We start from the raw sequence: 72,089 nt of genomic DNA, 5'->3' as shown, positions 1-72,089 counted from the left end.
TTTTCAAAGGTCTCTGTATATTTTGGATACCAGTCCTTCATCAGATAAATGTTTTGCAAACACTCTTTCTAGTTTGTAGTTTATCTTTTCTTAACAATTTTTTTTTTTGCAGATAGATGTTCTTAATTAATATAACTTCTTAAGGAAATTCTTGAAGTTTTATTATTGAAATAACCCAGGTTTCATGATCATTATTAATCATCATTTCACTTTACTCTTGCACTAATAAGTTCACCTGTATTCTTCAAATGTTAAGTTGAACATTAAAATTATGTTTTAATTTTAAAATTCAATATTTTCCAGATATTTTAACTTCAATTTTAAATTCAAAATTTAAATAATTTTAAAATTCAATATTTTCCAGATATTTTAATTTCAAATTGCATATTTAAATATTCAAATATTAAGAAAAATCTGAATGGAACCTTTGTTTTTTAGTACAGACATTACTTCACTTTAAATATCATGATAACTTCTGTTGTCAACTTGTTGATCAAACACAAGTTTCAGGATATTAAGGAGACATTTTGTTCTTCTGTTTTCTAAAATCTTAAGACAAATCCAAAACCAGCGATGAGGTCTTGTTGCTTCTTTTTTTTTTTTTTTTCCACACTCCTGATTTTCTATTGGGAAAAGGAACAAGGTGCTACCAAACACGCACCCTGATGGCACGTCTTTAGGCCTGAGCGTGCTCCATTCTCTCATTACTACTGGTCTCTCCAACTGCTGTGAACAGAAACAGTCACAGGAAATGGGAGTACAAATTTTAAAGAGTCTATTTTAAGGCATGAAGCATTTCCATACCGAGCATTAAATATTATTGAAATAATTATCCAAAACAAATTTGTGAACCTGGGATAATTCTCTAGATATCACTATCTGCAATGAGAATGGTTTAATAAAATGCCATGCCCAGGTAGCTTATTAAAGGCACAAACCAGACTGACAATCAGGGATACCTAAATGCAGAGCCGTGCCCCTTACCATGTAACACAGTAAGTGATGCTGTGATGCGTCAGTCACTTGTAGTATTTCTAATATGATGGTTTAGAAGGCAGCAGAGTATGCGAAGTCAGAAAACATGGCAGACAAGTACTGTTATTAGTACAATAAACTATCAAGCAGTGGGGTGTTCGCAAATGTTAACAATTGACTCTTTAAAAATAAAAACAAGCACCAAAGCACTACTTGGTAATGTTTGAAGATTTTTGTAGTGTGAATATTCTCACCCGGGACTATTTCAAGTTACTAAATTTCAAAGACTGTGGAGGGTATGTGTTTTTACCCTACTTGCAAGCAAATAGGTTAGCTTGCCACAGTTTCATGGACACTGGGAGAAGATCGGAGACTCCTGAGTCAGAGGCAAAGGACAGTTAATTTAACCTCATAGCAATGGCAGTTCTCAGAATACCAGAATTTGTGCCACCCCACAACACCTCAAATACAACAAGGTGAGACAAAATGGTCTAAATAACACATGCATGTGTGTGACAGAAGAAAAACCCTGAGTGTAGGGTATCTGCATCTTTCATAACGGGCAATAGGGAAAAGAAACTTTTCCAAACAGAGAGGATATCTGTATTATACTGGGTGATCAATAAATCTGTCTTTTGCACAGAGGGAATATACCATCTTTCAAATCTGCTTACTATATAAACTTCCTTGATAAGATAGATCATAACACGTAATCAATGTCTCTCTTCACAACATGTGCAGAAACACAGAAACCAATGAAGAATTACTGCTAATACGAAGGTGTTATCATTGAACATGGAGTTAGGAAGACATGTGTACAATTAGCTGTGGTGAGTCAGGACAAGCCTCTCCAGGAAAAAAAAAAAAAAGGTTATCTTTACCCTGTCAGGAAAACACAAATAATAATTTCCTAAATCAGTATAATATCAATTTCTCAACCCCACCTGATATCAGCACTGAGTAGAACAAGTGTTTACATTTATTGCAAATTGTGTTATGTATAAATTATTAAGGGATACTATATGATTTTAATGTTATGCTTTCATTAAAATAAAATATTTTGGCATTATCCAAATTCTAACGTAAATGAGTTGAAGGCAGAAGAGTTAAACACATACAGTTGATTTGCTACTATTTGTTTTCATAACGGTTGCTTATGACTTTCAAGATAAATGTACTTTTGGAAAGTTGTTTACAGCTAAATAATTGGAAAAATCATTCAGTAAATTGTGATTTATTCAATTAGTTTATTTGTTTGAGTTTCCTTAGTTCTGTGCATCCTTATGTCATCACATTTGTCACACTGTACCGTAATTATCCACTTAACTGCATGTCTTTCTAAGTATTCTGGCGCTTTTAACTGGAGCTGCACATCAGAATTAGCTACACACACACACACACACACACACACACACACACACACACGAGATACTCCCAGGCCTATCCACAGAAACTCAGTCATTGTATCTCAGAAGTGGCCAATTGTCTACATTTTTAAAATTACCACAGGATACTGTGATACACATCTTGGTTTAAAACAACTGTCCCACAACATGTTACATTGTATGGCGGTGAAACTATTTATGCATCTTTGTTTTCCTAATATCCATCATAGTTTTTAAAGCACAGCAAGTGCTTGGTACATATTAACCACATTTGTTTCCACCTCACAGTTACACAGTAGACCATTGTTTTTCATAAACAATGACTACTACAACAGCTTTTTTCCCCCCATTTATTTCTATCTCTGTCTAATAACATTTCTGCCCAATATAAGAATCAACTTAAAATTTATAACTTTACTGTACTTAGAATTCACAGATTCTTTTCTTTCAATAATAACTTGAACCATATAAATTTACTGTTTTTGTAGTAAAAATGGTCAAATATTAGCAATTTTATATGGTTCAACCTAAATGAATACAATCCAAAATTCTTAACATGAACTATAAGCGATAACATAATTTTATACCTATATATTCAAAATCATCTCATGCAATATCCTTCTATTCTCCCTATAACCAGGCAATATCTGTTTTTTATTAGGGAAAATTTTTTTCATATTCACAGAATCAGTAAATGCAGCTCCTTTCTAAGCATTATATTTGAAGTAGCTTTTTCTCCCATGACTACTCTCTCTCAGCTCCTCATTTCCTTTGTTACTTAAAAGATTTATATAAATATATCATTTTATCCATTTTTATAGCTTGTTCTCGAAATAAATCATATCTATCTGTATCTATATAGCTTGGAGATATTTTTGATACTTTTCATACCATGTGCTCCAAAAGTGTAATGGAGGCCCTGGCAAATGTATATGTGTGCGTGTGTGTGTGTGTGTGTGTGTGTATAGTAAGCAAACACATTTAAAAATATTTTGAGGAGAAAATGATTAAGTGTAATATTATATCACAATATAATGATAGAAACTCCTGCAAAATAAAATCCTGAATATGTGGAAATGGTAATCTTCATAAATCCTAAAAACTGTCTCACACTTAGCTCTTTTTTTGTGTCTTAAAATATAGATATGATATATATTTGATTTTCTCTTATATATGCTTATCTTTCATAAAACTTAATTGAAAAATCCTCTGAAAGCCATAGATTAACATCAAAATGAAATGCTCTCCTACTGAAAGAGAATTGGAAAGTTTACCTACATAAAGTATTGTTTCTGTAGCTGTAATTACGTTCCAACAAATGTTGCTTCATGAAGTACCAATAAAAAGATGTATAAGTCCTTACTTACTGAGATGAAATGTTGAGATAAAAATATTTCATCCAAAGTGGAGTATTTCATGTTGGCGAGTGTATGGAGAAAAAGAGAGGAACTCTCCTCATACACTGTTGGTGGGAATGCAAACTGGTTCAGCCATTGTGGAAGACAGTATGAAGATTCCTCAAAGAGTTAAAAATAGAACTACCCTATAATCCAGTAATTGCATTACTAAGTATTTACCCCCAAATATGAAAACATTAATCTGAAATGATATATGCACCCTTATGTTTATTGCAGCATTATTTATAATAGTCAAACTATGGAAGCAGTGCAAGTATCCATGGATAGATGAATATATATATATACACATACATACACACACACACAATGTATATTACTCAGCCATAAAAATGAATGAAATCTTGACATTTGCAACAACATGGATGGATCTAGAGAGTATAATGCTAAGCTAAACAAGTCAGTCAGAGAAATATTAATAACATATGATTTAACTCATGTGGAACTTAAGAAACAAAACAAAAGAACAAAGGAAAAAAAAAAGAGAGAGAGAGAGAGACAAATCAAGAAACAGACACTTCACTATAGGAAAAACAGATTATTAGCCCAGTAGATGTGGGTGGGGGATGAATGAAATAAGTGAAGGGGATTAATAGTACACTTATCTTGATGAGTGCTGAGTAATATATGGAAGTACCGAATCACTATAGGGTACACCTGAAACTAATATTATACTGTATGTTATCTACACAGGAATTAATATTTAAAAAGAAGAAAAGGCAACCTATTCAATGAGAGGAAATATTTACAAGTCATATATTTGATAAGGAACCAAGATCCAAAATATATAAAGCACATATACAACTCAATAGCAAAAAACTAAACAATCCAACTAAAAATGGGCAAAGGAACTAAATAGACATTTTTGTTCTAAAGAAGACATACAAATGGCCAAAATGTACATGAAAAAAATGGTCATCAACTTTAATCATCAGGGATTTGGAAATCAAAGCTATAATGAGATATCACCTCCCACCTGTTAAAATAGTCATTGTCAAAAAGACAAGAGACAAATGTTGGTGATGATGTAGAGGAAAGGGAACCTTTATGTACTGTCAGTGAGGAAGTAAATTGGTACAGCCACTGTGCAAACAGTATGAATGGTTCTCAAAAAATAAAAATAGAACTTATTACATAATTCAGCAATTCTACTTGTGGGAATATATCCCCAAAAAAATGAACATAGGATCTCAAACAGGTACCTGCATTCCATGTTTATTGCAGCATTTTTTACAATAACTGTGGAAGCAGCTCAAGTGTCCATGGATAGACATGTGGATGAAGAGCTGTGGTATATACAATGGAATATTATTCAGCCATAAGAAAGAAGGAAATCCTGCCATTTCTGACAACATGGATGGATTTTGAGGGCATTATGCTAAGTGAGATAAGGTAAACAGAGAATGACAAATACCAAAATGTACCACATATATGTGGAATCTAAGTAAATAAAGTCAAACTCTTAGAAACAGGGAGTTGAAAAGTGGTTGCCAGGGGAAACAGAGAGATGCTGGTAAATGCAGAGACATTCAAAACAGATTAATACAATTTAAATTGTTGGAAGTCACAGGTAATATGGAGATTTTCCACAGGCAGACTCTGGAGTAAACCCAATTCAGCAGTTACATAGGAGAGATGACTAGAACAGTGGTCCTTGACATACTGCCAGACACCATCAAGAAAGGCCAATGGAGAGTGATACCAGACTGTTCTGCGAGGAAATGAGAAGCCCAAGAAACACCCAAGAAATGGTTCTGTTCTCTGAATTTCCTGCAGGTAGTCAGCATCAAGAAAGATTTTTTAAGGAGGTGACAGATAATGGTTGAAACAATGAATCTTAGTCTCCGAGTAAGGTAGGTTGAGGATTTAAAGGTATTTTAAGAACAAAGTTGTACGTATTAGAAAAATGCAGGTTGTCAATACAAAAATAGACAAAGGAGAAAAAAAAGAAAAAAAGTTTCAGGTACTCAGACAGGCATTTCTCTTAGGGATTATATCTCCAGACAAAAACTGATTTGTTACTCTCAGAACACAGAAGAGACCTCACTGAGGAGAGACACCACACACTGAAGACTTGTAAAACCAATCCCATGCATAATGATTCTAGAGGTAGGGCTAGAAATGAGCATTCAAATACAAGCCCCAGTTTAGAGAGAGAAGAATAAAGCATGTTCTGACACCACAGATAATATGAAAGATAGTTAAGCAAGACTACATCAGCTCAAGAGCTTTTCATTTATTTGAAATAGCATGTCATTAGAAAATCCACTTTTTACCATATGATTTCACTCATAATGTGGAATTTAAAAACAAAATGAATGAACATAGGGGAAGGGAAGGAAAAATAAAATAAAATAGAGACAGAGAGGGAGGCAAACCATAAGAGACTGTTATATATAAGGAACAAATGACGGTTGCTGGAGGGGAAGTTTGTAGGGGGTTGGGTAATTGGGCAATGGGTATTAAGGAAGGTACTTGATGTAATGAGCACTGGGTGTTATATGCAACTGATGAATCACTAAATTCTAACCCTGAAACAAATACTATATTATATGTGAACTAACTTGGATTTAAATAAAATCCTGAATGATTAAAAAAAAAGAAAAAAAAAGAAAATCCATTTTTTCCTATATTTATTTTTCATATAATGGAGTCAGAAGGGAGAAATACAAACAAGATATGGTATAATGTGGATTAATATAAGAGATATATATTTTTTAATGTTCAACAGTACCAAATGTAACAAATAGCTTTGGGATGAAGAAAGAGTATGAATCAATAAAGTCCTACAATTGTTTTGGCAGAAATCAGTGTGAAGGAGAGTAAGAAAAAAATATGTGATTAGGGAATAAAAGGTATATTTCTAAAAGTTTTGTAATCTGCCACAAACTTTCTTGAATTGCATTTGAGTGCTTTTACCATTGTCAAGCCCACTTTGCTAGATTATGTCTTATTTTATCTGAATACTTAGTAGTCTCGCTGACCATAGCTACAATAGTTGTAGGAAACAGCATCAAGTATTAAAAAATTCTGCAGTCAGCATTTTTCATCCTTATGCTTTCTGTTTGAAAAATGTATATTTTAGATGTTTTACAGTTTATGATAAATTATGGCATAAGGATTAAATAATTTTTATGTCAACTTTTTCAAAAGCACAGTAAAAACTGAAACGTATGCAGAGAATAGGAATAAAAGCTGACTTATCTAGACTTTCACCTTCATTGGAATAGGGAAAGAGAATCATTTCAGGGGCCACAGTCTTTTTCTATAATGTATTTTTAAACATTCTTGTTCGAGGATTTGATTTTTGTTTGTTTGTTTGGATCTCTAAAGCTTCTTGGAAGCTGAAAAAGAAATAGAAACACTCTTTGAAATTAGCATATCAGGTCACTTTACTCGTAACTTAAGGGGCTGACATTTAGTATGAAGCACACAAACTGAGAACAATTTAGAATCCAGATTAATACAGAATAAATAAGGGGTTTTTCTCATTAGAAACTTTTTTTTCCCAATATAATCTTTAGTTTACAAAATCCTAGAAAATTTTTTTCTTTCATTTCAATCTTAACTTGATTTCATCAACATGTGATGTGATGTGACCTGTGTTATTTTTTATGTTGCACTATTTAGATTTATCATTTAGCAATAGTATTTTGTTTTTTTATTTTAGAAATCTATGATATTGTATAACTCCACTCTTCATTGCTACAATTTTTAATGGTAACAAATTACATCAAATGTTATGCTTAAAAAACTGAACATATATTTTAAAAATCAGAATGGAGAAGATGACTCCTTAAAAATATTTTTGCAAACTAAAATTATTTTGTGCTGGACAGTCGGTGGGCCACATGGCCTCTACCACAGTGAGACTGATACATGATGTTGAGTTCTCACTACCAACTTTTGCTAGAAGGCTTTACTCTCTCTGTATTGTCAGCTCTGATGAAACCAATCTTAATGATTCATAAAATTGTGACATTAAGGCAGTCTTAGTAAAATTAGTTAATATCTCTGAGTCTCACTCTCCAGCTATTATAAAAGGGTAAAGTAATCTAGATAAGTTGTAAAAAAGATTGAATGAGATAAATAATATGAAAAGACTTGTTTTACACCGTAACTAGTACGATTTTTTTTCCTTGTAAGTTCCTCTTCTCATCACCATTTAATAAACATACATGCATTTCTATATGGGAAAAAATGCACTGCTTAATGGCTAAATGTTGAAAATCACACTGCCTGTCTGTCTTGCTAGCTAGATGATCATATACATGTGATTTCTGAGTGTATATCATTTTACTGATCTTTATTTTTAAAATATTAAGAACATAATACAAATTCCCCTTATGTGGCTTAAAAACAGTAAAATATATAGAAAAAAGGAATACAAGAAATAATTGCAAGTAATATATTTGTATTGGTGCTTTTCTTTCAAACCAAATGTACTGTCCAATATTAAACAATATTATAACAATATACCGTATGTTTAAATAAATAAAAATATACTTCTAGGTTCTAGTTCATTAATATTTCGGGTTCCTGATAAAGTCAACTGCACAAGTAAGGTCTTGGTAAGTCTCAGAAACTGATTTCTCCTTATGAAAAGTCCTTTCATGTTCCTGGCTTACATCAGTATTTCAGATAAATCTGTTTATAAAAGCAACTGACACCTCAAATAAAAAGTAACTGTAGACAACCAGAGCTTCCTGCTTCTCCTCCTGGATCCCAGATCAACTTTCTGCCAACAGCTTTCTAGAATTTCAGATTTCTTACTTTTTGTTTAAAATATTCCAATTCTCTCGTAGGAGGGGCAGAAGAAAAATAAAGCCAAACCAACAAACTGTATTAACACATAAAAACAAATGGTTAAAGAGTCAAAGTAAGCTCATGTGAATTATAGATCTTACCAAACACCTATTTTATTAATGATTAAAGGCAAAGCCAGGTACAACATTATTTTCTGAAGGAGCTTGAGTCTGCAAATACAGTTTCTAAACGTCCCCTTCCTCTAGCACTAATCACATTTTGGATTAACAGAGAGTTTCTGAATAATGATGTGTGCAGAATCATTATTCTTAAGGGAATATGTTTCAGGTTGGGTGCCCTGAAGTTTTCTATTATTTAGATGTGCACACACAAAAAATGCCTATATGACTAATTCCCATATAAACTGCATTGACTGCATTTTTGTACCATCCATGCCATTCTTCATAAACCAATAATTCCAATTTTATTTAAAATAAACTACTGAAAAAATGTTTTGTATCACTGAAAATAATTTTCAACATTCTTTTCAATTTTGAAATAAGACAAAAAATTATTATCTATCAGACTCTGCTCAAATGTTGACAATTGATCCAAGAATGTCTTTAATAAAATATGGATCCATTTCAAATTTGTTTCACATTCATCTTAAGTTTCTTTCAGTCTACATTGGTTCCTCAGATTTTCCTTGACTCTCATGACTTTAACACTTAAAAGACATATCTTAGATGGGGGCTCTATTAAGTCTTCTGATAAGTACCCTTAGCATGTTTACCAGAAAGCCTGGTGGGAGGCATTCTTTCCATGGGATATACCTCAGTCAGTGAGAAATGAGTTTCACTCTTCTCATTTCCCATGTACTTCATATACTTATCTCTGTTTCTCCAGGAAAAGGCAACAGGAATCCTTATAACCAAGATAACAAAGAATGATAAATTCTAGTTAGAGTTCTTTCTTCTTCATTTGATGCTCATCGCATTTATGTGGCTGCCAATAAAAATTGTACAAAAGCCCTCCTGGCTGTTTTCTCTCCTTATTGTAGCCTATAAAACTGTATCATAGAAGGACAAAGGTCAGGCCTTAAAATACTATATTAGAGAAGCAGTAGTATTAAAGTATAAGACCTACCTTTTTCAGATAAAATTTGGATTATCACACAACAAATGGCTAAGAAGTACCTAGTCCTTCAAGTGTTTCAGAGTTTCAAAGGCCTTTTGGTACATTCATGTCCGTATGTATATTTTATTAAAACCTTATTTATGGGGAGAATATGTATGAAATTTCTTAACAAATTCCCTGTTTATAAGATTTCAATTATATAAATTATATAAATAAATATAAGTATACAAATATAAATTAGTTTTCATTTTTACCCTTTAAATTTTTTAAATCAATACACTTTTCATTAATATTCTTAAAACTTCATAATTTTTTTTCTTTTAACACTTACATTTGAATTTTATAATGTGTCTAAAATCTAAGGTAGTATTAAATTCAGGTTCAGATAGAACAAACAAACAAACAAACAGGTACCAGGAAGAATTTTTTGTCAAGGCTTATAACCAAATAATTTCAGAGACGCAGGAATTTTGGTGGGGATAACCACTGGTGTATAATTTTAATATATTAGGCAGAAAAACAGAGGAACATGTCCATGAGGTATCAAAGAGTACTAGTCAGATGGTCCACAAACCAAAGGGCACTATGGTAGGAATATTAATTTGACCACATCCGGGGAGAACTGAGCCAAAACTTCTGACATTTTAGAGTGTTTCCACTATCGTTGTAGAAGACTGACTGCATTAAAGTTTTCATTCACTTTATGAGGATAATCATTCTGGTGATGGGAGAGATAATCCCTGCCTTTCCGCTTGTCCAAACCAAGAATTTGAGATTTCCATATTAGTGAAGAAGCTCTATTTACACATTGTTAGAGGGTCCAGTGTGGTATAGATGAATGATGGAAGAGAAATTCTATTAATTTATGTCTGAAATGGGTCCATCTAAAGATCCTTCTATTGAAAAGGAAAATTTTTCTATTTTGGTTTAGGGCCCAGATAAATTAAGACTTTTTCTTAGTTTTTAATCTGCTTCTCCTTATAACGCTATTTTCCCTAGCAGAGCAGGAAAATAGCAGAGTTTGTATGGCAAGATAAAGGTCTTAAAATACACAAATGTTCAATTAATGGGATTATAACTTGTTTTTGTACCCTTGAAGGTACTTAATGCTTTTAGACAGGCATAGTAAGTTATTTTAATAGATATACTAATAAAAAAGAAGAGAGCTTTCAATTTGTATATCGTGCTGAGCTGAAATCTGTATTTAAATGCATCTGGGGCTCCCTTTGCTAGTTGGCTAGCAATTAATCACGATTACAGTGTTTGATTGCCTAACACCTATAGGCCATTACCAAGAGACTGTTTTCTAAGTACCATAGGACCCACAATCCATTGTTGTATTATTTGATTTGAACTTTCATCATAATGTAGACTACAACTGTGGATATATTTTATATATATATATATATATACATATATATATATATATATACACACACACACACACACACACAGATATATAGATGTATATTTATAGATATATATTCTAGAGATAAGGTGATTTCAGGAAAATACTAAGAATTTGATGGCATTAAAATTTAGAACATTTAGGGGCGCCTGGGTAGCGCAGTCGTTAAAGCGTCTGCCTTCAGCTCAGGGCGTGATCCCGGCGTACCGGGATCGAGTCCCACATCGGGCTCCTCTGCTATGAGCCTGCTTCTTCCTCTCCCACTCCCCCTGCTGTGTTCCCTCTCTCGCTGGCTGTCTCTCTGTCACATAAATAAATAAAATCTTTAAAAAAAAAAAAAATAAAATAAAATAAAATAAAATTTAGAACATTTAAATATAGCCAAGTAAGCAATGTTATAAATCTACTAAAAAAAACAAAAGTTTTTTTGCTATTGCCTAAAAGTAGTTAGGGATTCTACTAAAGACTATTCAAAAATGACTAAGAATATTAGGATAAACCTTAGTCAAATACATAGCTGCATAATTGGAGTTTGCCCTCAGCCCACATAATACACTGTTCCTCAACCTCCCTGAATAACAGACTGCTCTAGAATATCTGATTAAATGCATTTGTTCTTTGAAAGATGAAGTCACATGCTCAACTTTGATAGTTTTTAATTTTCAGCAATTTCTGATCTGTATAAAACCTCCATTCTATTTCTAGCCTATTGTAAACAGACTTTTTTTTAAAGGAACGGTGTATACCTAATGCTATTGATCTTAAAACACAATAGTAGCACATTGTCATCACTGATTATTTTAATTCCACAGGGAATGCAGGAAGATATCCAAACTGAAACAAAGAAGATAAAATAAAAAGGAAAGAAAGAGAAAAGGACTGAAATAGAGGGAGAGAGGAAGGGAGGGATGGAAGAAGGAAGGAAAAAGGCAAAAAGAACTGCAGTAATTCAGTGATAATGCCAGGACTTAGAAAATATCATACATATTTAACAAGACTCTTTAGTGAATGTTAAGCACTGGGGTAAAAAGCATTTCATTTATTATTAGGCTATTACATGGAAAATACAATTTACTCAAGGCCATTTGGAAACATTCATTCAGAGTTAATATTAAGCAAACCAAACATCCTAAGTCATTTAATTTTTGCATTTCCGTCTGAAAATTTAGGCATAATATAAATAAACCAAAGAAGCTTTTAAATCAAATAATTCTACACTTTTTTTTTTCCCCTTAGCAAATGTATGTGTTTACATAAAAGTCTGAATAAATTTGGGGAATGTTACTTTACATGATTTTTGCAAGGACAATCACCATTCATTGGAAATGAAAGTCCTTATAACTTCGTTTAAAAAAAAATTCGAATGATTGTTATCCCTGGAATAACAACAATAGGCTTAATACTGCCTAGTTGACTTCATAAAAAAGAGAACACAGTCCTACTGGGGAGAAAAAAAGATTAAAAGTGTGTAAAGGGAAAACTGTATAGAAAGCAGTATGTTAATATAATTCAGGTGGATATATCAACATTCCATGAGTCGCCTGTGAAACTGCTATAAATTCCTGAAGTATTTTAACCTCAGCCCTTAATAATGAACGCTTCCTATGATGAAGGCTAGCTACTGCTTATGATGGTGTTAATAAAACATACAAACTAGTTGGAAGATTGTTGAGTGGGTTCCAACAAAACAACTATCAAGTAACAATTATAAAAAAAGGAAAAAAATGTTCACCGGTATATCACCAATGTGTAATCTAAGGTTAATTATAGTTTTTTATTTGGAATCTTATTGTATCAGTTTGATTAAGCTAGATGCAAAACCAAGCAACCCTAAATTCTCAGTAGCTTAAAATAATCTAAATTTATTTATAACTCAATTGATATGACATTGTGAGTTTGCTGGGGCTCTGCTCCATAATCTTGTCTGGCACCTCATCATAGAAGGATTCTATGAAAATGTTTGTTTGTTATGATGTAAACCTATTTTATATCACTCTGAACCTGTTTACAGGCAAGTCCAAAATCTTAGATACGTATTCAAGTTATGTTTTATAGGAATAAAAATAGTAACTAACGTTCTAATTTGGCAAAAAAGTGACAGCCAAGAGGTAAACACAATAAAGATGAGGGAATTAGAAAAGAGAGAGAGAGAGGTGTAATGAGACCAGTATATTGCCTTTGATGATGTATGACTTTTTTTTTTTAATGGTAAGTGCTAGGTACAGAGGGAACATAGTAAATAACATTGGATGCTTACAAAAATATTTGAAAAACTTTGATTCCCAGATTAAAATAAAGTTGATCATAATTAATATCAAGATTTCATTATGTTTCCTGAATATTTTTCTTAAAATAGGTATAATTTCAAGGAAAAATATTTAAAAGATAACTGAACACATAGACTTGTATCATATAATTTAACATTTATGCATGATTTATTCTATAAAAATACAATTGTATTAATAAGAAACATATTTATTGATTTATAAAATATTAAATAACATTTTACTAAACACTGAAAATACAACTGTGAATAAGATCTAAGCATATTTCTTCCCCTCTACATCTTTTATTTTACAAGAGAAGACAGAATTAAAAAAATATATTCAAGATTTTATCAAATGATATAAAGGGTATTATAACAGATAAAGATGAGAGTGAAGGAGTTATTTTAGATAAAATAACAAGAGGGCTTCCATTGTCATTGTAGTGACATTTAAGGTTGGCCCCTAAAAGATGAGAAGTACTTATTCATTTTAAGATACAAGAGGAAAGTGTATTGAGGAAAATCTAAGCTGGAAGGATTGATGTGTTCTACAAACTATCCAAAAGCCAGACTATTGATTTTAGATTCAACATCTGAAGAACTTAGAAGTCTTCGCTCCATCCTTACAATAAGAGAAAGCCAGAAAAAATGAAAATCAATGACTTTTCTTGGGCTCATATGAAAATGGAGATTATAATACAGACTACTACTCCAATATCTAAAGAATAAGGCGTACCTTGTGAGATACAGTAACCAAGATCTACTTTGATGGGGCAGTAGGTGCTGCCATTGTAAAACGGTAACAACACTTAAATGGTGATTTTAGTGAGTAGCGAACATGGAGTATCAACTAGTATGAGAGTAAGAAACTGCGGAGACTTCTCAGAGACCCTTCATACTTTCACGCCAGTTTTGTTTTTGCTTTTGGCTTGTGTGTGTGTGTGCATGCGCCCGCACACGTGTGTGTGTGTGTGTGTGTTTGTTTGTATGTGCACACACACACACTTTGTTTTTTGGTTTTTTTGGGGTGGGGGAATTACAAAGATCACTTTGTGCCTATCGCAAAGGGAAGTAAGAGATCACTGTGAAATACACCCAGATAAAGACAGTACAAGGAATCTCTGCTGAATATGGATACAAAAATTCACAACAAAATATTATTATACCAAATTCAACAGCATATTAAAAGGATCATTACACATGGCTGAATGGGGTTTGTCTCTGGGATGGAAGGATGGTTTAACAACCACAAATCAATAAGTGTGATACAACACATTAATAGAATGAAAGATAAAAATCATATGATCATGTCAATAGATAAAGAAAAAGCATATGACAAAATACAACATCCTTTCTTGATATAACCCTTCAACAAACTGGGTAAAGAAGGACCATACCTCAACATAATAAAGGCCTATATGACAAGCCAACGTTAACATCATACACACCTACTGAAAGCTTTCCTCTAAGATCAGGAACAAGACAAGAATGCATACTTTTACCACTCTTACTCAGCAGAGTACTGCAAGTTCTGGCTAGAGCAATCAGGCAAGAAATAAAAGGCATCCAAACTGGAAAGGAAGAAGAAAAATTGCCTTTATTTGCAGATTACATGAACTAAAAATAAAAAATACTAGGGGCGCTTGGGTGGCTCAGTCAGTTAAACGTCTGCCTTTGGCTCAGGTCATGGTCCCTGGGGCCTGGGATCGAGTCCCACATCAGGCTCCCTGTTCAGTGGGGAGTCTGCTTCTCCCTCTGCCCCCACTCTTACAAAAATAAATAAATAAGATCTTTAAAAAAAATCCTAAAGACTCCAACCCAAATTTTGGAGTGAATCAAGGAATTGAGTAAATTGTAGGATGTACATTCAACATAAAAAAATCAGTTGCATTTCTATGTACTAACAATGATATATCTGAAAAAGAAGTAAAGAAAACTATCATATTCACAAAAGCATCAAAAGCAATAAAATACTTAGGAGTAAATTTAACCAAGGAAACAAAGGATTCATTTAATGAAAACTATGAGGTTTTGATGAAAGAAATTAAAGAAGACACAAACAAATGGAAAGATATCCCATGTTCACAGATTGGAAGAATTAATATTAAATAATATTAAATAAATGTCCCTACTACCCAAGCATTCTATAGATTTAATGCAATATCTATCAAAATTCCAATGGCATTTTTCGCAGAAACAGAAAAAAATGTTAAAATTCCTTTGAAACCACAAAAAATCATGAATAACCAAAGGAATACTGAGAAAGAACAAAACTAAAAACATCATAGTTCTTGATTTCAAACTATATGACAGACACAGTAATTAAAACAAAACAGTATGGTACTGAGAAAAATAGATATCTAAACCAATGGAACAGAACAGATAGCCAGAAATAACCTCTTGGATATACAGTCAACTATTTGTTAAGGAAATCAGGAACATCTAGTGGATGTGGAGAAAAGAGAATGCTTGTGCACTGTTGGCGGAAATGGAAATTGGTTCAGCTACTGTGGAAAGTAGTATGAAGCTCCTCAAAAAAATTAAAAATAAAATTACCATTGGACCCAGCAATACCACTTCTGGGAGTATATCCAATGGAAATGAAAACAGGATCTTGAAGAGATATCGGCACTCCCATGTTTATTGCAGCACTATTCACAATAAGTAAGATATGGAAGCAACCTAAGTGTCTGTCAACAAACAGATAAAAATGTGAGAGATTATATAACACAAACTATTATTCAGCCTCAAAAAAGAAGGAAATCCTGTCTTTTGTGACATGGATGTACTTTGAGAGCATTATGCTTAGTGAAATAAGACAGAAAATGACCAATATTGTATGACATCACTTATATGTGGTATCTATAAAGAAAAAAATGAACTTGTTGAAATAGATCTAACCTCTTAGCAATTTTGAAGTTTATAATGCGGCTTTGTTGACTATAATCACTATGCTGTGCATTACATCTTCAGAACTTATTGATCTACTAGTAGCAAGTTTGTACCCTTTAACATCCCCTCAATTTCCCCCTCCCTCAGCCCCTTGGCCACCCAAGTCTGTGATTCCTGAATCACAATTCTAAGACCCTCAAATAAATGTTTTTGTTTTATTTCAATTCTGCCATTTTTCTTGGTTGACACATATAGACAAACAACAATTTTTAAAAGAAATGACAAAATAACAACAGCAACAGCAAAATCCTACAATTCCCAGCCATCCATTCTACTTGGTGAGGCCACAAGTTTATGCTGGCAAAGTGGAAGAACAGCAAGTATAGAAGGAACCTAGGTCCCTGAGTGTCATGGCACCAACACAGCAATGGCTGCTTAACCTCCGACCTAATGTATGTGAGAAAGAAACTTCTACCCTGCTTATGTCTAAGTTAATTGTGTTTTTTTCTTCACAGCTAAATATAACCTAAGGAGTATGAGAATAGTTTACATTTATTATATCTGTCTCCACTGAGTTTAAAATGGTTGGTCTAAAATTAGTTTCTTTTCCTATTACCCAGTATATGAGTAATGTAAAAAAGATTAGTGCGTTGAGAAAAAATATAGACAAATTATTTGCTTTTCTGATTCATTCATTCATTCATTCATTCACTCATTCACTCTTAGTTTCAAGCTATAGCATGCATGATGTTTTTTCCTTTGTGTTCTTACACTCCTGAGCTATGTATGAGGTCAGTTTCTAGAAAACTTGTGAACTACCACTTTTAATATAACAGTGTGAATCAAAAACCCACCAAAAGGATGGAAAATATGGTTTAAAATAAACATCACCAATTTATTTGTTTATAGCTACATTCCCCCGAGCATGCAGCTTCTATTTCTTTCTCCTCAATACATAGATCAAGTTTCAGATTTTTGTTGTCTCCAGAGAACATATTGTGAGGAATAAACTAAAATGTTTTTTTTTCTTTACAAAACTTGGTATTGTCCTTCACCTTCTACATTCTTTGGAAGTTTGTCTCTCATTTAATCTACTTTATGGCACCTTAGTGCCCTACAGGAGTCTTCTACTGTCCTATTTATCTTTTCTATGGAGGATTATTTTAAAGCCTAGCTGTTTAATAGTGACTAAATATAGTAGAGGGCATGCATTAGGACACATTAAACAAACTTCTAGTTATTTTGGTGTATAGGATGAAGATATTACTATACATTTGATATGTTCTATTATGCTATTATGTCTGCAAGCCTTTTTAGATTATTCATCAAAAGGATATTTTAAAACATGGCACTCTATACAGAATATATTTTGGTAAGTGCCAGCATTTCAAAGTCCATTAAAATTGGTTCTTTCTAAAGATGATCAAATGAAGGAAAACATTTAGATGGAAAATTGGAATAAATACACTTCAGTAAGTACTTCAATAGATCTATCTAGGCGATATTAGCTCTTTAAAATAGACACAAAAATCTCAAAAAAGGAGGTGGACAGGAGAAGCTTTTTGGGATTAATGCAACAGTAAGTGAAATCCACAGGAGCAGAGTATAATAACAGCACGGAGATTCAAAAGACTATTGAACCAGAGGAGCTGCAGGTGTAATAACCCAGAGGCTTGAAACATTATAACACACTTTGAGGATTTTTTTAAAAAGGCTTAGTATAGATGGAAGAAAGTATGTCTATTATGTAGTAGAGTAATAGGAACTGAGAAGAGAAGAAATCAGGTATCAAATTTTGAATTGATTCATCAAATTAAGAATGAATTTTATCCTAAGAACTCTTTGGGAAGGAAAGTACATTTGGAAATATTACTCTGGCAACACTGGAAGAATGGTGAGAGACCATAAATACAATTAGAAAATAATGAGAATCTGAATTAAATCAGAAGTGGCAGGAAAGTCATGTGTGATATGAAAAATGCAAAGATAGTGTATATATGTGATTTTATGATTGATAAAGGAATAATAGCAAAGACAGTTTCCTGGCTTGGGTAATTGTGTGAGGAGGTATCATTCTTAATCTAGATTATGATGGACAGATTTTGAAAATAAATATGTTTATGTTGGCATTTTGAATGTATGTCTAGGACAAATGGGTAAATTCAGTAAGTAAGAAACTTGAAATGGAAACTAAAACTCAGTAGGGAGGGATGTATAGGATTTCTGGCTTAAAATTACAAGTTACGTATGAAAATGCTCACTAGGAAACACTTTTTATGTTTTAAATGGAAAAATTAGGAAATAGTATATAACTACATTACACCCTCCCTCAATATTTCTAAAACTTTTAATTATAGAAAAATTTAAAAAATATAGAAAAAATAGTCATTATACTAGGAATAAATGAGTTAAACATTACTTACTGAACAGCAAATGATTACTACGGTTATTATAGCTTCTTTGAATGCTGTTAATCTTTTCTTTTTTTTTTTTTTTTAAAGATTTTATTTATTTGACAGAGAGAGAGACAGCCAGTGAGAGAGGGAACACAAGCAGGGGGAGTGGGAGAGGAAGAAGCAGGCTCATAGAGGAAGAGCCTGACGTGGGGCTCGATCCCAGAACTCTGGGATCACGCCCTGAGCCAAAGGCAGACCCTTAACCGCTGTGCCACCCAGGCGCCCCAATCTTTTCTTGTCTCTAGCAATTTCCAAGGCACACAAACTCTTTGATGGGGCTAGGAGCAATTTTTTTTTAGATTATTTATTTATTTATTTGACAGAGAGAGAGAGGTGGCGAGAGAGGGAACACAAGCAGGGGGAGTGGGACAGGGAGAAGCAGGCTTCCCACCCAGCAGGGAGCCTGATGCAGGCTTGGTCCCAGCGTTCTGGGATCATGACCTGAGCCAAAGGCAGACCCTTAGCGACTGAGCCACTCAGGCGCCCCTAGGAGCATTTTTTGTAAATGTATACATCACTCTTGGGGGACTCAAAATTATACTGTTAAGACTTCTCTTTCTGGCCATGACATAGTAACTCTTAATGAATAAACCCTTCCACTGTAAACAACTATAAAACTAGACAAAATATTTAAATAATAGTTTTCTTTCAAGATTATAATCCCTGAAAGGCAAATTATAAATCATAAACATAATTAAAAGAAAATTAGAACTAGAAGATTAAAAAAAAAAACCCTGAATATATGATAACAGAACACAACTCAGGAACAATGTGATCAAAATGAAAATGATGCCATATAACTTCCAACACAGTAGTGGAAAAAATGGAGAAGGAGCAACTACTGAAAGCAAGAATCATGTTTTACATAGCACAACCAGGAGAAATAAACTATAAAGTAATTTAAATGGGGAAAAATTGATTAAAAAATTTATTTGTTGTTACAGAGAAAGACAAATACCATATGATTTCACTTATATGTGAAATTTAAGAAGCAAAACAAATGAATAAACAAGCAAAAAACAGAAATCATCGCATAAAAATGGAGTACAAACTGATGGCTGTCAGAGGGGTAGGGGCACGGAGATGAGCAAAATGGGTGAAGGGGAGATGAAGATACAGGCTTCCAGTTATGGAATTAATAAGTCATGGGGATAAAAGGTACAGCATAAGGAATACAGTCAATAGTATTCTAATGGCATTGTATAGTGACTAATGGTAGCTATACCAGCAGTGAGCACAGCATAATGTATAGACTTGTTGAATCTTACCTTGTACACCTGAAACTAATGTAAAAATTTGCACCAATTATACTTCAATTAAAAAAAAAGTGCTATAAGAAAGTATTAGAATAATGTGGGTTGATTATTAAGGAGTAAAGAGAATTCCAGAGAATACAGGAATCATTCATATAAAGAGCAGGCACAACCAAAAGACCTGAGATACGCTACACAAGGAAGAAAGACCTCCCAACCCTAGGTTATAACCTAGACTCTGGTAGACAGAGCATGGCTGTTATGCACTGAATGGCAGAGAAGTTGCTGTGGCTCTTTGCTGAAAATCCTTCCTCTAGGGCACAGAAGAAGCTGTGCATTGGAGGCACTATGAAACCAACTGAGGGTTTTTAAAGGGAAACTGCTGGTCCCTGGGCAATGGTGAGCACAGGGCCTGTGGATACTGGATATGGGGGAGTTTCCAACTCTGAGTGAGCTGAATGAAGAAGAAATCATGTCTGTTGGAGAATTCAGATACTGTAGAAACTACCCCTGTAGAGAGAAAGAGACTGGTGCTAGGGAAGCTATCTGTGCTTCCTGTCAAGGAAACCTGTCAAAGAAACCTGTCAAAAGAGCACACCTGAACCAGGAAGGAAAACTCCCACTCTCCCGCCCCTGCAATGTTTCTCACAACATCCTCGACTGACAAATCTTAACACCTCATGCCAGAAAGCAGAACATTTTTAAATATCCCAGGTTTATTTTTACAGAGTAAGCAATGGAAGGTGAATCTGGAGCTAGGAGAGCCAGCTATTATAATATAATACCATGTGACCCAGCTATTCCACTCCTAGGTATTTACTAAGAGAATGAAAATATAAATCCAAAAAAAAAGTTCTATATGAACGGTCATTGCAACTTCACTCATATAAGAAAAAACAGGAAACAATCAAAATAGCCATCAACATATGATTGAATACACAAATTGAGGCAACTCTATACAATTAAATAGTTTTTGGCAATAAAATGGAACAAACCATTGTTACATGAAACAATATGGATAAAATTTAAAAGCACTCTGTGGAAAGGATGAAGTCACATAGTAAAGAGTACATAATGTATTTTTAAATTTATATGAAAATCTTGAAAAGGCAAAAAATAATCTATAGAGAGAGAAAAATCAATTTTTGCCTAAGGCAAGTGGTGAACGAACTGACAGCAAAGCAAAATAAGGGAGCCTTATGGGATGATGAAAATATTCTGTATATTGATTTGGCTGGTGGTTATGTGATTGGGTAAATTTGTCAAAATCACCAAACTGCACATTAAAAAGGTATGTATTTTGCTATATGCAAACTATGCCTAATTTAAAAATGTCTGAAGTTATTTATGACATTAATTAATTTTAAGGAACTAGAGGTTTTATCCACACATCACTGAACTAGAATATTATATTGAATTTTGGTATTTATGTAAATGTATATTTTTCTATATTAACTTTACCTACAAATCATCATGTTGAAAGATACATATTTATTTGGCATCTGTATATTTAAGACCAGGATTTTTTTTTAAATAAACCAAATTTCGTGAAGCATTTTTACATAGGGAGATGTAGATAGCATCAAAAAATAACTATCATCCAATCTTACTCATGCATATGAGAACTATTAACTATTAATAAATTGATCCAAGAAGTGTATTAAAATAATATTAGTATATCATGAACAAGTGGGTTTATCCAAGGAATATAATTCAACTTGTATCACTTAAAATAATACAATGGATTAATAAATAAGAACTATTTGATCATTATAATAGAAATAAAAATACAAATTAATAAATTTTCACATCCACTTCTGATGAACAATTCTTAGCAAGATTGGGTTAAAATGATACAAGCACGGCTGCTGTTACTACCAATAATTAATATTCTTCTAAAGGATTTAACCCATCAGTTATCAGTGAGATACCTTTGGCTGCAAGTAATAGAAAACTGCAACTCACACATCTTAAATTCTATTAAATGTCATTACTTCAGATATAGAGCTCTTTGAATAGTAGACTCAATTGCTTAAAAACTAAACTTTTTTTTCCCTTCTTCATTTTTTTACTCTGCATTCCTCAGAGTGCATCTTTGCTCTCAGGGTGGCTCCTTTCATGGTTACGATGTGCATGCATCAATTCAGGGCATCATCAACAGTTTTTGTTGCAGAACCTCCCAATGGAGCATACTTTAAGTGCCATTAATTACCATCTAAATTTACCGCAAGGGGAGAGAGAACAGTGTGATTTGCTTAGAGTAATCTGAATATATTTGTAAAGCATGAAGAATGGGTGTTCTATAGAAAGAAGTTGCATTTCTATTAGCAAGAATGAAGTGTCAGAGAGATGGTTAGGTTAGGATGTTACACTAATGTAATAAAAAGTAATGAAGGAGAAGGTAAGTGTAAAAAAAAGATAAACACAGGAATTTATTACATAATCAAGAAAGTATCAGCTTGTATCATTTAATACAATCACCCAATAACAGAAAAACTAAAAAGGGATTTAAAATTCATTTCTATATAAGATAAATACATACTAATTATTTCCATATATACCAATAATAAAATAGAAAACTTAAAATAAGCAAAGCCACTGAAAATAAACTTAGAAATAATTGCCCAAATCTAAAGCTTGGAACACTAAAACTGTCCTGAAAGTCTTAAATTGCATGAAATAATAATATTATATTCCTACATAAAAAGATTTGATATGGCAAAAATTTGAGATATAAACTCAATATAGTTCACAATAAATCAGGAACAGACTATTTTGTTTGACTTAGCAAAGCTATTCTAGTATTTATCTAGAAGTGTAAATTAAAAATGCATTATTGATGTATTAATAACAGGAGCGGTTAGTATATAATATTTGCCATTAAATTAGTGGGAAAAGATAACCATTTAGTGCTGGGTAACTGACCTTTACTTTTAAAATAAATAAATCTGTATTTCTATCCCATGCCATACACAAAACAGAGTGGAGTATAACTTGTAAATTACACAGTACAAAAAAAATTAGTGTGGTCAAATAACATTTATGAGTGTGTGGAGATTTCTTAAGAAACAGACATACCTTAGAAGCAATGGAAAAATAAAAAATTGTTTTATTTTAGTGTGTCAAAAATTACACTAAACTACAAAGAAACTTACCAAAGGTAAATGTTAAAAAAAGAAAGAAAGAAAAGAAAGAGATGAAGGAAAATACCGGTAACATATACAATAAATAACTGGTTTCTACAAATGAATGAGAAAAGGACAATGATCCCAATTTGAAAACAGGCAAACAATAGAAATAGATAACTCACAGAAATAAAAACAAATTTTTAAGTAACAAAAGAACTGTAGCCCAGCGGTCACCATTTTTTTTTTCTGTAAAGTTCCAAATAGTGGGTATTTTAGTCTATGTCAGCCAGATATCTCTGTTGCAATTACTTTGACATTTCAGTGTGGAAACAGTCATAGGCACTAAATACACAAAAGGACATGACTGTGCTCATTAAAACTCCCCAGTTTGGCCAAGTTATTGCATTTGTCAACCTCTTCTCTAGTCCACAGTAATCAAAGAAAAAAAAAATATGTTTTTAAAGTAGCTTAATTGCCAGATTAAAATTTGGGTGATAAATTTTTTAAACAATTAAAATATATCAGTTTTCTGATTAAGAAAAAAATGTCAATAAGGAGCCATTTAGAAGTTATCTTATTTAAAAAATAGGCAATGCATGAGAATGATAGAAATATATTAAAAATTATGTAGGTATTTTTAATATTATAAGATTTAATCAGTTTACTCAAATACATTTGGCTACCACACTATGTAAAGAGCCCAAGAGCCCAGATGTCTATCCACAGAAGAATGGATAAAGAAGATGTGGTATATATATAGATACAGATATAGACATAGATATAGATAATGAAATATTATGCAGCCATCAGAAAATGAAATCTTGCCATTTGCAATGATGTGGACAGAAATAGAGGGTATTATGCTAAGTGAAATAAGTCAATCAGAGAAAGACAATTATCATATTGTATCACTGATATGTGGAATTTGAGAAACAAGGCAGAGGATTATAGGGGAAGAGAGGAAAAAATGAAACAAGACAAAACCAGAGAGGGAGACAAACCATAAGAGACTCAATCTCAGGAAACAAACTGAGGGTTACTGAAGTGGAAGGGGGGTGGGAGGGATGGGGTGGATTGGTGATGGACACTGGGGAGGGTATGTGTTGTGATGAGCACTCTGTGTTGTGTAAGACTGATGAATCACAGATCTGCACCCCTGAAATAAATAATACATTATATGCTAATAATAAAAAAAATAAAAACATTTGGCTGCTATTTTATCATTATTTTAACTTAAATAAACCACTTAATTCTGTTTACTCTTAAATGTACTATTTTTAATATATACCCATAAATATAAATTAGGAACATTATAGTAGTAAGGTAGCAAAAAAATAAAATTATCACGAGATATCTCTACTCTTATTCTTCTAAAAACCTCAAAGGATCTACAAGATGAGTTGCTTAATGCTTAATAAATTTAAGTTATAAAAATGATCACATTAACATTGGTTATAGATTAAAGGATTATATATTTAAAATAGTAGAAACATTTTGATAGAATATCAACCTTTAAAAAAATGGAGAAACAGAAGGGAGTGTGTGTGTGTGTATAGATAGATAGATAGATAGATGATAGATAGATAGATGATAGATAGATAGATAGATAGATAGATGTTGTTTTTAATTATGAAGTAACATTATTCATATTATTTTTTTAAGTAGGCACCATGCCTAACATGGGCTCGAACTTACAACCCTGAGGTCAAGAGCCACATGCTTTACCAACTGAGCCAGCCAGGCGCCCCAACATTATTCATCTTAAATGGAGAAACAGGCTACACTATTGTGTAGATTTCCTTCTTAGTACATTTCCAAAACACTCCCTTAAGATTAAGAAAGCCAAAGTGAAACATAGGCTAACTTTCTGTAACTATGATTAATTCCTCTGGCAAACAGTCACGAGGTCGTTTGGGATATCTGTTTGCCTGCAGCAGCAAGCCAGCATTTAGTTAGCAGCTACTGGTGGGTCCAGAGTGTTGGTGTTGTCCTCACGTTCCTGGTGTCCTGATTATGTTTATGGTGTGATGTTCTTTAAGCCAGTTATCTTCAGTGGCCTCTGTTTGATTTCCCATCTATCTGATTGTGAAAGAGGTAACAGCTTCCCTGGGGAGAGTCCGAGCAGTACTGTTGGCTTTGTATTTTCTCTAGATACAAGCATACAGACCACTCTTTCAGTATCTGATATATTTACACTACCAAATTCATTGTATTAATTCCCTTCTCTTGATGAAGTTGCTGGCAGCAAACAAGTTATCTGGCAGACAATAACTAGAAAACATTATTTGGGGGCAGCAGGGAAGATGAAACAGAAGGCATGATAGGAACTAAGACTCCAGAAAGGGATAAATCTTCAGGTGGACAACTTTTATCCTGGACCCACTCAGATGGCTGACAATTTGGGCTTCATACCAAAAATGGTTCTTGCGAGGGGAAAAGAAAACAACGAGCAGAATCTTTGGCAAAGACTGAGGAAACCTCAAGGACATAGACACTTCTCTCCATAGGTTTGTTTGCCCAAACCTGAAACTATAAGGCAGAGAAGCAGAACATAGCAGAAATCCACTGAAAATCAGAACTGAGATTTGGCACAAGTAGTTGAAACAAATATTACATTTCTGAACCTGTTCAAGTGAGAGACAATGCAGAAAATACCAGGTTCTTGGTTTAAAATCCTGGAGGATTAGGAGCTCAGTCTTGAAGATTTTGAATGCTGTAATCCAGCTTTAAACCAATACAGCCCATCATGAGATTAAGATAATCCCTCTGTTTGTTTAGCAGAGAGGATGTTGAGTCTTCTAAAAAGGAAGAGAACATAATCTGGAGCCTCTACAATTATTTAAACAAAACCTCTGACAAAGGAAAAATGAGAAGACATTGCAGAAAATGGGACCTCATGACTAAAAGCAAACAGGCAAAAATCGAACTACATGACTAAAAACAAGGGAGAAAGATATTCAAAAGACAAACACCTTTGCTCACCTCCTGGGTTCAGCCAGTCCCTGCCCCAGCCCACTGTGGATGTCTAGGAGCCCAAGAAGATGGCAGAATAGGAGGATCCTAAACTCACCTCATCCCATGGATACACCTAGATAACAGCTGTATCAGTGCAACTAACCTAGAAAACAACACAAACACGAGCTAAACAGACTCTTTCAGTTACTCATAGAGAGGAGACCACACAGAAAAGGGTAGGAGGGACAGAGACATGGTTGGAAACCAAAATCCCAGAGAGACTGACCACAAACAGGAGGGACAGCATCAACATGGAAAAGGAAGAGGAGCAGACAGACCGCACACCAGATACCTCAGGCACAGGGGACCTCCAGTGAGAAGACAAATCCTCATAATATTTGGCTTTGAAAACCAGTGGGCTTGAAATTATGAGTTTTTATAATCAATGGGGCTTAACTCCAGGAACTTTTAAAAGCAGGGGACTTAGCTGGTGGGAGAGTCACAGGGCAATAGGAAACTGAGTCCCCACCCATAAAAGGACAGCATAATAACCCCACTGAGATGCAGCATACAAGCGGCAGTTTGAAAAGTGCCTGAGGTATACAGAAAAATTTATTTACTAACCTCAGAACATGTGCTGGAGGGGCAGGAAACTGTAGAATACTTCTCCAAGAATGAAAGGCGTGTGGGTGTCATTTCTCCCTGCCTCCCCATCACTACCAGCCTAGATACTCAGACACCTGCAAGAATAAGCACTAACACTTTCCACCTAGCTTGTTAACACTGTGCCCTGCCCTTGTGCTCTCCTATGGACTTGCCCTATCCAACCCACTTCATTTGGCAGGAGTCCCTCCAATGTGGCTCCTTCTATAAGCAGACCTGACAGCAACCAGTGCCACTCCATAGTGACTCCTGCCTGGGGAGGGGGAAGATAACCACACACAGCAGTTTGACTACAGCCGCAGCAGTAGGCTGTGGGCAGAAATATGACCTGACTGTTGGCCCTGCTCATCCACATAAACCTCAAAGAGGCAACATAAGGAGAGAGCCTTGTAGTTTAAGGTCACTGCAACCCCAAAAGGCAGACTAGGGACTGGCATCTGATCTAACGCCAGGCCTTGCCCACTAATGAAGGCCTCTCAGGGGACAAGGCACAGAGTGCCCTGCAGTTCTCTGTGAAAACAGTCCTGGCAAATGGGCTGAGGGCAGGCATCTGGTCTGACCAAACAACTAGACGTAAGCAACCCCACACTGGTCCCTTAATAGCACAGAGACCAAACCCACAACAGGCAAAGAGGGCCACTGCAGCCACCTGGACTAAAGGCAAGTGTGGCTCAGCCACAGCAGTAGAGTGCACATAACAAACAGAGGAGACACCCCTGAGGTACCTGGTTCTACTGAACAGGGGACACTGCACTACCGGGTACTACAGGATCTCTTCTTCATAAGTCCACCACTTTGAAGATCAGGACACATAGCTGACTTTCCTAATACACAGAAACAAACACAGAGAGAGAGGCAAAATGAGGAGATAGAGAAATATGTCCCAAATGAAAAGACAGGACAAAATCACAGTGAAAGAATGAAATGAAATGTAGATAAGTAATATGCCTGATAGAAAATTCAAAATAATGGTAATAAAGATACTACTGGATTTGACAAATGAGTGTAGGATCTCAGTGAGACCTTCAACAAAGAGACAGAAAAAAAAAAGAACAAATCAGAGATGAAGAACTCAATAAGCGAAATTAAAATACACTAGAGGGAGGGGCGCCTGGGTAGTTCAGTCAGCTAATGGACTGACTCTTGATGTTGGCTCAGGTCATGATCTCAGAGTTGTAGGAATGAGCCTTTCATCAGGCTTTGAGCTCAGCAGGTTGTCTGCTTGAGATTCCCTCTCTCCATGCCTGTGTCCCCATGTTCTCTCTCTCACTTTTTCTCTCAAATAAATAAATAAATCTTTAAAAAAATATACTAGAGGGAAAAAATTATAGATTAGAGGAAGTAGAAAAATGGATCAGTGAGCTGGGAGACAGAGTAATGGAAAGCAACCAAGTTGAACATAAAAAAGAAAAAAAAAAAGAATAATAGAAAATGAGAATAGGTTAAGGGAAATCAGCAACATCTTCAAGCCCAATAATATTTGCATTATAGGGATTCCAGAAGAGAAGAGAGAGAAAAGGGGGCAGACATTTACTTACAGAAATAATAGCTGAAAACATCCCTAAGCTGGGAAAGAAAACAGAAATCTGATCAAGGAGGCACAGAGAGCCCCCAACAAAATCAACCCAAGGAGGTTCATACTGAGTATGTAATAATTAAAATGAATGATAAAGAGAGAATTTTAAAAACAGCAAGAGAAAACAAAACAAAACAGAGACAAGGGAAACCAATGTTATGGCTGAATTTTTGGAAGAAATTTTGCAGGTCAGAAGAGAGTGGCATGATAATATTCAATGTGCTGAAAGGGGGAGTCAAAAACAAAACAAAAACCCCCACAAACAAGCAAGCAAGCAAACAAACAAACAAAAACACAGCAGCCAAGAATACTCTATCCAGCAAGGCTATCATTCAAATTAGAAGTAGAGATAAAGAGTTTCACCAAAAATCAAAAGTTAAAGGAGTTCATCATCAGTAAACTAGACCTACGAGAAATGTTAAAGGGTATTATTTGAATGGAAAGAAAAGGCCATAATTAGGAGGAAGAAAATTAGGAAAGAGGAAAAATATCACAGGTAAATACAAACCTAATAAAAGTAGTATATTAATCACTTATAAAACTAGTATGGAGTTTAAAGCACAAAAGCAGTAAAATCAGTTATAACTATAAAATCAAACAAGGGATTCACAAAATAAAAGGATGTAAATATGACATCATATACATAAAACATGGAGTGGGGGGAATAAAATGCAGATACTGCATTTTTTACAAATTGAAGGTCTGTGGCAATCCTGCACCAAGCAAGTCTATAGGGACCATTTTTCCAGTAGCATCTGCTCACTTTGTGTCTCCATGTAACATTTTGACAACTCTCACAATATTTCAAACTTTTTCATTGTTATTATATTTGTTATGGTGATCTAGGATCAATGATTACAACTTGTTGAAAGCTCAGGTGACAGCATTCTTTTTAATAAGGTGTTTTTAAATTAAGGTATGTACATTGGGGTTTTTTTTGGACATATGGTGTTTCACACTTAACAGACTCCAATACAGTGTAAACATAACTTTTATATGCATTGGGAAACCAAAACAAGTTTATTTGACTTGCTTAAATTGTGAGGTTTGCTTTACTGCAGTGGTCTGGAACCAAACCTGCAGTATCTCCAAGGTATGCTTGCCTAAGACATTAATTGTATTTCTATACGCAATCAATAGACAGTCGGTAAGTGTCTGCCTTCAGCTCAGATAATGATCCTGAAGGCCTGGGACTGGGCCTGCATGTGGCTCCCTGTTCAGTAGGGATCTGCTTCTCCCTCTTCCTTCCCCACTGTTTCTCTCTCTCTCTCTAATAGATGAATAAAATCTTTTAAAACAAATGAATTGACAAGTTGATTCGTATAATTGATATGGAAATACAAGTTATTCAGAAGAGCCCAACTGATCTTGAAAAATAAGAAAAATCAATTTGGTCTTAAACTTCTCATTTTCAAAACTAAACTATAAAGCCTTATTACTTAACAACAGTATGGTACTGACATAATTATGGATGTATAGAATAAAGGGATAGAATTCAGCATCTATAAATAAATGCTTATATTTATGGTCATTGATTTTCAATAATTGTGCTGCAAGCAATAAGACTACTGAAAAAAATCTTTTCAACAAATGGTGCTAGGAAAATTGTATACCTACATACAAAAAGATAAAGTTGGGGTACTTTTAAACACCATAAACAAAAATTAACTCAGAATAGATGATAGACTTAAATGTAAGTTAAAACCATAAAACTCTTTGTAAAAAGTATAGGATTAAATATTTGTGGCCTTCTATTAGGTAACTGCTGACAAAAAATAATACAAACACAAGTCACACACAAAAAAAGATAAATTGGACATCATCAAATATTAAAAAAAAATTCTGCAAACAACTATCATCAAGAAAGTGAAAAGAAAATCCACAGAATGGAAGATAATATTTGGAAGTAATATCTCTGATAAGAGACTTGTATCCAGAATATATAAAAATTTAACTTAAACTGAGTAATATCAAATATCTAATTAGGGGGCACCTGGGTGGCTCAATTGCTAAGCGTCTGCCTTTGGCTCAGGTCATGATCCCACGGTCCTGGGATTGAGCCCCACATAGGGCTCTCTGCTCAGCGGGAAGCCTGCTTCTCTCTCTCCCACTCCCCCTGTGTGTTTTCCCTCCCTTACTGTGTCTCTCTCTGTCAAATAAATAAAATCTTTAAAATATATATATGTATAAAATTAGATATTTGCAATCATAATATATAAAAGTCACAATTCAAAAATAACATAAAAGTACCAAGGTTCAATGGTTTTACTGGTAAATAAATATGTAAGAAGAAAACAGAATCTCTACTACAAAATAGAAGCAGGGAAATATTCAGCTTTTGGTGGGCTGAAGAGAACTGAGCTTTTAATGGGCTGATGCAATTTGATTGTGCCTACCTGAAGAATCTTAACTTTTGATAACATCAAATTCAACTGATTAGTAACCTTAATTACCTTTATGAATTTCTTGTCATGGATGTAACATCTCATCATATTCATAATTCCAGGAATTAGGACAGGGAATCTTGGGGGGAGACATTTTGGCATTCTGCCTAATCCATTCATTAATATACTTGTAGAAATATACTGGTTTTTGCTTGTTTGTTTTTTCTTCTGTAAATGAACATCTTGATTGAGAACAATGAAAAAATGAATGCTGAGAAAGTGTATGGTAGCTAACTTGGCTCATTTAAACAAACTTCATTGGTTGACTGTGCTTACATCTCATTAGACTGATGACACATGGTCAAGCATGAATGTAAAATTGTTGGAAGACTGAGTTTTTAATTGAGTAAATTGTTGTCCATCCCTTCCACTGCTCCAACTGAGATTTGGTTATTAAGGTAGAAGAGGTTCTTATATATTTTATGGGCAACTAAGTTTATCTACATACATCAGCATTTCCAATTCTCACAATATGTATTCTCCATACTTCCAAGTCTTTACTTGTATGTTTGAAGGGACATGTATTTGTTTAGTTTCAAAATAGCACAGAACCTCTTTAATAATTCAGTAGGACTTAAAATTATTGTTGAACTTGGAGATACATACTAATAGGAGACGTTATTTTTAAATAACAAATTTGTTCCACTGCTTCTGTCAAGGCATCTATAATATACCATATCATTTTTAAGCCTGAATGTTTTCTTTAGGGAAATGAGATGATGAAAGTTTAGAAAATACTCTTTTTTTTAAGTTTTTATTTAAATTCCTCTTAGTTAGAGGTGTTTGGGTGCCTCAGTGGGTTAAGCATCCAACTCTTGATTTTGGCTCAGGTCATGATATCAGGGTCATGGGATTGAGACCCCTGTTGGGCTCTGCACTGAGCACTGAGCCTACTTGGGATTCTCTCTCTCCCTCTCCCTCTACCCCTCCCCACATCTCTGCTCACTCTTGTGCTCTCTCTCTCTCTGTATAAAATTCAATCAGTCAATTAATCAATCAATTCCCATTAATTAACACACAGTGCAATATTAATTTCAAGTTTACAATCTAGTGATTCAACACTTCCATATAAAACCCGGTGCTCATCACAAGTGTCCTTCTTAATCCCCATCACCTACTTAAACCATCCCCCCACCCACCTCCCCTCTGGTAACCATCAGTTTGTTCCCTACAGTTAAGAGTCTGTTTCTTAGTTTTTCTCTCTTTTGTTCCCTTTGCTGGTTTGTTTGGTTTCTTAAATTCCACATATAAGTGAAATCATATTGTACAATGCTCAAGTAAATGGATGTTATTTTGTTTAGTAACTGCAGTAATGGTAGTGAAAATAATCTTAACTTCAGTAATAATAATGTTTAAAAGTTACGGGGCACCTGGGTGGCTCAGTCGTTAAGCGTCTGCCTTCGGCTCAGGTCACGATCCCAGTGTTCTGGGATCGAGCCCTGCATCAGGATCCCTGCTCAGTGGGAAGCCTGTTTCTCCCTCTCCCACTCCCCCTGCTTGTGTTCCCTCTCTTGCTGCCTCTCTCTCTGTCAAATAAATAAATAAAATCTTAAAAAAAGAAAAAAAAAGTTAATCCTCACTAAATACCAGACATCAGTCTTAGTACTTTACATACCTTCAGGTAACCAATTTTAACATTAAACCAATGATCTGAGTGGTTTATTATCCTCATTTTACATACAATGAAATTAAGGAACGTAGATGTTAGGTAACTTCCAGATATTTCAGTATATAGTTTTAGTCCACTGCTAGTGCAGTTGACTTTTGTGACAAAAATAAGCATACTGCCTACCAAGTTGAGCAATTCACTATATTCTAGATGGTTTTGTTGCATGAACTTTATATATTTAGTGTAGATTCTCAATTAGGAACTTCTGGTCACATCCTTGGAGTAAACAGATGTATATTTTACATTATATTCAATTTTAAGCCAGCAGATGTGATTTTCAAGTCAATGATTTCATACAAAGTAGTTTCTGATTGTGCTACATATGGTATGGATGCATTAATATAATGAGTAACTTCTGGAGTAACAATGCAAATTTCCCATGAAATATATATTTTATAGACATATAAATCAAGGTGTTGACATATGAAAATCATGGCATTTCAAGGCAGTTTTAGATTCTGGCATAGAAATTTAATAAAACTGTTTATATTCAGAAAAAGAAAACACTTTAAAGGATTCTTTTTAACATATTTTAATTCCGGTGGAGATTGTGTCATAAAATCTGGTATCTGCAATAGTAGCTGACTCAAGACATCCATATTTAATGTTTCCTCCAGACTCTTAGACAATTATGCCATTATCAGCACACTTGTAAGACAAGGCTTAAGGTTTATATTGGTGCACTAAAAATTGTAATCACTGCACAATTTAAAAAAAATAGTTGAATAATTTCATGATTCATACTATGGAAATAATTAACAGTTTAACAATGATTCACAAGTATATTTATTAAGGTCCAATCAGAAAGGAAGAACAATGCCAGGTATTTCCAAGAGAGATAATTATACTACAGATAATTGATTAAACAATTATTGGATGGCTGAAAGAACAAAAAAGAGATGCTAAGATGACCCAGTTACAAATGACTAGAGGAGCAGACACCACACCTAGGTCAGGGGAAAGAGAATGTAAGAGGGGAATTCACAGGAGACATAGATACTTGGAATAGAGGGGTTTACACGGTTGGGGCTTTGGAGGTCACCACATCACCTGCGCTGGGACTTGTGAGGGAGACACAGCTGATGTTCTGACAGCTTAAGGTCAGAGCACTTCTCCATGCTTGGATCATATATCAGACATTCTGTTTTTTTGTTCCCTCTTGAAATTTATAAGCAAAAACACAGTCCATTTGGTTAATCCCCCTTTTGACCTTTTAATCTGGTGGAATAGGGGTGATTCCAATTTCCAATTTAATTAAACAATTGATATGTACCTTGGTAATATAAAGGCTAAATCAGCAGAGACAAAAGTCAGTAAGAGGGAAATTAAACACAATTTTGCAAGAGGATTATTTGAGAGATACAGAAAAATGCAAAGTGGTTAAGTTAAAAAGGGGGGAATATAGAAAGATATTAAAAAAATCACCATTTATTCATCATTGATTCAGATTATATGAACTATCCCATAATGTGGCAATTTAATACCACAAGGTGTTGCTTCCAGCGATCATAATTGAATATTCAATAGAAAATTCCACTGGTCCAAAAATTTAAATGCTTCAGTATGACAGGGTATAGGTTAGCACAATTGAATCTATTGCCGGCTCATACTATAATTTAAGTTGTTGAAAAACGATTTATCTAGTCAGACAGAAAGTCGTATGGAATACCATGACCATAAATACTCCTTCAGTGAGCTCTGAAAAGGTGCTCCTGGCAGACGCATTAAGGGCAGGATAGGCAACCCAATCATTTGCCAAAGCTTTGTGTTTGCCAAACCAAAAGAGAAGGCAAGGGATGGCAAATACATCCATTGATATGACAAGTAAATATCAGCCAACTAGGACACAGAGTAGTATGGTAAGGATAGAGAGTAACATGGAAGGTCCAAAGAATAATACTCAGCATACTGCAATAATTTCAGTGACTTTAAATAAAAGAAGAGAGACATTACAGATACATTTATAGTCCCCTTGACTCCCTGTGATAAAGTTAGTGCATATTTTTATATTCTTGCTTTAAAAATATTATATGCACATATCTAAGAATATAATTGTTTTATGTTTCTATTTTTTTCATACTAATGGTATATTTAAATGCCATGCCACAACTTATTTCTCCTCTATTCACAAGTGTCTTCATAGAACTGTTTATGATATTTCAAGTTGATCTAGTACACTCTAATCACTGTACATTATTCTGTCATCATGGAAAATATTACATTTTATTCATCAGTTTTCTAACTGATTGATTCTTGGGCAGTTTTCTCTGGTAAACTCTTTTTCCTGTCTCATTTAACACAGTGAGAATTTCTTTAAAGGAAATACCTGTCATAGGATTGCTCAGTCTTAGGGTATTTGTATTTTCAATTATACTAATACTCCCAATTTGATCTACAGAGTAGTTGTAAAAATTTTCGTTCTCACTAGCCATCTAAGAGAGTTCCTACTTCAATCAAAACTTGGATGCATCATGTATCCTTAATATTTGTCAATATCTGCTAGTCTGATTCAGTGAAATGTTTTTTTAACTTTCACTCACCAGGTTACTAGCAAATCCAATACTTTCAATTGTTAAAGAAATTTACACCTGCAAGCACTTTCCTTGGATTTGGGGATATACAGTGAAACGAAACAAAGCAAAACAGAATCTCAGCCCACAAAAGCTTACATTCTCATGTAAGGTGGGACAGAAATTTAATTTTTCACAGTTCTAGAGGCTAGAAGTTCAAGATTTCCTTGCCTTATAGATGGCTGCCTTCCTGCCATCCTCACATGGTCTCTCCTCTATGTATGTACATGTCTTCACCCATATTTCCTCTTCTAAGGATACCAGTCAGACTGGATTTGGGTCCATCCTAACTTAATTAATTCTGTAAAGACTTTATCTCCAAAGGTAGTCACATTCTACGTACAGGTTAGGGATTCAACATATGAATTTTAGGGAGAATACAACCTAGCCCATAATATCCATACTGGCTTTTGCACAACTCCCCTGCCTTTATGTTGAAAGATAACTGAGGCAGCCATTCACAATACTCCTCAAACCCAACAGTCAGTGTTTAGAAAGGAGCCCAAAAATATCAACTATTTCCTAACTCAGGGCTGTCTTTCCCCCATTTTGGAACTCTCACAAAATATTTTGAATATGATTCTAATATAAACCTCCTTTGATGTGTGAAAAATTTCAAAATCTGATCCTTAACTTCATATGAAAGAATAAAAGAACAGAAGAACTAAATGTGGTAGGCAAAATGTGGCTCCCCTCAAAATGTCCATATCCTAATTCCTGAAAACTATGAATATATCACCTGACCGGGCAAAAGGAACTTTGTATAACTAATTAAATACCTTGAACTGGAGAGATTATCCTAGATTATCCAGATAAACTCACTCTGATCATATGGGTCCTTAAAAGCAGTTGTTTCCTGGCTGTGGTCAAGGGATATGGACAGTAGAAGCAGAGTCAGAGAGATGTTAACTTACAGGCTGTGAATATGGAGAAAGAGAGTCACAAGCCAAGGACTGCCAGCAGTGTCTAGAAGCATTCGAGCTCTCACTATGTAATAATGCAATTCATCATCATAGCCCTCTACCAAAGTTTCAATTTGTAATCTTCATTTACTAGATACCATTATTTTCTTTCATTACATAGAAAAGGTAAGAGAGGCACACAAAAGCTAAACTACTTGTCTGAGCTTACAGGTTATAACAGTTAAAATGATACTTTGAACACAAAAGTATGCAGATCCAGAGCCTGCAATCCTAATTACCAGGATAAGTGACAAATTAAAAAAAAACAAAAACAAAAACCTGATAATCACTAGTGAGAATGGATGAAAACCTGATGCTTTTCCATGAGAATACTGAGTACCTAAGATTTAAAGTCAGTGATGATTTTCATATACCTATAATTTTAGTACATGCTATTTTCCTTTCCTGCAGGACAGAAGAGCCTAGGAAAACAATAGGTATTCAGAATTCTTATTGCCAAAGTAATTGTCTTAGAGAATATCCAAAGGGATAGTTTATCTGAATATGTGACAAATGCTAAAGATTCAAAATTCAAAAGCAATAATGGGATATTTTATGAATATAAAATATACCTTAAGGGGAACATAATATGAAGAATGCACAGTGAAGGGTCTTTTATTAATTCTCTAAAACTCATACTACTTAAAAATCAATGCAAAATTAAAATAGGAAGCATTTTCTTGGACTGAATTTTACCAAATTTGGCAGGCAGCAGACCTAAAATTAACAAAACCCAAAAAGCAAATTTAGAAATTAAGACTCCAAATTAGTCAATATTTATATAGAGCATCCAAATTGCATTAAAAATCATTCAGTGACACAAATAGTGCTACCCAGTAAAGTTAAAGATTAATTTAATCATTTGTCATTTTAGAAACATTGTTCTCTACATTTTCAAGTCCATATGTAGAAGCTGAAAGAATACACATAACCAACATTTGCAAAATAAGACATTCATTTTGAAAATTATTTCTTTGCAAATAGTTTTTTATTTTATTGGTGAAAAGCAACATTTCTTCCTGAATGATGGTCACACACACACACACACACAACATGTCTCTCTGGTATACATACTTATTTCTAAGTAATAGTTATTCCTTACTTTAGTTTGTAAAACAAAATCTGCACATTATAGAAAATTTGGCATTTACAGGAAAAGAAAAGAAGGATTTAAAAATGAAATACATTGAATTCTATCTCTATGCAAGATGAAGTAAAGGGATCCAGATTAACAATCCAATTGAAAAAAATTAAATATCCAGGCAAAAAGTTGAAATTGCAGTTTTCAGACATTGAACACCAGGCTGCTCAGAAGAATGGTCCGTAAGAGATAGAAAACAATTGAGGGAGCCCAACAATTACCCCAACTTTCTGTCCGACAAAATTTCCAGGCAACAATGTAGGCAGAAGGAACACAAGCGGCATCGGCTAGCCTTCCTGAGCTGAGGAGACAGCCAGGATATGGGAAGCCAAGGTGACTTGAGTTCCTAATACAGAGTATTGCAGAAGAGACAGCTACACAGAAAATAGTTTCAGAGATCTGCAGGTCTTCTCCACTCAATTCTTTAGATACATATCAGAGTATGTATTTGAAGAAACTACCTGAGGCAGCATAAAGAACCACCCAAAAGGAGCAAAGTGGTCAATATTTAAGAAATTCTCAGTCTTTACCATTCTTTTTTTTTTTTTTTTTTTTTTTTGCCTCTGTTCCTGCTCGAATTAGCAGTATCAAGGCTGACATAAAAGGAGAGTTCACAAAGGGTCTATTCTGATCTGCCTCTGGATATATCCTAGTCGATGTAAGAAATGGTTCAGGAAACTATTGGGGAAAACCAATGAGGATCACCTGGGATCCAAGTACAGCACTGTATCTCCCTCCAGCTATCCTGTGGAAAGGCTTTAAGAATTGGATGGTTGCCAGTGATCCCTCATGCTGGATTTCCAAGGCATAAAGTTCAGTTTGAGTTGTCCTGAATCCATGGCACTCCCAGGTTGAAGGGATTATTCTTTGACTTCTGTCATGGCTGGCTAACAAATAAAATAATATTAACCAGGGGCAACCTCCACAGAGCAGCCAATGTGCACCCCCATATTTATGTCCATAAAATGAAAATATATGTGGGGTACATTGGCAATTTTTAAAATCTACCAGAACATTGGAAGAGAATTCTTAAAATGAATAATGTCAGCTGGGGGAAAGGGATACAGATTCTTAACATTTATGGTCCTCCCTGGCAGTTCTGGATAATTTCAAAGACACATTTGATTCCCAGGTGCTCAGAGTGATGGACTTGATCATACTGAGATGAAAAATAAGGTTTGTATGGCACTGTAGGTTCAGTTTCCATTGTGTCTTTTAGAAGCTTGACTCTTTTTCTCCCTTTCTTCCAAGTTACCAGGCAACCACTTATCAACCTATGTTTTCATTCTAGATGTGGTATTTATTTTCTGTTTTCTTATTTTCTGTTTCCCTAAATAAGTTTTGCATGTTTAGTTTAGGAAGAGGCTTGGAGGATGGAATTGATTCTCAGACACTCCACAGCAGAGCATTTGAAAAAAGCTAGCTGTTGACCTCCTAAAAGGCTGTCATCACATTTGATGCTCCACAAGCATTGGGGATCATCACTGATCCCATCCTAATCTCCAATCCTAAACAGTGGCAAAAAAAGAAAAAAAGAAAAGCAAAAGGAACAGAAGGAGCAACAACAGTTTAGTCAGTCACACTTGAAAATAGGCTATGATAAGCAAAATATGTATACTAAAAAACCTAAGAAAATCACTAAAATAACAAAAACAAAAGTTATAGCTAATAAGCCAACAAAGAATATATGATGGAATTAAAAAACACTCAATTCAAAAGAGGCAGAAAAAGGGGAAAAAATAAAGAATGGAAACTGTGTAAAAATAAGATAGCAGGCAAAAGATTGAAATGCTACCTAGATAAAATTTTTAGCTCAAAAGACTTACATTAGAAAATAAGTTATCAGATCAAGAACCTTAGCTTCTACCCTAAGAAAGTATTAAAAGAAGAGAAATTAAATCCAAAGTAAGCAGTGGGAAGGAAATAATTTAATATAAAGTGAAATAATTGATATATAAGTAGAAAAACAATAGAAAAAAATGAAATAAATGAAATCAAAGGCTGGTTCTTCAAGATGACAAATAAAATTTATAAACCCCAAATTAGACTTATCAGAAAAAAGAACACAGTAAAAATTACAAATATGGACAGTGAGAGGGAAGATATTACCACAGATTTGACAGTTATTAAAAATATAAGACATATTATGAACTATTTTATGCCAATAAATTAAAAAACTTAGGTAAAATCCAAAAAAGTCCTGGACACAATGTACTACAACTTAACCAAGAAGATATATTAAACCTTGTATGTAAATGTTATGAAAATGAAAGTGTAAGCCACAGACTAATAGGAAGTATTTCTAAAACTCATGCTTTATAAAATATTTGTATCTAGAATATATAAAGAACTCTTATAGCTCATTTTAAACCAATTTAAATTTAAATTTGGATAGCCACGAAACAAAATTATGCCAGCAAATAAATACATGAAAACTTGCTGAACACCATTAGCCATTAGGTAAAGACAAAGAAAATAACACAATGAAATCCCACTACATACTCAGAATAGCAAAGGGAAAAAAAAATGGTACAAAAATAGACACATAGATCAATAGAACAGAATAGAAAACACAGAAATGAACCCACAACTATATGGTCAATTAATCTTCAATGAAGCAGAAATAATATACAATAGGAAAAAGACAGTCTCTTCAATAATTCAGGTTAGGTAAACCTGTATATGCAAAAGAATGAAAATGGACTATTTTCTTATACCATACACAAAAATAAATTCAAAATGGATTAAAGACCTAAATGTGAGACCTGAAACCATAAAAATCCTAGAGAACACAGCGGGAACCTCTTTGACATTGGCCATAGCAACTTCTTACTAGATATGGTCATGAGGCAAGGAAAACAAAAGGAAAAATAAAGTGCTGAGACTTCATTAAAATAAAAAGCTTCTACACAGCAAAGGAAACAATCAGACTCAAAGGCAACCTATGGAACGGAAGAAGATATTTGGAAATGACATACTGATGAGAAAGGGTTAGTATCCAAAATATATAAAGAACTTATAAAACTCAACACCCAAAAAAACAAATAATGCCGTTAAAAAATGGGCAGAAGACATGAAGACATTTTTTCAAAGAAGACATACAGATGGCTGGCAGACACACAAAAAGATGCTCAACATTACTGATCATCAGGGAAAGACAAATCAAAAGCACAATGAGATATCACCTCACACCTGTCAGAATGGCTAAAATCAACAACACAGGAAACAATAGATGTTGGTGAGGATGTGGTGAAAGGGGAACCCTCTTGCACTGTTGGTGGGAATGCAAACTGGTGCAACTAATCTGGAAAACATTTAGAGGTTCCTCAGAAAGTTAAAAATAGAACTATCTTATGATCCAGCAATTGCACTACTAGGTATTTACCCAAAGGATACAAAAATACTAACTCAAAGGGATACATACACCCTGATGTTTATTATCTACAACAGCCAAATTATGGAAACAGCCCAATTGTCCACTGACTGAAGAATGGATAAAGAAGAGGTGGTATATATAATAATAATATAAAATAATTAAACTAATGAAAGATGCTGGGAAAGATGCTTTAGAAATCCATTTATATAAAATTTTAGAAAATGAAAATAAATCTATATTGACAGAAAGCAGGTAAGTGGTTACCTGGTGACAGAGAAGGAATAAAAAAGGAGAGAGGGTTTATAAAGACGAGCTCATGTATATGGACATTATATTAATTGTGTTGATGATGAAATATACATTGGTAAAACATCAAATTTTGCATTTCACATATGGGCAATTTGCTATATGGCAATAATATCCAAAAAAGCTTCCAAAAACATACACATATGGGGGGCCTGGGTTACTCAGTCAGTTAAGCACCTGACTCTTAGTTTGGGCTCAGGTCATGATTTCATGGGTTGTGAGATCAAGCCCGGCATTGGGCTTCACGCTCGGTGAGGAGTCTGCTTGAAGATTCTCTCCCTCTGCCCCTTCCCCCACTCACACATTCTCTCTAAATTAAATAAATATTTAAAAAACATACACATAAAATATAAATAAATATATCTAATTATCTGAGTGCTCAAATATACTCAACATAAAAATATGGCATTCATAGATGTATCAATGTATGTACATCTATATACACACATATATATACACATATGTAAACACATGTATGATATATACATATTATTACATGTAGTTCTCCTTTCAAATGTCAGTTTCACCATGTATAAGCAATTGGAGAGGTTACGAAGATTTTCTTCATCTGTGAAGTGGGAATAAATATAGAATCTGCTTCATAGGACAGTCATGATGGCATTAAAAACAGAAGATTGTTCTAGCATATATACTATACATACATTTTGCTACTGTTTTTAGATTTATCATCTCAACTCCACGTTACTAAATAATTTTCTAAAACACAACTTTTACTGACTATGTAGTATCCGTTATGTGAAAATATAATAATTGATTTATTTTCCATTTTGTGTTATTTAATTTACAGTAAAGAAAATTATGAATAAATCTTTGTGTACAGCACTGCTTAATTCTTAATGATAACTTTGTATACCTCTAATATAAACCCTAAGGGTATCCATTTTTCCCTCATTTCCACTTTTATCACCATTGTTTAAATCAACATTATTTCTTGCCTGTAATATTTCAGTATCAACACAGCAGGGAAATCAATTTTTTAAAATATGAATCTTATCCTCTCCTTATGAACTTTGAATATCTTTCCATCAGAATAACAGTTAATGTCAAACTTCTTCCAATCAACTTTTTTCTTCTAGTGGGATGAACTAGCTGGTGGCAGAGAGGCATTCTTGCCAAAAACAATGAGAAATGCTAGATAAAATATTTAATTGTTTAGAGGAAGTTGAGAGACCCTGAAGCAACAAATACTAAAAGGCTAATACTTCAGAAAAAGAACCTTGGAAAGGAGACTGGAATTCAAGGTTCTTTCCCTGAGGGCATCTGTCAATCTGGGGGACAAGAAAGTAGAATTATTTTCAGACAATATTATTAGGTTATCTTCATGCCATCCACTTTTAATTTAATAAATGGTTTCTAGTGTGTACTGTTAGGATACTTCTAGCTTTATCTTTATTACCAAAACAAAATAATGGATATTAACTAAGCCTGAAGAGAAAAATAAAAGTTAAAGTTGAAGACTGAGCAGATTTTTAATTAATTTGCATAAAATCAGTGACAAATTCTAGTCCTATTGTACTTGCAGGAAAAGAACAATTACATTTTCTCTGGCTATGAACAAAGACTAAAGGTGTGGAGAATAATTAATTGGAATAAGCATTAAACATCATGTTCCCTACTCAAGAGGAGGAGCAAAATGATGATTATTTTTCTTGGTAGATGAGCAAGTAAGAGAGATTTGAATACCAATTAACTCCTGACCATTGGGTCAGAACAGAGTTTATTAAGAGTTTCCCTATCAAATAATTTACAGTACTTGAGGTTGGACTGAGGCATTTCCTTACAACGTTTGGATCCTTAACATAAGATTTAAATAAGTCATTGAAAAAGGAAAGTAGTTTGATTTTAAATAAACTTGAACTGTGTAATGATAATATGTATAACTATAAATTAGCTGATTAAAAAAAACTATTAGCCATTTGCCTCATGTTTATATTTGTTTTATGGTAACTAGATAAATATTAGTTTTTATTTATAGTTAATTATAAAACTAAATATACTCACGTAGTACACAATTTACATATTCTCCAGGAAATCTTATAAATTCTTCAATAAATTCATGATTGGAAGAAATCATAGCCAATTGTTTAGTGAATAAGCAGGTCATCGATAATTTACTATCTTTATGTGTGCAACAGATGATGGTCACTACAAATGATAAAAAAGTAACTTCTGTCAGGGTATTTATCATTCATTTTGCATCTCAGAAAAAAAAAACAAAAAACTTTAAACACTGTAAACTATATAAGGCAGCATAGAAGTGAAAAAAATGATACTTTATAGCTGAAAAAACTATGAACATTTGGAGGATAGAAGATGAATGAAAATGGCACAACCAGGAAATGTTTTCTGTAGGAGTCATTTCAGATTTATAACTTGACAGAAGGACAGAATTTGGTGAGGAGGTGAGAAATTGAGAACAAAGAAAATAATCAAAGTTCAGTTTGAGCAGAGTGACTTGCCAGGACAGAGAAACCATTATCTAAAAAGGAAAGAAAGCGTGGAACAAAAATAAAGGTTGAGGGGAAAAAGTGGGATAAATAAATGTTTGATGATACATTTAATGAAGTGTAATGGCGGGGGGCTTCACAAATGGTTGTGGTTGTAGGACTTAGATCCCTGTTTCCTTGTTAGCTGTCAGCTGTGGATATTTCTCAGCTTATGGAAGCTGACTGCATTTGTAGGCTCAGTGCCCTGTTCCTCCTTCTTTAAAGCCAAGTCATAATCAAGTCAATGCCTTTAAATTCTTTGACCTCTCTTCTGTCTCATCTCTGCTCTGTTTTCCTCTTCTAATGCTCCTGTCTGAATAAATCTTCTCCCTTCATCTACTGCTTTTGAGTATTCATGTGATTATATTAGGCCAATCTGGAAAATCCAGGATCATCTCTTTTTTAAGGTAACCTAGTTACAAAAACCTTCATGTACTATTTCTGAATGTTGTGGAAAGGAATCTGGCACAATTTAGTCAAAATGAATATTTACATATTAAAAGACTCAATAATTCTCCTGACATATCAAATATATATCTTTGCATAGCTCCATAATAGACTGTATCTTTATGTATAATTCTTTGTTATTTATTGTTTATTTTTATAATGATATTTCTTTATTATATTATGCTAGTCACCATACAGTACATCCCTGGTTTTTGATGTAAAGTTCCATGATTCATTAGTTGTGTATAACACCCAGTGCACCATGCAATACGTGCCCTCCTTACTACCCAACACCAGCCTATCCCATTCCCCCCACCCCTTCCCCTCTGAAGCCCTCAGTTTGTTTCTCAGAGTCCATAGTCTCTCATGCTTCATTCCCCATTCTGATTACCCCCCCTTTCTTTATCCCTTTCTTCCCCTACCGATCTTCCTACTTCTTATGTTCCATAGATGAGAAAAATCATATGATAATTGTCTTTCTCTGCTTGACTTATTTCACTTAGCATTATCTCCTCCAGTGCCGTCCATGTTGCAGCAAATGTTGAGAACTCGTTCTTTCTGTTAGCTGAGTAATATTCCATTGTATATATGGACCACAACTTCTTAATCCAGTCATCTGTTGAAGGGCATCTCAGCTCCTTCCACGATTTAGCTATTGTGGACATTGCTGCTATGAACATTGGGGTGCATATGGCCCTTCTCCTCACTATGTCTGTATCTTTGGGGAAAATACCCAGTAGTGCAATTGCTGGATCATAGGGTAGCTCAATTTTTAACTTTTTAAGGGACCTCCACACAGTTTTCCAGAGTGGCTGTATGTACTAGCATTCCCACCAACAATGTAAGAGGGATCCCCTTTCTCCACATCCTCTCCAACAATTGTTAGTTCTTGCCTTGTCAATTTTTGCCATTCTAACTGGCGTAAGGCGGTATCTCAGTGTGGTTTTGATTTGAATTTCCCTGATGGCTAATGATTTTGAACATTTTTTCATGTGTCTGTTAGCCATTTGTATGTCTTCATTGGAAAAGTGTCTATTCATATCTTCTGCCCATTTTATGATTTGTTTATTTGTTTCCTGTGTATTGAGTTTGAGAAGTTCTTTGTAGATCTTGGATACCAGTCTTTTATCTATAGCATCATTTGCAAATATATTCTCCCATTCCATGGGCTGTCTCTTAGTTTTTTTTTTTTTTTTTTTTTTTTTTCTGACTGTTTCCTTGGCTGTGCAGAAGCTTTTTATCTTGATGAACTCCCACAAGTTCATTTTATCTTTTGTTTCTCTTGCCTTTGGAGATGTGTCATGAAAAAGGTTGCTGTGGCTGATGTCGTAGAGGTTGCTGCCCATGCTTTCCTCTTGGATTTTGATGGATTCCTGTCTCATATCAAGGTCTTTCATCCAATTGGAGTTTATCTTTGTGTACGGTGTGAGAGAGTGGTCAAGTTTCATTCTTTTGCAGGTAGCTGACCAATTTTCCCAGCACCATTTACTGAAGAGACTGTCTTTTTTCCACTGGATGTTTTTTCCTGCTTTGTCAAAGATTAGTTGCCTAAAGAGCCGAGGGTCCATTTCTGGGTTCTCTATTCTGTTCCATTGGTCTATGTGTCTGTTTTTGTGCCAGAACCATGCTGTCTTTGTGATCACAGCTTTGTAGTACAGCTCGAAATCCGGGATTGCGATGCCCCCAGCTTTGTTTTTCCTTTTCAACAATTCCTTGGTGATTGGGGGCCTTTTCGGGTTCCATACAAATTTAAGGACTATTTTTTCCAGTTCTTTGAAAACTGTCATTGGTATTTTGATCGGGATAGCATTGAAAGTGTAGATTGCTCTGGGTAGCATGGACATTATCACTATGTTAATTCTTCCGATCCGTGAACATGGAATATTTTTCCATCTTTTTGTGTCTTCCTCAATGTCTTTCAAGAGTGATTTATAGTTTCTAGAATATAGGTCCTTTACGTCTCTGGTTAAGTTAATTATAAGGTAACGTATGGTTTTTGGTGCTATTTTAAATGGGATAAATTCCCTAATTTCTCTTTCTTCAGTCTCATTGTTCGTGTATAGAAATGCAACTGATTTCTGAGCATTGATTTTGTATCCCACCACGTTACTGAATTGCTCTATAACTTCTAATAGTTTGGCCGTGGATTCTTTTGGGTTTTCCATATAGAGTATCATGTCATCTGTGAAGAGAGACATTTTGACTTCTTCTTTGCTGATTTGGATACCTTTTATCCCTTTTTGTTGTCTGATTGCCGTTGCAAGACCTTCTAGTACTATGTTGAATAATAATGTCGAGAGTGGGCATCTTTGTCGTGTTCCTTATCTTAAGGAAAAGGCTTCCAGCTTTTCCCCATTGAGAATGATATTTGCTGTAGGCTTTTCATAGATGGTTTTTTAGAGATTGAGGAGTGTACCCTCTATCCCTACACTCTGAAGGGTTTTAATCAGGAAAGGATGCTGTACTTGTCAAATGCTTTTTCTTCATCTATTGAGAGATCATATGATTCTTGGCTTTTTTCTCATTGATAAAATCTATGACACTGATAGATTTGCGAATGTTGAACCACCCTTGCATCGCAAGGATGAATCCCACTTGGTCATGATGGATAATCCTTTTAATGTACTGTTGGATTCTATTAGCCAGGATCTTGTTGAGGATTTTGGTGTCCATATTCATTAGGGAAATCGGTCTGTAATTCTCCTTTTTGATGGGGTCTTTGCTTGGTTTGGGGATCAAGGTAATATTGACCTCATAGAATGAGTTTGGTAGCTTTCCTTCTGTTTCTATTCTTTGAAATAGCTTTAGGAGAATAGGTATTATTTCTTCTTTGAATGTTTGGTAGAATTCCCCAGGAAAACCATCCGGTCCTGGTGTTTTGTTTTTTGGAAGGTTTTTTTTTTATCACTGTTGCAATCTCTTCATAATTAATTGGCCTGTTTAAAAAAATCAAGTTCTTCCTGTTTCAGTCTTGGTAGTTTATAGGTTTCCAGGAAGGCCTCCATCTCTTCCAGATTGCTTAATTTATTGGCATATAGCTGTTGGTAAAAGTTTCTAATATTCCTTCCAATTTCATTAGTGTTGGTTGTGACCTCTCCTTTTTCATTCATAATTTTATTAATTTGGGTCCTTTCTCTATTATTTTGGATAAGCTTTGCCAGTGGTCTGTCAATTTTATTGATTCTCTCAAAGAACCAGCTTCTAGTTCTGTTGATCTGCTCTACTGTACTCCTGGTTTCTAATTCATTGATTTCTGCTCTAATCTTGGTCAACTGCTTCCTCATGCGTGGATTAGGTCTGTCCCTCTGTTGCTGTTCCAGCTTCTTGAGGTGAGAATATAAAAACTGCATTTTAGATTTTTCTATTCTTTTGAGTGAGGCTTGGATGGCTATGTATTTCCCCCTTAGGACAGCCTTTGCAGTATCCGTAGGTTTTGGACTGTTGTGTTTTCATTCTCTTTGGTCTCCATAAATTGTTTAAATTGATTTTTGATTTCCTGGTTTATCGAATCATTAGTGAGCAAGATGGTTCTTATGCTCCAAGTGTTTGAGTTTCTTCCAAATATTTTCTTGTGGTTGAGTTCTAATTTCAGAGCATTGTGGTCTGAGAATATGAAGGGAAAAATTTCAGTCTTTTGGTATTGGTTGAGACCTGTTTTGTGTCCCAGAACATGGTCTATTCTTGAGAATGTTCCATGGGTATTAGAATAGAATGAGTATTCTTTGGTTCTGGGGTGTAGTGTTCTATATATATCTATGAGGTCGAACTCGTCAAGTATGGCATTCAAAACCCTTGTTTCTTTGTCGATTTTTTGCATGGGTGTTCTGTCTATTGCTGATAGTGGAGTGTTGAGGTCCCCTACTATTAACGTATTTTTATCTATATGTCTCTTTATTGTGGTTAAGAGTTGGCTTGTGTATCTTGCTGCTCCCCTGGTGGGGCACATATATTGATAATTGTCATATCCACTTGTTGGATACATCCTTTAAGAATAATATAGTGCCCTTCTGTGTCTCTAACTATAGTCTTTAGTTTAAAATCCAATCTGTCTCATATGAGAATTGCTACCCCAGCTTTCTTTTGAGGTCCATTGGCGTAAAGGTGGTATTCCATCCCTTTACTTTCAGTCTGAATGTATCTTTAGGTTCACAATGAGTCTCTTGTAGACAGTAAATGGATGGGTCATGTCTTTTTATCCAATCTGCAACCCTGTGGCACTTTATGGGAGCATTTAGGCCATTTACATTGAGACTGAATATTGGGAGATATGATTTTAATGATGCCATGTTGCCAGTACAGTCTTTGTTTCTATCAGTTGTGACTTTCTGTTCTGTATCACTCTTGGGGCCTTTTTACCTTTATATAACACCCCGTAATATCTCCTGTAGGGCTGGTTTTGTGGTTACGAAATTGGTCAATGACTGACTATTCTGGAAGGTCTTTATCTCTCCATCCATTGTGAATGACAGCCTTGCTGGATAAAGGATCCTTGGCTGCATGTTTTTCTCTGAAAGAGCTTAAAAATGCCCCCCAACCCTTTCTCTCATTCCAGGTCTGTGTAGACAGGTCTGATGTAATCCTGATACCTTTGCCTTGGTATGTAAGAAATTTATTTGCCCTGGCTGCTTTCAATGCTGTATCCTTCGATCTAATATTTGTGAATTGCACTATGGCATGATGTGGCGTAGGTTTGTCGTGGTTGAGCTTGGGAGGGGTCCTCTCTCCCTCTTGGACATGAATGCTTGTTTCCTTTGCTAGATATAGGGAAGTTTTCAGCTACAATTTGTTCAAATATCTCTTCTAGACCTCTGTTTTTCTCCTCCGCCTCGGGGATGCCGATGATTCTGACATTGGAATGTTTCATTGAGTCAGTAATCTCCCATAACCTACTTTCTTGAGATTGGATTTTTTTTGAGCCAAGTTTCTATTTTAGCTTTCTCTTCTACCAACCCATCCTCCAACTTGCTCATTCATTCTTCTGCCTCATTTACCCTGGCCATCAGAGCATCTAGTTTTGACTGCATTTGATTACTAACATTTTCAATTTCTGCCCGATTCGCTCTCATTTCTGCCCTTAGAGATTCTATATTCTTGTTAATATTTTCGTTAATATTTTTTTAAAGTCTACACATCATCTTGACCACTGTTACTCTGAACTCCATTTCTGATAATTTGGCTATGTCCATATCCATTAGTTCTGTGGCAGAGGCCACAGACTCATTGTCTTCTCTTTGCTGGGGGGATTTCTCCTTCTCATCACTCTGATGAGGTAAGGTTGAGGCGTTGTCCGGAGCCCAAATTATTGACCAGGACCCATGCAGTGTGCCCTTGTTTTATAGGGACTTTAGGGATGTGGGCTTCTTGATTTTTCAGCCTGCCTTCTGGGGAGGGGCCTGCCGCCCTGATACTCAGGGAACCCTGTTTGGGTAGAGTCTCCCTGTCCCCTGTGAGGGGGGATGGTGATGGGCACACCGTGAGCTGGTCTTTCCAGGCTTTTGTTCTCTGGTGGCTTTCCCTGGCGGTTTGCTGTGCCTCTTCTGGGTGTCAGAGCAGCAGTGGCCAAATCCCAGCCTCTGACTCAGAACAGAGAGATTGCAGTCCACTCTCCACTGGGCTCTTCTGGCCACTTTAACTCTGTTTCTATTGGTGCTGCTAAACCCTACAGTGTCCCGGGATGTGCGCCCCACACCCGGTGTCCCAGCCCTCACTTCCAGGGCCGGCACATCTCTGTCCTTTGTGTTTCTAACACCACCAGCCACCAGCCACCCCCAGTGCACTCCGGAGCTCTGTTTCAGTGTGGTTCGTGTGCACTCCGGAGCTCCGGTTTTCAGACTGGTCGCACGAATTCCTAGGCTCAAGGTCTCAGTCAGCTCTCACGCAGTGCCGGTCCGTGAGTCAGCCCACTCCCCAGTGCAGGTCCCTACCGCTTCCCGGCGTCCGAGCGTGGAGGCTCCCTTCCCCTTCCGTTTATCTTCTGATATCTGTGCGCAGTTTCATGGCTCCCCGCTTCATACCTCAATACTCAGCGCTGGAGATGTTCATTTGTAGAGATCCAGATGTATCTTCCTGCATCTCAGGCTGATTCCATGGGTGTTCAGGATGGTATGGACCCTATCCAGCTCGACTCAGGGGACCAGCTGAAAAAGGGGACCCCTACTCCTCCACTATCTTAACTCCTCCTTTATGTACAATTCTGCAAAAATATGTATAGTTTTTGGTGGCAGGAAGCTAGAGGTAACTTGGAGAATGAGTAGGTAAAATATTGTGAGTATCAAAATACAATATTATAATAAATCTAGAGTAAACAAACTTACTGCACAAATAGCAAAATGACTGAATCTTGAAAATGTATTGCTTAGAGAAAAAATACAGAATGGTATATATAAAACGATACATTTGTGTAAATAAAATAATGTGTGTATATAAAACATCACCTATTTTTCCATACACATAACTATGTTCCACATACACACCTATGTTCCATACACATGCAAGAAGAATGTGGTGCAAGAAAAAAGTAAATAATAAATATAATAAGAGGAACCTTAACATTATCAATGATGACAATTGGTCAAGAGCTGATGAGAAAGATGAACTGAAATTTTTACACTGAAATTAAAATATAGATAATGGATGACATATGATACATGATATAAACACACATGATTTGATCAGTTTTATATACATATCACATTACATATAAACATAACATATATTTAAATCATATATTTAGCTACTATTACATGTATACACATATATATGGGAATTTTCTCTTAAATTTTTTTGAATGAATTCAGTGTGGTTATGTCTTTAAAGTTATCTTTGCAGTATTATTTTTGATTGGCACTTGCTAACTAGGTGATGTTCCCATGGTGAAGTCTTTATCTAATTGTTGCATGGAAATAGAATATTAATTTGTGGGGTTGTAAAGTCTAATGATCTAACACTGTTATTAGCTAAAATATAAAAATTAATCCTTAGTATGTACCAGAGGTCTCTTGATGACTCCCTTTTGTTTTGTGAACTGAAGTAGGCAAAATTCAGACTACAGTAAATTTGAATTCTGAAAACTGTCTTGGGGGACTTATTAATAATAATAAAAGTTATGAAAATGTTGATGTGTTCACTAGTTATCTGTAAATCCAGTGGTCTTTTGTACTGTTTTGAAAATGATTTTTTGTGGTACAATTTATATGCAATAAAGTATACACATTTTAAGTATATAGTTCCATGAGTTGTGATAAAAGTATACACACCTGTAAACACAACAACCAAGGTATAGAAAAACCCCATTATCCTAAAAGTTCTTTCAAGTCTCTTTGAAGTTAATTATTCTGATGCTTTGCACCAGTGATTACCAATTTGCCTTCTCCTTATAAATTAGCTTTTCTAGTCTATAGTTCAATATAAATGGAATCATACGATTTTTACTCAAATGTGTTGATTCTTTTTCTCAACATAGCATTGTTTATTCATCCATGTTATTTGTGTATCTGGATTTCTTACATTTTTATTGTTGAATATTCCATTTCATAGGTGTACTTCATATTTTTTATCTATAGACCTTTGGTTCTTTCAGTTTTTGATCACTATGAATAAAGGAACTATGAGCACTTAGCTACAAGTCCACATTTTTTTTTTTTTTATCTTTTGGGCGAAATAAATGGGAATGGAATTAATAGGACATATAGTAAATATAAGGATATTTACATGTATAAGAAACCACTGCTGTTTTCCTTACTGGTTGTATAATTTTACTTTTCCACAATTGATGTATGAAAAATCCAGTTTTTTCACAGCCTCATCAACGTATGTATTGTCATACTTTTTAATTTTAAACATTCTAGTAGTTATGGAGTGTTATTCCATTTTGGTTTTAATTTGAATTGCCCTAATGACAAAGTTGAATATCTTTTAATATTTTTATTGGCCATGCATGTCTTCTTTCTTGATATGTGTGTTCAACATAGTGAACATTTTTCATTACATTTAAATTTTTTTAGAGCTCAAACATCATTATCTCACTATGGATAATCAGCATTGGCTTAAATGAATTAAGCTCATTTTAATTCGGTTATATTTCTTTTTAATTTTGAATTATAGTAGTTCTCATATATTCTGGAAAAAAGCTCTTTGTCAAATATATTTATTATAAATGTTTTCCCCAAACTTGTTGATTTTTCACATTTTATTTTCAGTGTCATTTGAAGAGCAGATACACTAATTTTATTAGAGTCCAATTCAAATTATCCTATGGTTTTGGCTTTTTTCCCCTACATATGAGATATTGGCCTATCCAAAGTTTACAACGATTTTCTGTTTTGTTTTGCTAGAATTTTTATACTTTTAGCTTTTATGTTGAAGTCTATCATTCATTTTGAGTTAAATTTTGGACATAGATTGAAGGATTAATGTGGATTTTTTTCTTCAAGTGAATATCCAGTTTTGTCAGCCTTATCTGTTGAGAAGATTATATTTCTCCCACTGAATTACCTTGGCACCTTGTTAAAAACAATTGAACTTAGATGCATGGCTTTATTAGCAGACTCGCCCTTTGGTTACTCTCATTTATCTGTCTATCCCTATGCCAACACTGTACTGTCGTGATTACTGAAGCTTTGGAGTAATCCTTGAAATCCAATGCTCCAACTCTTCAAAGTTCAATCTTCTTTCTTTACATTTTAATCTGAGTTTTGAATAATCTTTCTTCTATTCAAAACAAAGCCTGCTGAGACTTTTATATGGATAGTTTTTAGTAGTGCAAGTATGCTACTGACAAATTCTGTCAGCTCTTGTTCTATTGAAAATATTTTTATTTTTATGTTCACTGTTGAAACATATTTTCACTGGATATAGAATTCTAGTCTGTCAGGTCTTTGCCAGGATTTTTAAGAAAATATATTATGAGGGACACCTGGGTTGCTCAGTTGGTTAAGCACCTGATTCTTGATTTTTGGCTCAGGTCATGATCTCAGGGTCATGAGATGGAGCCCTGAGTCAGACTCCATGCTCAGCTTGAAGTCTATTTCTCTCTCTCTCTCTCTCCTCCTCTCCCTATGCCCCTCCCCCTGCTGGTGCTCTCTTCCTCTCTAAAAAAAATAATAAATATTTAGAGGATACATCCTTATATTATCTTTTGAAGTTTACATTAATTTAAAATCAGCAATTTAAATAGTGTAGAGAAGGACAGAAAGAGATAAAAATCAGGTATCTTTCAGATAGTACCAAGTGGGGAAAAAAGTACAATGTGTCACTGAATCATGGTATATAGTTCATTCTTCATTACTTTGGGTACTTTCCTACCCGTTCACCCTCCCCACTATCTTCAGCAGATACAAAGGTATAATATACTGGAAGCACTGAGGAATATAATCTATAAGCTTTCTGATGGTCAGGGATGATCATTTTCTTTTGGGGCTTCTCTTTATGCTTATTTCACTATCCAGTCTGCTTATAAATAAATATTTTTTTTGTCTGTTATAATTTTATTGTTTTTGTTGCTTTTAAATTAGAGATCAAGATACAGAGGGTACGTTGTTCCAATAGCAAATGAGCTACAATTATTTACTTCCACTAATTGAGGAAGGCATTTAGAGCTGAAATGTAAGTACACACCTAATAGCAATTGAATTAAATGGTACTGTGTAATAGCCCCTGTTCACTACAGCTGATTGTATCCTTGTGAGAAAACAGTACAACGGGAGGGCAAGGAATTAATTTTATAAGTGGATAGAGTATTTAGGGTACAACAAATAGTGTAAAATGTGCTAAACTGCAAAGGCAGGGTGAAAGAAAACAAATTAATGCAATCAAATAAATCTGGCAACTTCCATATAAGTTTCTTTGTCATAGAAGAAACAGTTAAGATTGCCTAGACTGTATATTCTGTAAGTTTTCAATGCTGAAAACAATAAGGCAGTTAATATAAGTTGTGTCCCTAAGGAAATTTTAGATATTAAGCACAAGTTATAATTGATTTTAGAAGCAAGGAAATTTTGAAACTTATGAGGACATGTTCTCACTCTGAGCATTCCATTTTGTTGTCTCTAAACTTCCCACAGTGTTCTTTGGATAGAGAAAGGAAGCATATTATAGATAATTATACATATTAAAGAAGAGTTGTAGCCCCCTGCCAGAAATTTATGGATTGTATTATTAATACTCTCAGGTGCTAAGTAGCAGAAACACTATTCATTCAACTCCAGGGACTGTTTTTTATGGGCCTATGTGATGTTACAGATTTCAAGGAAAAAAGTTACACAATAAAAGTTTTTAATAGCTGTGCAACTCCTTGGTGGTTTTAAAAGAAAAAAAAATTCATAGAGAAGAATCCAGATACACAGTAATGAGATATTAAATGTGCCTAAAAGAATGATGAACTGTTCGACTCGGCAGAATAATTATAACATCTCTGTCAAATGGAAACAAACGCTTTAGAAACAATGTTTTGTTTATAAATAAAGTTACTTCTTTGGCAATGAAGGAATGATATATTATCAGAGTCAAATTATTTTGTTATTTTAATGTTAATTAATATGAATTAATTCACTGATTTAACATTTATTCATTTGTAAACTATTGATTACCACTATGTAACTTTTACACTAAGCAATTTACATTAAAAAAAACAAAAACCAAAAAACTAGACCTGTGATGAATCTTGAGCTCAATTCCTAACCACAAAGTTTATTAGGTGTTATCAGACCTGTAGCATAAATAGGAATTGGATATTAAACACAAGAGAGTAACATTAAATTTCATTGGGATTTCAATGATAAAGAATATATCAGAAAGCATAAATAAAAGTTGTCTGACCCACATTCTTCTGCCTTTTGGTTATCACTTTTGAATTTTCTCCAGGAAAAAAAAAAGCCAAAAAACAAAACACATTTTATGTAAATTGTCCCTCCCTACCTAAACATGATGAATTTATAGGTGGTCACCTCATTCAAGATGGGATTGCCCTTTCCTGGAATTCTTGGATGTAACATATCTTTCCTGTGGTTGAAGCTATTATATGTAAAACACAGGAGATAAGAATTATAGCAGTTGTCTCTTTAGATATCTTGCAGGCAAGAAAACAAAAGACTGACACCTTTAAAGTGATGAAAAGGGTGAAAAAAATCTGTAATACTGGAAATCAAATTTGACTGAAAAAGACTCTTCCTGACACACAAAAAATTAGAGAATTCACTGACAACAGACTACCCCCCAAAAGCTGTTATTAAAAGTTTTCTGGGGAAAAGGAATATAATGTAGATTAGAAATTGTATCACACAAAAATACTATTGGAAATGAATTTTTTAAAAAAGATAAAATTATTATTTGCCCAAACCAAAAAATAAAGTATCTGATGTATTAAAGTTACAATAATAAAGATGTGCTGTTTTTATAACATATGGAAAAGATAAATGTATGACAACAATGACACAAGGGATGATACAGGATGATACTATCATTTGAAGGTACAGTTGGATTATTTAAAAATGTATACAGTGTACTCCAGGGAAATCTCTACAAAGTTAGCCAAGAGAAAAAGAAAGAGATATGTAAAGATAGATAGACTAGATCAATAGATAGATAGATATTAATAGTAATTACAGAACAGGCCAAAGTATAAGGATGAAGAAACAAACCAGTGTAGTGATATCAGGTGTTGAGGGTGAAGTTGACCATAAAGAGGTGATAAAACTATTCTGTATGGTTCTGTGGTGGGCATATTCAACTCAATAGTTTTGTCAAAACATATGGAATTGGAAAGCACAAGAAGTAAACTTTATTTCATGCAAAGTTAAAAAAAAAGAAATGAAAAGGAAAAAAAATAACCTGGGCTTCAAGGGACAAAAGATTAAATGCTACTATAAAAATTAATCTACCCATATCACACATGCATGATATAATTTCAATGAGAGTGGATGAAAAAGTAGCTGACCTAAATATTCCTAGAAGATAATGCTTTGACTGAATAATCTTATAGATCTGCAGAAAAAAATATTTTCATGTTTTTGCCCTCCTAGAGATCTCTGAGGAAAGAACATTGGAATCTGGGTTAAACGGCAGGCCTTGGACTTTAAGTGATGACTGTATAAAGAGTGAGAGACTTCCAGAGAGACTTATAGGTCAATTTCTAAATTATTTACATTTCAAAGGGCAATGAACTTCTGAGACACGTGTTTGCATTCCAAAGGAATGTTTACATTAGGGAAACAGAATTTTTCTTTTTCTCTCTCAGGAGGGGAGGGTGAGAGTTGGACAATAAATAGTCTATACAAATTTGAAGGTTCAGATCACCAAAAGCTATTCGCATAGGAAGCTCCTTACTTTCCTTCTTCCACAGTCACACTGAATATACAACTACACACAGATTAATTACCCCTGAGAAAAATTCAGAAACTGGTTAAGGACTCCTACTATAGTTAATATACACTCTTGCATTAATCACATCTGTGGGACAGCACTACACAGTGGGGAGGGAACCTCCAACTCCCAACCTTTCTCTGAGGAGTGGAAATTTTGGACCACAAATAGCATCCTAGATGTTTAGGCTGCCACCTGAAGAATGGGAGTCCAACAATATTACAGCAAACAAAGAAGCAGTTGTTGAATGAACACACAAGTACTCCTCACAGCTACCTCCTCCACAAATCCCCCTCAGCTAAGTACAGAGGGAGTGGGCAAAAACACTCAACTCCCCATCTTTTTTTTTTTCCCTATAAAGGGTTTGACTGTATACTCTCCTACCTACTACCTGAGGGCCCAGGTTCTAATTATACTGTGTTTTAGAGTTGACTGAAACTTTTCAGGAGCTTGAAAGGGCTGGTGGTGACACCCTATGACATTTTCCTCTCACTAGTCTAACAATAAAACCAAGTGTTTTGCTTCTCCCTGGAAGGAATCTGTCCATACATTTAGCATCTCATCTTTTGTGGCTGCCACCCAGGGGATAAACCCTCAATCACCTATTTATCAGAGCTGACAGGGCTCAGCATTCAGAAGCTCCCCAGAAAAATACAAAACTAAAAGGTTTTTAAAAGCACCCCCAGTGACTATTCACTCTAGCTCAGCAAGGAGTGAGTAAGCAAAAACAGCCAGCTCAGGTTTTCTCCCTGGTCGGAACTTGATTGCACATGTAATATCCTGACTTTCCCAGTTACTTTCTGAGGTTGGGCTTCCAATTAGCCTGTATTGGGGAGCTGACAGAGCAGACAAATAATAGTTATCTGAGAGCCTCAACAGTCAGGTAGGCATTTCCCATAACTTTAGGACACTGAATGGTCTTGGCACACTCTCAACTACTGGGAGCCACTAAGAACAAAGATGGTGACTTGGATAATCACAAAGATTTAACAGGTAACTAGCCACTCAGGCCCATTGACTCATGAGATTCATCTACATAAACTAGCATGCCAAGACTGGGAGAGTGGCTATTTTATCAAATTCATCAAATTTATATTTATTTATCAAGTATCAAATTTTTGACAGAGAGTCAAAGAAAATAAAAGGGGAATATAGTCCAAACAAAACAAGATAAAACTCCAGATCTCAACCTTAATAAATCAAAGATAAATGCTTTACTTGATAGTTCAAATCAATGGACATAAAGATACTCACTGAGTTCAGAAAAGCAATTCATGAACAAAGTGAAAATTTCAACAGAGAGAAAATATAAAACATACCAAATGAAAATCATAGAGCTGAAGAATTATAGAACTGAAAAATTTGATAGAGTTTCAACAGAAAGCTAGATCAAATGGAAGAAAGGATAACAAACTTGAAGACATAGCAGTGGAATTCATCCCATCAGAAGAATAAAAAGGAAAGAAAAAAGAATAAAAGAAGTGTAAATAAAGATATCTTAAGCAACTTATAGGACATGATCAAATAAACCAAAATTTGTATTACATATATTCCAGATAGAGAAGAGAAAGAGGCAGAAAGCTTATTCAAAGACATAATGACTGAAAACTACACTAACCTGGGGGAAAGAAAGAGATGTACACATCTAGGAAGCCCAAATTATTCCAAATAAAATGCATCTAAAGGGTCTCACAAGGAGACCATTATAATTAAATGTGAAAATTTAAGGACAAAGGAAATATGTAAGCATCAAAGGGGGAAAAAAAAAAAAGCTTGTTACATACTAGGGAGTCTCCATAAGACTACCAGCATATTTTTCAGCAGAAATTTTCCCAGGTCAGAAGAGTGTGGAAAGATATATTTGAAGTCCTAAAAGATAAAACAAAAACAAAACAAAACAAAAAACAAGTGCAATACAATAATACTCTACCAGGCAAAACTCACCTTCAGAATTGAGGGAGAGATAAAGAATTCCCAAACAAAAGCTGGAGGAGTTCACAACCATTACACTGCCCATAAAAAGAAAAAAAAAAGTTATTTAAGCTGAAAGAACACTAATTAATAACATTTTAATGGACATGGCATAAAAAGAGGCAAATTAAGACATCAAAACATAATGTAGGAGAGAGTGTTTAAAATTGTGGAGTTTTTATGTGTGTCTCATGTTATTATCAACTTAAAATAGACTGCTGTAAGTATAAAGTGTCTGATGAAACCATCATGGCAACTACAAAACAAAAGCCTATAGCAGATACACAAAAGATAAAGAGAAAGGAATCACTTTAGAAAATCATCAAGACATAAAGGAAGAGAGAAAGAGTAGGAAAAGGGAAAAAAGTAACTACAAAATAGCCAGAAATCAATAAACAAAATGGCAATAGTAAGTTCACACTTATCAAAATTATTTAATTGTTAATGGTAAATACTCTTAAATCAAAAGATAGAAGGAGACTGATTGGATGAATAAACAAAATGAACTGCACGTTGCCTATAAGAGACTCGCTTCAGCTTTAAGGACACAGATATGTTCAAAGTGAAGGGATGGAAAGGCTATTCCATGTAAATGAAAGCAAACAAATAAAGACAAACAAAAAGCAGCAGTAGCTACATTTGTATCAGACAAAGTAGACTTTAAGCCAAAAATGGTAATAAGAGATAAAGGAGATCATTATATGATGATGATAAAGGGATCGATTCACCAAAAGAATATCATTATTCTAAATATTTATGCACCCGACATCAGAACACCTACATATATAAAGCATATATAAACAGAATAGGTGTAGATGGAATGTATCTCCATTCCATATGGAGGAAATATATGACAAGTCCACAGCATAAATCATACTCAATGGTGAAAAGCTGAACGTTCTTCCTATAAGATCAGGAACAAGACAAGGATGCCCACTCCCACTACTTCTATTCAACATAGTTTTAAAAGCAAGAGCAATTAAGCAAATAAAAGAAACAAAAGACATCCACATTTGAAAGAAATAAGTAAAATGTCTGTTTGCAGATGTTATGATCTTATACATTGAAAACCCTATAGACTCCATGAAAAAAATAAAAAAAAACTATAAAATAAAATTATAAAACAATAACATGTTGATAAAAGAAATTGAAGAAGACACAAATAAAGTGAAGGATATCTAGTGATCATGGATTAGAATTATTCATATTATTTAAATGTTTATATAACCCAAAGCATCCTGTAATTGAAGGCAACCCCTATCAAAATTCCAATAACATTTTCACAGAAATAGAAAAAAAAATCCTAAAATTTGTATGGAACCACAAAAGGCTCTGAATAGCCAAAGCAATCTTGAGAAAGAATAACAAATCTGATAGCATTATACTTTCTGATTTCATATCTATTCAAAAAACTACAGAAATAAAGAGTACAGTATTACAATAAAAAGACATATATATCAAAGGAATAAAAAGGAATATCAGTAATAAGCACATGCATTATGGTCAATTAAGTTTTGACAAAGCTGCTGAGAATAAACAGTGGGGAAAGGAGTCTCATCAATAATGGTGTCAGATAAACTTGATATCCATATGCAAATGATTAAAACTGGACTCTTCTCTTACTCCATACATAAAAATCAATTCAAAATAAAGACTTGATGGGCACCTGGATGGCTCAGTTTTTAAGCATCTGCCTTCAGCTCAGGGCGTGATCCTGGTGTTCTGGGATCGAGCCCCACATCAGGCTCCTCCGCTGGGAGCCTGTTTCTTCCTCTCCCACTCCCTCTGCTTGTGTTCCCTCTCTCTCTGGCTGTCTCTCTCTCTGTCAAATAAATAAATAAAATCTTAAAAAAATAAATAAAGACTTGAATATAAGACCTGAAATGATAAAACTAGAAGATATCATAGGGGGTCAGCTCATTGACATTGGTCCCGGTCATGATTTTTTAGATTTGACACCGAAGCATAAGCAACAAAATAAAAAATACACATGGGACTACATTAAACTAAAAAGCTTCTGTGCAGCAAAGGAAACCATCAAGAAAATAAAAAGCAATCTATGGGAATGAAGAAAATATTTGGAAACCACATATCTTAACCCCTTATATTAAGGGGTTAATAATCAAAATATACAAAGAACTCACACAATTAAACAGCAAAAAAATATATAATTTACCCAAGCAAAAACTGGGTGAAAGATCTGAACATTTTTTATGAAAAAAAAAAAAAGATATACAAATGGCCAACAGATACATGAAAAGGTGCTCAACATCACTAATCATCAGGGAAATGCAAAATCAAAACCATAATAAAATGCAACCTCACATCTGTTAGAATGCCTATAACCAAAAAGATAAGAGATAACAAACGCTGACAAGAATGTGGGGAAAAGGGAACCCTTGTACACTGTTGGTGGAAAGGTAAATTGGTACCGTGACTCTGGAAAGCAGTATGGAGGGTCTTCAAAACAGTAAAAATAGATCTATGGTATAACCCAGCCATCACACTCCTGGGTATATATCCAAAGGAAATGAAATCATTATATTAAAGAGATACCTGTATTCCCATATTCATTGCAGCATTATTCACAATAGTCATGGTATGGAAATAACCTAAGTCTTGGATGAATTGATAAAGAAATTATGGTATACAAATACAATGGAATATTAGTCAGCTTTATAAAAAAGGAAATCCTGACATTTGAGATAACATGGATGAACCTAGAGGGTGTTAGGCTAAGTGAAATAAGCTGGACAGAGAAAGACAAATGCTGCGTGGTTTCAGTTATATGTGGAATCAAACATACAGGGAAAAAATAAAAAAGATAAAGGAAAAGAAAAGAAAGAGAAAGGAAAAAAAAAAAACACATTTCTTCCAAAAATGTACTATACCAGTCTACTTGTGAGAAAATATGAGACAAACTAACATGTGGCTAACATGTGGGGGGTTTTTACAAATTAACTGACCAGTATTCTTCAGAAGGTCAAAGTCATAAAAACAAGAAAAGACTAATAAACTGTCAGAAACCAAAGTTAACTGATCAGGCATGATAATTAAATGCAATATGGAATCTCATTTCATTTCTGGAACAGAAAAAAAAAATGTTGGAAATACATTATTGGAACAACTGGGAAATTTAATACAGTTTTTAGCTTAGTTACTAATAATGTACCAGTATGAATTTATTAATTTTCATAAATGTACCCTGATTATGTAAGCTAGTACCACAAGGGTGGAGCTGGATGTAGAGTATATAGGAACTCTCTGTGATGCCTTTTTAACTGTCCTGTAAACAAAAAATATATATATTCAAAATAAGTTTTAAAAAGTAAGTTTAAGAAGAATTTTAGTAATTTTCAAATGCAAAGTCAAATAATGCTTATTAATGATAACTTTGAAAAATACAAGAACAGTTCTTAAAAAACAGGATTTGTGTCTTATTTATCTCTGTATTTCTGGACACCAGATTGTGATTTGACGCAGAAAGAATAAAATATGACAAAGGAAGTTACTAATTAAATGAATATTTGTCTGAAGGTTTAATATCACTATTTTCTATAGAGCTAACATGAAAATTTTTGTTTATTCTAAAATAAATCGATAATTTTGTTTTAACGTAAGCTATAAATATCATGAAAATTTCCATACAAATGGTTGTCAAAATCATCACCTCAGGATTCAGTTTCACCTTGATCTAATACAGCCTAGAAGAGGATATGTTGGCATGTACAAGATAGAAAAAGAAGTATACTTTCTACATCTCACTAAATTAAAACTTTGTATAAGTTTCTTAAACTCTTTTTTTGCCTGTGTAAGATTGTTTTTGGTAAGGTAGTACAACTGACATCTTTTGAAGCTAAGCAATGTCTTTTATCTTATTGTGTATCTTTCCTGGTACATTGAATAAATTATATATTAAATTTGAAAGGCAAAAAAAAAAAAAAAGGCCACATCTTTATCTCTCCTGCAGGAACAACATTAAATCAGTGAAATTTCAATGTCTTGTTCACAAAATCAATGTCTTCATGAATAACACAGGACATCACTAGTTTCCACAAAAGATCAAGGCCACTGAAAAATTAATTTGAACTCAGTAAGACACACAACAACAACAACAAAGAAAACACTATTTTTATGAGCTCTTGAGAGATGCCATATAAAATGATAATCTTTTGGTCATACAGATGTAATACTTAACCATCTCTCTTGAGGTCAGCAATTTTATTCATTTCAAAGTATATTAATTACTTCCTACCAGAACACTGACAATATTATCTTCAAATTCAGGTCAAAATTAAAGCCAATGCTTAGACTTCACCAATATAATTTCTATGAGAATCATAAAGCAATTAAACTGTATGTTTAGGAAATTGAGATTAATTTGTGTTCATTCTTTCTGTTTCCCATCTGGGATTGATACATTATATCATTTGGCATTACATGAATGTCAAATGTTATATTTGTGCAATATGCTTTTTTTGCTGTTATCTTGTGCCTTTCCAGACATTTCTAAACTTCATGTTAAAAAAATCTGTCTGACCAGGAAAACATAGATATATGTTTAAAATGAGTAATCTTGGAACAGTTTTTAAAAATGGCTAATATTTCACTTAACTCATTCAGTTTTTCTCACTGGATGCATGTTTGACATGAAATACTTCAAACGTTAAATACACTAGCCATTGTGAATCTTCAAGACGTAAATGTGCCAACCAGAAACCCAATATAGATTTTCTATCTTCTTTATAAATCCAAAACACTAAAATTTACAACAATCCATAAAATAAATAAATATTACTTAATTCATCACCTGAAGATCTGTATGTCTGAATTAATTATAGTTACCCTCTATATTATCAAGAGTGCACTTATGATGAGATCATTAGTTGTATTTTGGATTAATGGCTGTAATTTATGAACCTCTTCCCTTTTCTAAAAGTCAGGTGTACTCAAAGTGCTAAGAATTAGAGTGTTCGCAATTAAATAGAGCTGTATGTGAGCTTTGTCATACAGGGTATTCAGGGTGATGAATATGGTCAGGATTCTTAATCTAAAGCCATCATCACCTTCACTGAGCTACGGCAGATCTTGCTAAGCACCAAGGACACATCAGGTACACAGCATTTTTACTGTCAAAAACGTCCTTGACTCCAAATCTCCGGTCATGTCCTCTCATGACTTGGCTGGCCCATGCATCAGCTAATACTTGATATTCCACATACAAGTTATAACATAGTATAGCAAGAATGGATAATAGACAAAGAAGCATCTGCCCAACAGCAGAAACAGGACTGAATTAGGAAGCACCTCAATTCACTCTGTCTCCCACAATTTGATTTGTTATAGAGCAGTGAGCTAGAGCACATCACACAACCTTTTTTACTAGTTCCACTCAACCTTTTGAGTTAGTCATTCCCAGGCTGAATGAACCACTGGTAAATATGTGCCCTATCACAGCCACAGTTTACTTAAGCTCTCTGACACAGTTTCCACAGGTGATAAATTGGTGTGATAATATATGATTTTCCAGGTTGTAAAGTTCAGAGAAAAAGATATGCATGCAAATATTAAGCACAATATATGCCACACAGGTATTCAAAAATGATACTTTTATTATCACTATTATAAAAATAATACCCCTTGCTCAGTTAATCAACTCAGTTGATCAAAACAATGTGCTTCTTATGAACTATTATCTTTTTTAAAAAAATTATCCAGCCCATTTGTCACTGTAGTTCAAAGATCTAATGAAAAAAGTAATTTTACAACTTAAGATTTTTACAAATAGGATCAGTTGTGAAAAACTGAAAAACACTTTATAAAAACAATAGTTTTTATAAATTTAACTAAATAGTTTTCATAAACTAACCCACTCCTTATAAAAACTAACAGTATTTCACCTAAACATCTATACAAGAATTTGTTATTAATAATTTTCAATGTTACCACAAAATGTTATTAATACTTAAAATACTTACATATATATATATATATATATATATATATATATATATATATATATATATACACACACATACACACACACCTATTTAACTAGAGGAACTGGGTACCATCTTAGGAATGGAAACACTCCTTTTACATAGCTCTTATGCTCATACATATAACCACATACATATTTGTTCTCCATCTATGTTCCATGGAATTATTTTGTACATAACTAAAATTTTCCCTTGCCATGAACTTGTGTCCACGTGCAATCCCCATTCCAGCTATGTCCTAGAGCTTCTGCCTTTGTGTTACTAAGGAATAGGTGTAATTCTTCTCCAATTTTTCTGTTCATTTTCATGTGTGTTTATTATAATGCAAATGCATAATAAGAGGCTTCCATTGTTAAGTTGACTGGAATTGGGAGGACATACAGTGCAGCCTTGAGTAAGAATTTGAAATTTATTTGTTCAGTTACCTGGATCCCCTTATGGTTCTGTCTAAAAGAATATAATCCATTTTAGTTCCACCTTTCTCTTTCTCCATGAAGCATATTTTTCTCTCTAAACATTCTGGCTGTTTGAGTTTGTCTTGAATTTACAACCGCCACCAAAAAATTACACTTACTTCTACTGCCTAAACAGCACTCATCCTTTCTTTCAAACATTAGCTTTCCCTCTGAGCTCTCCATTCTGATTTTTATTTCCCTCTCAACATCTACTTGTGATAGATATGTTTTTATTATTTTTATGCTTTTGAGATTATAACCCACATCCACTTAAAGCTAAAAGGGATATATGCTCAGATTTTGATGTTCTCAGTCAAAAGAGGAGGGTCCTGAGCCTGAAAAAAAATTCCTTTTGTCATTAAATATTAAATGAGGGTCTGGTAAGTTCCTGTCAATGCGGTCAGTGAGCAAAAACTGATGTGGTCCTTGCCTTTTCATGGAGACTGTAATCTGGCAAATAAATTGATGTGCGTCAAATATAACACAACTAACTCTGTTAGTTAATTCCTTCAACAAACACTTACTGAATATTCACTATTTACCAGGCACATTCAAGATGTTGTAGATACAGAAGTGACCAAACATAACAAAATTTACCTACTATCATTAAACTTACACTCTAGCTGTGAGGTCTAAAAATAACCAAAATACATAAAATATGTGCTGATAAGTAATGAGAAGAAATTAAAGGAAGAAAGGGAGATGAAATGTGAAAGGTGCCAATTGGGGGTTTGACCTAATTCTGCCTTCCCTGGAAGGTTCCCTGATATGGTCCCTATTGAGCCGGGATGTAAAGGAATAATTGGAATAATCTGCAAAGAACGGAAAGAAGCCCTCCAGGCAGGGAGGATCACATCTGAAAATGTCCTGTGGTGGAAGATGATGCAACTTCACAGAAGAACACAAAATTCCTTGTGGTTGGAAGAAAAAGAAAAATATGAGAACTTCATTATCTAGTCATTCTGATTATAAACATTTAAGTATCAATGGCAGGCTATTCTATTCATTCCCTTGTTGTATTTAGGTGTACATCAGACTGACACAGACCTCTTTCATTACTGCCTTTCCATAACTAACAAATCACGAACCTGCCACTATATGTCTAAGAAGTTCAGCTACTCTATCGCAATTGCTCTTGTAATTGTTTTCTGCATTGTAAAGAGGCCAGGCTCTAGAGCTAGACTAGGTGTGATGTCTTTGTGTAATACTTACTAGCCATGTGACTTAGACAAATGATTGTTTTGGAGGTTCGTTTTACTCACCTATAAAATGAAGGCAATAATGCTATTCATTGCATAGTGTTGTGAGATTAATATGACAGTGTTGTGTGAGATGATGCATTTAGCACAATTCTGGGATCATAACCAAGCATTCAGAGATTTGTGACTTTTAATGAAAATAATAATAGGGATAATTCCTTATTGCAGTAGAATCAATGTGACATATGGACTTCAGGTGATCTAACTTTCATAAACAACTTCTATCCTCTGTCACTCCTTGAATTACAGAGAGGGACTTGAGAGGTTTTATTGGCTTAGTAGATAAAACATAAATCTTTCAGATATATTATTCCCTGGAATATTATTTCTTTTGTGGCTGTTTCTTGACTCTAAAATATCTCTATTTCTTCCCAGGATAAAAATTGCCCACTAATGAAACCAATGCTCTCTTATCTAGCAGTGGCTATGATAGCAAGAAGGAAAGACTCCCTTACCTACTTCACGACAGCTATGTAGATAACTAAAGGCTTTTGTTTTCCAATTTTCTTTGTAGAGTTTTAGTTCTGTCCTTGATAATGAAGATTCTTGCATAACTCACATTCAGGTTAATATGTTACTACATGAGTGAAAATAAATACAATGCTCAAATTTTATTTAATAGAGTATCATTACAGCTGCAAATAGAAGTGACCAAATAAGTAAATTAAATATGGGATTATAAATTATTCTTAGGAACAAAATTCGTAACCTTTTGTGGCCATAATGACAATGATTTCTACTATTAAATTTGAATAAGCTAACCATTTTAAATTTAAATGATACATATAAATGAGCTGTCAGAAATGTCCCATTATTTTGGTAAGAAATTAAGAAAGATATATATTATACACTATCACTATTTCACAAAACCAGTATTTTTTTACTCTTTATGACATTCAATTTAAACATTATGCACACCCAGAATTCACATCTCTTTCTAGAAGAAATGAGATATTCATTTTAAATGGCTTGGGTGTAAATGTAAGGTCAAGCTGGTGCCATATCAATCTGAAGGATACCGGATCTATTATTTGAAAGAGGTGCTTGATATTTCTTATCCTAGGTGATAGAATTGACTTTCCTTGCTAGCTGAGAAATCTCTACCTAGTTAAAATAATACCTCTAATTTACTGATTTTATTTTGAAGATCAATCCGATGTAAAATACACATAATTGGATTTAAATAATTGAAACTATCTTGCTCCTTCTGAGAAAATAACCATCTTAAGTAAATAACATCCCTTCTGTAAGATTGAACAAAACATAAATGCTCTTTCCAATTATCTTGAGAATGTTGATTATAAAGTAAGAAGACTTAAAGAAAGACCCACTTTTGTAAGTATATATCTAAATATATATTATTCCCCTTAAAATAGCTCATGAAAGATGCTATATGATATTTTTCCACAACGCTACCTTGCTCAAAGTAAATTTTGAACATGTTTTCACTGTTGTTATTATAGTATGTGATCACATTCAGGAACTGGAAATCTGTGTTTTGTATGGAATTGTAATATTTTGACACAATCTAAAAACATTTAGAGCTCACACTCAATAAATATTGATGGAAGAAATTGAAAAAGGGCAAATAAAGTGAATTAGGAAGCTGGATAGCATTATTTTTAATAAAAATAGTATGTGACTGTAAACCAAATATAGTATTTCTGCATGACTCAACCATATTTGGAGAAAATATATTAAGAGAAAATATTGATTTATTTCTGCAGATTTAAAATAACTATGTATCAACCTGATGTGATTACTCCCAAAAATGTTTTTAAATTATATTTGGATTTATTCTATAAATATAAACAAATTTTAATCAGATTTATATATACTGAGATGAAAGGTTTACAATGGTTTTTAATTTTAAGATGATGGATTGAGCATATGTTGAAATCTTCTCCTTCTGTTTACTTCAGGTACACCAAAATGAAAGCCCATGCATAAAAATAAGGAAGAGAAATTGCCAGGGTTCAAAAGGAAGACATCTCTAACAGAGTAAAAAAAAAAAAACAAAAAAAAACAGTTGTGAACCCAAACCTCACAAAAATTCTTAAATTCGGTGGCCTGAATTTAGAATGAACTTAGAATCTTATAATTAAAATTTGCTCAAATGGCTGGGATCAGGGGTCTTGAGGACTGTGCAGGTCTTACAGGACTGGCAGGCACAGGTGCACACTCAGCAAAAGGCTGGGGGATGTTATCTTACCCACAATTGTGAAATTGAACACTAGAAACTCTGCCACTACTATTACATAGGACAAAAATAGTACCCCTTGCAAAACTGAAGTTATTATAACAGTGTGGCATTAGTGCTGGAATAGAAAAAATAAACTAAGCGGTGCCCGGTGACTCAGTTGGTTAAGCATCTGCCTCTGGCTCAGGTCATGATCTCAGGGTTCTTAGATCAAGCCCTGCACCGGCTCCCTGCTCAGTGAGAAGTCTGCTTCTCCCTCTCCCTCTGCCTCTCTCCCTGGCTCATGCTCTCTCCCTCTCTCTAGTAAATACATACATACATACATACATACATACATACATAAAATCTTTAAAAATAAATAAACTAAGAAACAGAATAGAAAAAACAGAAGTAACACCAGCAACAAAAAACTCATATATAGTAATTTGATGTATCCTGGGAAAGTATTGTTAATCAGTTGGGGAAATACTGCTGTGATTCAAAAAAGGTACTGGAAAAACAAATTATCCATATCAGGTTATAATTAAACTGGATTCTTACTTCATAGAGATATTATAGACTTAAATATAGAAAATGAAAGTAGGAAATCTCTAGAAAATAATATACGAGTATCTGTATTTCACCAGTGCAGGAAAAGATTTCTTAAATAAGGCATAAAACCACAAATATTAAACGATAAGTGAATTAAGCTACATTATATAAAGAACAAAAGCTCTTAGTTCATCATTGTTTTGTTCATCAAAAGATAACATAAAGTGAGTGAAAATACACTAGTATATTTTTATAATGTGTGCACATTTTTAATAACACATAAAACCAAAACTGTTTAGTTATTAGAATATATAATAAATAATTAAGAGTTCTTAATAAAACAACTAACAACTCAATAGAAAAATAAATAAGAAACATGAACATGAAGAGGTATGTAAATAAATATAATTATGAATGACCATACACAGATTAAGGGATGCTCAAGCTCACTACATTATGGAAATACTGATTAGAACAAAAGTGAAATATCATTTCATATTTATCAGATTAACAAAAAATAAGATAGTAAAATACCAAATGTTGTTAAAATTGTGGAGCAATTTTATAGTGTGACTATAAGCACTTTGCACAATTAATTAGCCTTCTCTAGTAGCCTGTTTCCCCCAAGTGCATTACTCAGGAATCAAATGCACATGTGCACTAGAATCTATATATATGAATGATTCTCCTACAGTTGTCCACAATAGAAAAAATGCAACAACCCAAATGCTTACAAATGGTATAATGGATAAATTGTGTTATTTTAATAAAAATGGACTTGTTACACAATGAACACAAATGTAAAGCTGCATTCATCAACATGGATAAATTTCAATATATCACAATTTTGAGTTAGAGAGAAACATCATAGAATACTTTATACTTCCATCTCTATAAATTATAAATTAGGACAAAGGGGGGAAATATTGTTTAAAGTCACATAAATATAGGAACTCCATAGAAGCAAAGAATAGATATGAGTAACTGATTTTGAAGCCTGTGATTACCTTTGTAGGAGGTGGCGCTCAGTACAACCAGTTAAGGAAATGGAAAATATTAAGACATACAGAGATAACAATAATCTCCCTTGTCAATTGCATTCCATGACCCATCAGTGTGTGAGTTTCAGATCCTACTATACATTTTTGATACATACAAAATCATAGTTACTGCAATCAAGGTCTATACATGCTTTAACAGATATTTAAAAATACATCTGCTTTTTTTTTTTCACTAAACCTGAATTGATATTTAGTGTAAATTCATTTGAAGAAAAATAATGAACTTCTATTTGTTCCCTTTTAGTAAGATCATCCACTGGGGATAATTTGTACAAACATTATTAGAAGAACTCATTCTGAGCTTTCGTAGAAACATTAAACAAAGGTTTATTATATATATATATATATATATATATATATATATATATATATATATATTAGGTACATGGGAATTTTATACATGCATATTAATACTGTTTGAATCTCATAGGTATTTAATTAAAATTCTGAAATAAAAGTTCTACTTAATTTTCTCTATATAAAATAAGGCAGGATGAACTGTTGCTCAGCAGATACACCAAGGAGCACTAGGTGGACCACTCATTAAACAACAATCAAGGGAGCAGGGAGGGAAAGAAGGATCTTATATGAAAGAATGAAAGAGTTAGAAATTGCTTCTTCAACCTCTAAAGAAAAAGAAAATCACAATTCCATCACGGCCTAAGATAAAATAAATAGATTTCCTTGACCTATCTTTTGTTTTCTGGTTATTTCATCTAGACTTTTTAATTTTCAATTTTTTTTATGAAAATAATTTTCTTTCTTCCTTTCTATCACAGAATCCCTCCCACACACATAAACTAAGGTTCAACTCAATTTCTACTCTACCCATGTAAACTCTAGTAGCTACGTGAAATCTAACAGTAATATGCACACTAACCCTGATAATAAGAAACATGAAATGTGTAGTTTTCTGAACCAAATGAACATGTGGAATTACCAGGAAATTAAAATATATAATATAAATAAAATTCTTACTTATTAGACAAAACAAATTAGTAAAGAAAATATTAAAAATACTTCTATGACATACTTTTTTTGTTTCAACCAGTGGCAAATCACTATGCAACAAATTCCTTAATCAAGATTTTATATATATGTACTTTAAATTTATTTTGATTACTCAAGTGATATGGCAATTATTAATTACTTCTCTATGTTACTGTTGATTTTTAAATTTTTATTTATTTTTTTCAAAGATTTATTTATTCCTCTTGGGGGGCAGAGAAAAATATAGACTAGAATAAAGGAACTGATATGTGTCTGTATATTTTTCAATGCTGTTAGAATTTTGGGAAATAAATTAGTTGGAGGTTTAAAAATTGAAAGAAACATAGTTATAGCACTTGTACTATGGTGGGTGGAAGGTATATACCACAGTGCCACATGTTTAGGGCATAAAGCAGGATATACTGTGGAAACTCAAAAGCACAGCATCAGTGTGATGAGCAACTTGGTTTTGAAAGCTCTACTCATTCAACAGTGAAACATGAATTGATGACGGCATAACTCAACATGCTGTGGATTGTGCTCCAGGACAGGAAACCTGCAACCTGTTACTTTATCTTTTTAAAGGACAAACACGAGAGTGGGCTTGTACATAGGGGAGACTGGTAAGATGTGGCCAGGGGATTTATCTCTTTCCTGGTGCTGGAAATGCAGTACTGGCTCAGACCTACCTCCTGTCCATAAATCCAGAATGTTCTATCTTTAATTTTCTATTAGGGTGTACATAGGGAAGTCACATGGCCTGTGTGAAGTTAGAAAAAGTATCTTAGGGTGTCAGATTCTCCTCTCTAAATATTTAAGTAATCTTTCCTTTCTTAGTCCCACATACAACCAAGTTGTATACATAGTACCTTTAATACCTAAGAATGTTCTGGAGTACTGAGTGCAAAAAAGACCAGACTTTTTTGCAAAGACAAAAAATATTCAGACTTAATAATGTGAAAAAGAACAAGGACTTCGAAGAGATGTATATGTAAATGTATGTAATATATGTGTGTGCTTGTTCATGTGTATTTATATTTATAGTATGTGTGTATAAGTTTACACACACAAATACACTCACTTAAAAAATTGGATTTATTTATTTTAATTTAAATTCAATTAATTAACATATAATGTATTAGTAGTTTCAGAGGTAGAGGTCAGTGATTCATTACTCTTATGTATTACCCAGTGCTCATTACATCACATGCCCTCCTTAATGTTCATCACCCAGTTACCCTATCCTCCTACTCCCCTCCCCTCCAGCAACCCTCAGTTTGTTTCCTATGATTAAGAGTGTCTTATGATTTGTCTCCCTCTCTGATATCATCTTGTTTTATTTTTCCCTCTCTTCCCCTACAATCCTGTGTTTTGTTTCTTAAATCCCACATATGAGTGAGATCATATGATAATTGTCTTTCTCTGATTAACTTATTTTGCTTACCATAATACCCTCTAGTTACAGCCACATGGTTGCAAATGGCAAGATTTCATTTTTTGATGGCTTAGTAGTATTCCATTGTGTGTGTGTGTGTGTGTGTGTGTGTGTGTGTGTGTGTATCTATCACATCTTATATATATATATACCA

This window comes from Ursus arctos, unplaced genomic scaffold (assembly GCF_023065955.2).
Source record: "Ursus arctos isolate Adak ecotype North America unplaced genomic scaffold, UrsArc2.0 scaffold_2, whole genome shotgun sequence".
NCBI lineage: Eukaryota > Metazoa > Chordata > Mammalia > Carnivora > Ursidae > Ursus > Ursus arctos.
Note: the sequence above shows the minus strand (reverse complement) of the source record.